The 72,089-nt window shown below is 38.9% G+C and overlaps 1 protein-coding gene across 2 annotated transcripts; it reads right to left on the bottom strand.

Annotated features, from left to right (window-relative positions):
• Positions 1–16,502: 16,502 nt before the first annotated feature.
• Positions 16,503–69,053, bottom strand: LARP4B (La ribonucleoprotein 4B). Of its 2 annotated transcripts, XM_081970153.1 has the most exons (19): positions 68,543–69,053; positions 55,272–55,386; positions 50,121–50,251; positions 37,793–37,937; positions 37,102–37,263; positions 34,284–34,365; positions 33,187–33,323; positions 30,779–30,882; positions 30,500–30,610; positions 29,569–29,622; positions 29,268–29,480; positions 27,818–27,924; positions 27,035–27,286; positions 25,819–25,864; positions 24,933–24,965; positions 24,171–24,332; positions 22,953–23,071; positions 22,502–22,610; positions 16,503–20,144 (listed from the first exon to the last, which is right to left on the bottom strand). In XM_081970153.1, the coding sequence occupies exons 3-19, from the start codon at positions 50,199–50,201 to the stop codon at positions 19,881–19,883; spliced, it is 2,181 nt and encodes a 726-aa protein (XP_081826279.1). In that variant the 5' UTR covers positions 50,202–50,251; positions 55,272–55,386; positions 68,543–69,053; the 3' UTR covers positions 16,503–19,880. The 2 variants fall into 2 exon arrangements, with proteins under 2 accessions (XP_081826279.1, XP_081826280.1); XM_081970154.1 differs by lacking the exons at positions 37,102–37,263; positions 68,543–69,053 and having other exon boundaries at positions 24,879–24,965.
• Between the last annotated feature and the right edge of the window lie 3,036 nt (positions 69,054–72,089).

Raw genomic sequence — 72,089 nt, 5'->3', positions numbered from 1 at the left:
TGGCCCGCAGTGCCTCTGCCAGCGGAAATGGAACTCGGGATGTGCAGCCCTCCCAAGCTCTTTCACTGGCAGAAGGTTGCAGGAGGCCGTCGCAGAGAAAAGGGAGCTTGAGGGTTTGTTTTTTTCTGGCAGAGTGCTCAGGCCACCACAGGCGCCCCCGACACAAGTGATGTCGAGCTGGCCACGCCCATCTTGGTCACAGCCATCCTGGTCAGACCCAACCTGGGCCTCTAAGGTCAAACACAACCCTGATGCGGCCCTCAATGAAATCAAGTTTGACACACCTGGACTAGAAGACGACAATGAAGACCACATCTACATTACTGATAAAAGTACATGACTATCTTCATGGATGAAGCTGAGCTGAATTTAAAAGTCATTAACTTCATCTTTAGGAGCATAATATCCAAATAAGAAAGGTCTGATCTTTTAGGATATTCTATTCAGACAGAAAAATAACAGCATGGTTTAGGTGGTATAAAGCAGAAGAGACAGCATGTTATTTTTAAAAAAATATGATAGATTGCATGATGGGTCTCCGGATCTTATTGAATAACCTACCACCTAGTGTTTCTTTGTGATCAGTCTCCCATAAGCAATAACAAATTAGTTCTTTGTTTATTGTCCTCTTCACTTCAAAGAAGATAAATTTCCAGATGCTGCAATGTGATATATTTGCTCTTTTGCATAGCTATTGTTCCCTGCAGACAGGTAATAGAAAACGTGGTCTAATTGAGGATGAGTGCCAGTGCTGAAATTAACAATGGCTTTTCAAGGATGACAACTAAAAAGAAATTTTAAATGAGCCTCCGAACTCTTCAGCTTCAAGCCTGCTACCGGTATTCATGCAAATTATTTTGGATGGACAGAAAGAACAAGAAGAGAGTTTTCACTTTTATGGGACACAAAAGTGAATGTTTCATGTTGGCTCTGTCAAGGGGAAAACTTTTCTTCTCATTAAATTATTGTTGTGGTAAGAAACTTCAGTCACAAAAACGTTTCCCTCAAACCAGACTGGTGGTGAAACTGAAATGAGCAACAAATTCCCCACAAGTCTTAACTGTAAGGTCTTCTTGTTTTTTTCTTTTCGTGTCATCATCCATTTCACAGGCTGCAAAGTCATGAAATTTCAAGCAAAGGGATTTGGCCAATAAAATGAATATCGGGAAAGGAGCACTTAATTCAGAAGCATTGAGACAAAATAGTGATTTTACAGTAAGCGGCAAGGGTGGGTTCTGGTAGGCACTACTGCCAGTTTGCTCATGTGCATGCCGTGCGGCGCACTTGATGCAGGCTTCATGCACATGTGCAGTACTGCATGCGCAGAACCAAAAAACAAGATGGCGGCACCTATGGCGTTGCCCGGAGAACAGGTTCGAGGGCATGGCAGGCCTGGGTCTCTGCCAGTTCTAGCGACCCAGGCCGCTAAACCACTACTGGTTCAGCTGAACCGGTCTGAACCGGTAGGAACTACCACCAGTAAGCAGTAATGCTGGGAGAAGATGTGTGTTAAGGATAAGCCTCTTGGGGACATAAAAGTCAAGAAAGGAGCTAACAAAGGGTAAACAAACCCCTTTGTTAGGTGCATGAAAGAGGCAATACTTTGATTGTATAGCCATGGATGCTGTTCTGACCCAGGCTTCCCAAGAGCTCCTTGTCCCGCCAAAAACCCCTTTTATTAATTTACTGTAAATTCTGCTCATTCACATCCAGTGAAGTTTTGAAGGGGGAATTTACAGTCACAGATTTTATCTGGCTTGGAGAGCTGACAGGCCAATATCTGCAAAGCTTGGCAAGGAGTCTCAGGGAGTCATGAACCAATTAAGTGAACTAATTGTCTCCTGCAAACTCCACTCCCCTTTTGCTCCTCTTTTATTCCTTTGGGAGGGGCCATTCATTGTCCACCTGTGGCTTTCCTCCCAAGTCGACCCCTGTTCTTAAGCTGTTCCCTTTGGCAACTCTGTGCATGCACACACTGGGAACAGGCTCCAGCTGTTCGTCTGCCTCACTGATGCCTGACTCTGAAGACAGCTGATAACTGGCATACGGCTATGGCTCCCTCTCTGCCTCCAACACAGAGTCCTCATCAGAGCCTTCCCAGACCCCAGGACTGGTCCATATTCGTCTCCAACCTCCTGTCTAAATCTGCTGCCAGATCTGCTGGCTGCTGGCGGGCTAAAACAGACGCTACTTTGGTGCCATTTTGGCTTTTTTGATTCTCCCCCCAGGTCCCCTCTGTCTTCATATACAAAATGAGACAAAGCACACATTATATTCAAAGTGAATCAAAGCAAAAAAAAAACCAAACCCTCAAGTAAAACCTAATACTGTGCAAAACAAAAACAATTACTACCTGTAAGGGACAGAAGGACTAAGCTTGAGGAACCTCAAGTAGTCACTTTGCAGCATCTTATTTTCCAGTGAAAAGCAAAATCCATAAATGAGCATCTTTTTAAAAATGGAGAGGAGAAATTGTGATGGCACTGAAAATGTGACTTACAACATGCATTTTCCCCAGTTCTCAAGCAAATAAAATTTAAAAATAATTATGTTATGTAAAAGTGCTTGTTAGTGTGGCTATATTCCATGGTTATTAGAAAATGTAGAAAAAAATTATTGATTTTTTTGCTATATTTATCTTTTAGATGTAACTAACTTCATAGAAAGTCTCCCTATTGGAATATCTTTTTACATTTAACCTCTCTTTTACTAGGTTTTTAAGAACCAGCGTTAATAAGAATCTAAAGAATTTAATTATGCTGCAATTAGCGATGTAATTAAGAAGCGGATTCCAAAGCATAATCAAGAACTGAAAGTTAATCTGAAAATGAGAAAGTTAATCCATGTCATTGTTGGAACTCCATTTCTATTTCTCACATTTATTTTGGTAAAAAAAAGTATTATCACTTCTTTAATTTTATATATCTTTCCTCTGATATAAACTGAACTGGGAGTATGAGGATATATACAATCAATTGCTAGGTCCCCATCATGAGCCAAGGAACCTTTCAGGTGAAGTTCAAGCAGTTCAGCGGGAAACTCCCAGTGACAGTGGTCAGCGGCAACCTGCAGAGCCTCCTAGGGCTAGATTGGTTCCAAGCCCTGGGCCTAGAGGTGACCGATATCAATGCCTTGAAAGATGACTGCGCTGAAGCATCTTTAAGGAGTTTGAGGACATCTTTGGCACTGGTCTGGGTAAATATGTGGGGACTCCAATTTCCTTTAGTTTGGACCCCAACATAGCCCAATAAGGCTAAAACCCAGGAGAGTACCTTTTGCTCTCCGTCCCAAAATTGATAGGGAAATTGACAAGCTCGTAGGCCAGGAAATCCTAGAGCTGGTCGATCATGCACGCTGGGAGACCTCTATAGTGACACCTGCCAAATCTGAGGGGTCTGTCCGCATCTGCATGGACTACAAATGCACAATCAATAAAGCGTTGCAACAAAGCGCTTACCCTGTACCCATTGTACAGCACCTACTTCATTCACTGCTGTGTTTCCCCCAAAATACAACCTGTCCTGAAACTAAAGCCTATTTTTCGCATGGGCAAAAATATAAGCCCACCCCCCAAAAATAAACCTCCTGGACAACCCCCCCTCCAGCCAGGCAGAGCACAGCTCACTGACATAGCGGTATCCTGAAGGCGCCAAATTGCAGGAGCCGGGGGGGGGAGAAAGGTGCTTACATTGCTTGGCGCCTTCGGGATACCGCTAGGTTGGGGAGTGGCATTCTGCCTGGCCAGAGGGAGGAGTTGCTGGGCAGCTGCTCCCTTGCCTCAACATGTTCGGGGCCAGCTCTCTCTGCAGCAGCAGCCGCCGCCGCGGGGGTCCGAGCATAACTTCTTCTCCAGTTCCAAACTCCCAAACTCGGTTGCCGAGTCTTCCAGCAGCGGCAGCTCTAGGAGTGCGCTCTATGGTTGTAGGCTGGCTGCTGGAACTCTCTGTAAGAGAGTCTTCTGGAAGAGAATCTTCTATCAGCCAGCCCACAACCACAGAGTGCACTCCTAGAGTGGCCACTGCAGGAAGACTCGGCAGCCGAGTTTGGGAGTTTGGAACTGAAAAAGACGTTATGCTCGGACCCCCGCGGCGGCGGCTGCAGGGAGAGCTGGGCCCGGCCATGTTGAGGCTAGGAGGCATGCCTGCTGGGTGTGGAACAGGCGCTCACGCAACCCCCTTCTCCAGCCGGGCAGAGCTCCTTGCACTGACCTAGGGGGTATCCTGAATGTGCCAAGCCGTGGGAGCTAGAGAGCAGGCAGAGCACCACATGGCTTGGTGCCTTAAGGATACCCCCTAGGTCAGTGAATGGCACTCCGCCCAGCTGGAGAGGGGGTTTGCTGGGCAGTTGCTCATGAGTTTGGACACCTCATGGCTGCTTCACCCCTGAGGTTGTGCCCAGCTCTTTGGGACCCAGTTCGCAAGGGAGCTGCCGCCCAGCAACCCCAAAACAATAAGCCCTCCCCTATAATAAGCCCAAGGCCATATTTTGTAAGTAAAAAGAAAATAAGACCCTGTTGTATTTTCGGGGAAACACGGTAGGCCCCCGGAAAAGTTTTCGGAAAAATTGGACATGCCACAGGCATACCAACAATTGCCTATAGATGGCGCTACAGTGGAGGCCCAAACCATTGGGACGCACAGGGGTGCATTCAAATGTCAGCGCCTGCAATTCGTCGTTAGTATCACCCCTGAACTGTTCCAAAGTGTTATGGAACGGCTTTTGCAGGGGATTCCAGGAGTCATCCCCTATTTCGACGACATCTTGGTATCAGCTGCAAATAAGGCACAACTTTTGAAACATGTACGAACAGTTTTGGCTCGATTTAGAGACAAAGGCCTCCATCTCAAAAAAGAGAAATGCCAAATTAATGTGCCAAGGTTTGAATTCTTAGGGTACCTAATCGATGGTTCTGGGATTCACCCAACCACACAAAAAATTAAAGCTATTCAGGACGCCCTCACACCTCACAATGAAACCAAGCTGAAGGCACTCCTCGGGCTCCTTAATTTCTATGTCTTTCTCAAACAGAAAGCCACTGTTGCTGAGCCCTTACACTGTCTCCTGGCTAAAAACGCGAAGTGGTCCTGGGACAGACCCGAGGCTGCCGCATTGGCCATGGTAAAATGACTCCTATCGGTGGACTCCTTCTTAGTATAATACAGCTAGAACCTGCCGTTGGTGCTGACCTGCGACCCATTCGGCGTCGGTGCCGTCCTCAGCCACCGTATGCCCAACGGAACCGAAACCCCTATTGCATTTTACTCTAGGATCTTGTCTGCCGCAGAGCGGAACTACAGCCAGCTGGACCATGAGGCTTTGGCTGCAGTGGCCGGAGTAAAGAGGTTCCATGAGTATCTATATGGCTGGGACTTCGAAATGGTTATGGACCACAAGCCGTTGTTGGGCTTATTGGCTGGAGACCGACCTACCCCAGTGTGGTTATCACTGCGGATGACCAGATGGACCATCTTCCTAGCTGCCTACTCCTACCATCTCATCCACCGACCAGGTGCCAGTTTGGGGCACACTGACGCTTTGAGCCGCTCCCCACTCCCACTTAGACTGGCTACACCCCAATTATTCTGCCTCATCACCCCCAGACACCACAAGCAAGATTTGGACATTTAGCGTAGGGGATTCAGTATACGCCCACAACTACGCCGGGGGAACTCTGTGGATTCCTGCCACAGTAATAGGCATCACCGGCCCTCACTCTTACCTCTTAGAGATCAAGGACTGTAGGAATTGGAGAAGGCACATTGACCAACTCCGTGGCTGCCTCTGCAATTCCACTCTTAGACAACCAGAGGTAACTCCTGCATGAGTTAGCCAAAGCCCTACCCAAACGGAGTAAACACTCACTGCTTCCTCGGCCAGGTCAAGCCTGAGGGTACCGGGAAACTTACCTGGCTATGTTGCAGGCCCGCAGCAAGCTCCAAGTGAACCGGCTCTAGAAGCTCCTACTGCGGCCTGTGGAAGGTTCCAGGAGCTTCCACCAAGCGGAGCTGCGGAGCAAACAGGTCCGTCCGACCTGTCCAAGGAAACCCCTCCTACTGAACTGTGCAGGTCTGGCAGAGCTACCCAAAAGCCCGCCTACCTGCATGACTACGTCACAAGTAGGATTGTTCCATCCAAGAGGGGAGGGGTGTTAGATATTTGTTCTAACTACAGTGGTTTCCACCAAGGTCCTCTGTTCCGGCGGGAACAGAGGTTTAATCCTATTGGTCAAAGGGTCTGACAGCTGAGCTGCTGTCAGACTCAACCTTCGCTGGATTGTTCTCACTTGTACTTAATAAAGAGCTGTTGTTACCGTTAAGCCTGTGTGTGCCTATCCATTATCCAATCTAACAATGGGGAACTGTAGTTAATAGGGGAAAACGATGCAAGTAGTACTTGCAATACCCCAAAAGAGGGAAGGGAAAGAAATGCAGCAGAAAAAAAGAGAATGTAGACAACCAGCTCTTCATATCTCACTTCAAAGAGCACCAAGAGTTTGAGGTTGCCTAGAAATTCTATAAATTTAACCTCAGGATCTTCCTGTTGTTGTTGAAGCACACTGGCAAAGAAACAAGAGAGGTTTCGCGCTTTCTGTCTTAGCAACTGGAAGAGAACTGGCTACATACCATCAAATATTGGAGGTTTTTAAAGAAAAGCAATTAATTAGTGATTATATGGCTGTATTTCTTTGACACATTTACCCATTGTAAATTTGGATTCCTCCTAGAAAGGAAAACCAGACTGAACTATAAACCAGGCACTGTACATTGGCTAATAGATGTTTGGCTAGACTTGGTATGATACGTTGGGCCTTTTAATGTTCAGTCAAGTGAAAGGAAGCCTTCATTGATGTTTGAAAATGCTAGGAGTCAAGCAAGGAAGTCCCTCTGCTATGCATACCACTGCTCTAGATAGAGCCAGTTCATTAGTAATTGCAAAGTCATTAATCTAACAGACTGAGATCAATAGAAACTCTTTCCACTGGCAGCTAAAGTTCTTTGAGCAAGTGAGTTTTGTAGTCCCAAGTCAAGGCTAGAGCATTGCATCAGGCATACAAGATCTGGTTGTCATGGGGAGTTGTTCCAATGCCAGAGGGCACTTAGGTGGAAACTTAAACCTAGGAAGCTCTCAGGTTCCAGCTGAGTGCAGCAGGTTATGTGAAAACCTGATTTCCAGCACCAAGCTAGCATGCTTCATTCTGCAATCAAAAATTAATTTGTCTCGCTGTTTGCTGGCTCTTCACAGAGTTCGTAACTTTCTCACGGGTTGGGCAAACAAGATTCCAGGTCGAGGTCTGAATCACAAGAAGTCATAATTCCAGATGCCATCTCACCATTCTTATGAAGGACAGAAGTTCTTTGAGACTTCCCCTTCCTCTGACTAAGGCAGGAAAATTGGACTTCTAACTGAAATTGGTCAAATGAGTTTGATTTTCTAGATTTTCAATAAAAAAATTCTGGAAATGGCCTCGGGATGACCTTGGCTGAAGGTAATGTAGACAAAACAATTAACCAAGTATTCCCTAGAGTACAAACTCTACCTCTGATCTGTAAAATGAACATTTAAGAAACAATCAGCCTGGTATTCTTCTCACCTCTTCTCACCATGGATTACCAAATGAATGATTGCAAAGCAGAGATTTCAAGCAGAGATTTCAAACTTCTACATGACATATTCATGCCAATTGTCCTTCTCTAAAATGACACAAGTATTTGTAACATCCTAAATAAGGTGTTGGCTAGGTTGTCCTCCTAACATGTTGTACGGATTGTAATGGATTGTGAGCAGAAACTACATTTGTTGGCTGCAGCAAATTCCATGCTTAATGTTGGAAGAAAAATCCATCTGGTTCAGTTCCAAGCATGGAGAAAGACACTGGAAACATGGAAGCTAATTGGAAAGATGGTTTATTGATGAAGCAGAATCACCAAGCACATGTGATTCTGGGTATCTGACCATGTGGAATGGAGAGTGAGGGTTATTTATACCCTGTCTGAGCTTTGAGCTTCTTGTTCCTGTGGCAAGAGCATGCATTCTATTGACTGTTGTAGACTCCCATTGGACCATGTGGGGTTATATTTGTCTTGAAGTCAAGTTTAGTTGAAGTGTACTGATGCAATGAAGGGGCTTGCTGGGCAATTCCTATTGTCGTGAGGGCTAATCCTATCTTTGTTCAGAATATTCTGTTTTGAATGGATTACCAAATCTGCATTTCTAAAAGTTGGGCCCTTAGTTTCTACTTGGGGCAGGGAGCCGAGGCTCTGAGTTCTGTCTTTAGAAACATGTTTTTCCTTTAGGGAAAATATATTCTGCCTTTTTCAAATATTTCTAAAACTACTTCATTCTTCTAGGAGGGGTGGGTGCTAACTTTTAAATTTCCCAATAAAAAGTGATCTCATTATCTGTTTTTTTGAAAATGGTGGGTAAGGACACTAAGCATTGTTAGGTAATTCATCTTTGACTAGCACTTGCAGGTGGAATATAACTTGTAGGTGGAATATAACTTTAGTTTAAATTGATTGCCAACAGGTTTGCTTTCCTTAAAAGGAAGAAAAGAGATTTTTTTTTAAAAAAAGATACATACTTATACCTATTTTGCATGGAAAAATGTCAACTAGAACACGTATCCCATTGAGAAAGCTGAGAACATGTATCCAGCAGTAACAATCTTCAGTTCTATCAAAACCCTCTCAGATATGCTTTCAAATTCCACTTGAAATCTGGAAGAAGAACAACATAATAACAGAGTTGGGAGGGACCTTGTAGGTCTTCTAGTCCAACCCCCTGCTCCAAGCAGAAGAACCTATATAATGCCATTTCAGACAAGTGGTTATCCAATCTCTTCTTTAAAACAATGTTGGGTTTCCATTTTTTTTTTACTACTGGTTCGCTTGTGCATGCATGATACTTTTGCGCATGCGCCGAAGCTTCTTGCATGCGCAGAAGCATCTGGGCAGGTGGGCAGAGCCTCCTGCTGCCGCCGAACTAGCGGTTCGCCTGATCCGGGCCAAACTGGGAGCAACCCACCTCTGCTTTAAAAATTTCCAGTGTTGGAGCACCCACAACCTCTGGAGGCAAGTCCATTGATTACTTGTTCTGTCAGGAAAAAAAATCTTTGTTCTAGGTTGCATCTCTCCTTGCTTAGTTTCCATCCATTGCTTCTTGTCCTGATTCAAGATTCAAAAGAATTGAGACGCAAACTTTGCATTGAAAAAAGAAACTGCATGCCACTCTTTCTCCTTCTAAAAAAAAGAAAAAAAGAAAAAGAATCTGATGGCTCATGGGGCTAAAAATCTATAAAGGTTGATTACCGGTAGTTATCTTAATAGGTCTTGGCTGATGTCTTAACCCTGATTTTGAGAATCTACCAAGACTGCTGGTTTGTCTTGGTGACCATCTGTTTGTCAAGGATGCAGAAAAAAGAGGCTAATTAAGGGTGAGGACAATATTTTTTTCCTGCTGGATCATCTCTTTGTGGGCCTATGTGAGCAGATTAAATTGTTTTTACTATTAGCTTCGCCGTCTGTTATGCCTTGAGTAGGTTATCTTTAAAGCAATACAAGCAGTCCTCAATTAATGGCCATAATTGGGACTAGAATTTTTATTGCTTAACAAGGTGGTTGTTAACTGAGTTGCACACAACTTTTTATTGTTTTGCCGTGGTTGTTAAGTTACTCACTGCAGTTTAGTAAATCATGCAATTAAGTGTATCCAGCTTCCCCATTGACTTTGCTTGTTGGAAAGCCGCTTAGAAGGTTGCAAATGTTGATCACATGACCCAGGAGACTTCCACCCTTGTAAATTCAAATAGTTGCCAAGTGTCTGATTTCTGATCATGTGACCGTGGGGATGCCACAAGGACTGTCGGTAAGTCCCTTTTTTTTAATGCAGTTGTGTGGTAACTTCGGTGGCTAAATGAATGGTCAAGGACTAGCTCTACAGGCTTACGACCGCAACTGAGCCCAAAATTTCTGTCATTAAGTGCGCTTATGAATGCCCTCTTTACAGACCTCTTAGGAAAGGGGTGAGGTCCATGCTAGACAGTTTAAGGTTAAAGTTACGGGGCTTTGAGGATGTAACAACAGAGCCGAGTAGTACGTTCCAGGCATTAACCACTCTGTTGTTGTAGTCATATTTTCTACAATTGAGTTTGGAGTGGTTTACCTTGAGTTTGTATCTATTGTTTGATCATGTATTATTGTGGTTGAAGCTGAAGTAGTCATTGACAGGTAGGACGTTGTAGCAGACAATTTTGTGTACTATGATTAGGTCAGCGTAGGTTGTCCAAGCTCAAAATTTCAAGCCTGGTGGCATAAGGGATTCTATTGTGAGCAGAGGGGTAGAGTACTCTTCTTGTGAAACACCTCTGGACTCTCAATTGTATTAATGTCCGATATACAGTTAGTAACATGATTGTTAAGTGAATCTGGATTCCTCATTGACTTTGTCAGAAAGTCGCAAAAGTTGATCACATGACCCTAGGGTACAGCAAGTCATGAATATAAACCAGTTACCAAGCATCTGAATTTTTATCACATGACCAGGGATGCAAAGGTCATAACTGTGAAAAACAGTCATAAGTCACTTTTTTTAGTGCCACTGTAACAGTCACTAAATGAGCTTTGTACAACTTCGTATTTCAAAGTGCCATCAATTCCTTTTAGAAAATACATATATTTTAGAAATATCTATATTCGTACAAGTTTTAACATTACAATATTAATCTGTCTGGTATCTCATTAAGTGGGGAAGGGAATCAGAAGAAAACTCTATACATCTTAATATTAAATGTTGATGTTGCCCCATAATTTCTCAAGTGGTCTATGCATAGATGACCAATAAGGGTTGGTTATGTGGGAAAATATTTTACTTTTATAATGGGTCTGAATGATGTGGGCACACTTTAGCTTGCAATAAGGTGGAGCAAAGAGAATCCATAGCCAAAATTCTGCTTAATCAAGCTAATTAATCCAAGTGTAACTTTCCCACGTTCAAACAGCACTCACACACCTCTGTCTTAGGCTGAGTGCAGTTCAGAGCAGGATTGAATTCCCAACCTCCTTAGACACGGTGTGTTTGATGTTCCATTGGTACTTCAGGCATTTGCTTGGTCAGTTTTCCTATCCAAGCCAGCTGCACGAATACTTCACTTTGTGAAGATACTGGATTGACACAGCAGAGATTATGTCATCCTAATTGTTCATGCTAAGAGCAATTGTGACTAAAATATAAGGACGGCTCATACATCAAGAGCCTTTTTTCTTGTCAATCAAGTCTACTCTTTGATCCTACCTCTTTCATTCCTTGTGCTAAAAGTTTTTGCATTTTTAGGTCAACTAAAACTTCATTGACAATGTGCGAGCATTTGATGTTTCATCATCACACGCTAATTACAAAGTTAAGACTATTTATTTTCATTAGAAAAGGCAGAAACCTTTCTAAGAAGAAACCACAGCTTACATGAGAAAATTGCATTACAGGTAGTCCTCAACTTATAACAGTTCATTTAGTGACTATTCGAAGTTACAATGGCACTGAAAAAATGGCACTGAGTTATGACCGTTTTTCACACTTGCAGCATTCCCATGAAAGTGTGATCAAAATTCAGATGCTTGGCAACTGGTTTATATTTATATTTATGACTGTTGTTGTGTCCTGGGATCATGTGATTACCTTTTTGACCTCACAAGTAAAGTCAATGGAGAAGTCAAATTCACTTCATATCTGCAGGGATTCACTTAACAATTGTAACAAGAAAAGTCCTAATAGAAATTTGTGGATAAATTTGATTATAAGCCAAGGACCACCTGTATCACATTCACATCTTCTGTAGTTACATAGAAGGCAGTGCAACAGTTTGGGCTGTCAGGCTATTTAACACAAAGAAATTACGCAAGGAATACACTTGAGATATTTTTCAGCACAGGGAACTCCAATCTTCTTGGAAGGGTATGGGCTTATTTGTCAAAATATTGTGGGCACAAAATGGCTATCTTGGTTAGTCAGTAGACCCAAGAGGACAGAGATAAAGCTAAAATAACAGATAGGTAAAGATTCCCCTTGCACGTATGTGCTAGTCATTCTCGACTCAAGGGGGCGGTGCTCATCTCCGTTTCAAAGCCGAAGAGCCAGTGCTGTCCGAAGACGTCTCCGTGATCATGTGGCTGGCATGACTAAATGCCGAAGGCGAAAAAACGCTGTTACCTTGCCACCAAAGGTGGTTCCTATTTTCCTACTTGCATTTCTACATGCTTTCGAACTGCTAGTTTGGCCGAAGCTGGGACAAGTAATGGAAGGTCACCCCATTACGCAGGGATTTGAACCACTCAACTGCTAACCTTTCTGATCGACAAGCTTAGCGTCTTAGCCATTGAGCCACCATGTCCCCTAAAATAAAAGATAATCATGGCTAAATGCAAAATCATTTTGTTCAATTCAAAATTCTATGCTCCCTATGAGGTAAAGAACTTGATCATGAAAATAAATACAAAGGAAAATTAAAACCACTTATTTCTAAAAAGAAATAGTGATGCTTAGTAAAATACACACACACACATTCACATGCATAGAAAGACAGCCTATTCCTATAATCAGAACACAAGACCATGCAAAACAAAACCAACCAACCAGCTAACATCTATCATTAAATCAAAGGCAAACCCACCATTCTCTAAGTTGCTTTCTCCCATCTCCCATTTCTATTTCTGAGAATGGTGACCTCAATATATTTTCCAAATAAAACATAGACATAGAGGTTGATGTGCCTGGCTGAATCATTAAATTATTATTAATCCTTGCTTGCAATTATTTGAAGTTGCAACAGTGCTGAAGGTGCGGTACTTATGACTGGCCTTGAAATTATAGCCATTGCACCACTCCTGCAATCAATCTAGGCATTCGGTCCCCAACCTTTCCGGTTTTATGGACCAGTGGGGGCAGGGGAGAGGAGTTGGTTATGTGTGAATACTTGTTCGAGTTTTGTGCATGCGGAAGCAGAGCTGGGAGCATGTGTGCATTCACCCACATGCACTCGCCTGCTGCTTCCATGGTCTAATTCTGAATAGGCTGCAGCCCGGGGGTTGGGGACCCCTGATCTGGGCATTTGGCAACCGGCTTGTACTTCTGGTTATAGTGCCCCATGGTCATGTGATCATTTATGATCTTCTCTATTAGCTTTCCACAAGCAAAGTCAATAGGGAAAGCCAGAAAGGTTGCATGTCCCTTGGTAAGTCTCCCCCGTCTATCAGAAGTAACTATGCCCGGCCTCAAAATAAAAATCAATAATTGGAAACTTGGTGAGTATCAAGAAATTTGTCCACAGCTGCCATGAATGAGGCCTTAGATGATAGGCCTTTATTCAAATACTTTAAGTCACCTATCTAATTATTATAAAGCACAGCTCATTATGTTAGGAGATTTCAACAGTGCTAACTTAAGCCAAGAGCTACCAAAATATTTTCAGCGTGTCAACTATCTAGAGGTAGAGTACTTTAGACCATTGCTACACATTAAAGGATGCTTATTGGTCTTTACTACGAGCAGCAGTGGGACACTCTTATCATTGCATGATTCACCTTGTACCTGCTTACAGATAGGAACTTAAAACCATAAAACCAACAATTAAATCAATAAGGACTTGGACTGAGGAGACAAAACTAAAGCTACAGGCTTGCTTTGACTGTACGGATTGGAATTTCAGACTTGGATGAACTCAGAGAAACTGTAGCATCATGTTTTTGTGAAGGCCTGTGCCTGACCAGAATTTTGTTGCTTGTATCTTTACAATTTATATTGTTTTATTTAGTTCCCTAGTATGATTTATGTTGATTGCTTATTTAATATCCTATGACTATCACTATTATGAGTTATGAATATATTTTTATGATGACTATGATTTTACTTATAGCGTTTATGTATACTGAGAGCTTATACACTGAAGACAAATTCCTTGTGTGTCCAATCACACTTGGCCAAAAGACCTATTCTATTCTATTCTATTCTATTCTATTCTATTCAGATTTCTGCATCTTTCTACCTAGAATAATGAGCAGGATTTCAAATAGGCTCCATTCTTGGAGCATTGCTGAAAACTGCATCTGGAAGAGAAGTATAAAGTCCACTTATATAGAAGTCATATTTCTTAACAAGCCAGTTTCATCACTGATATTTGAAAGGAACAATGATCAAACTAGATTTAATACTGTTTGTTCTGATGGCACGGCATGTATTAAGTAGTCTAATGGAAATATGCCTCTATGATGACACTTAAATTGGTACAACATTCATGAGCAGGCTCATTTCTGAACAGTCAGCAGGGATCAATCAAAATATGTTTAATATGTAGTCAATATGCACAATTTGGTTAGTAAGATTTCTTCCCACTTAAGATTTCCAGCTTCACAGAATAATTCCTGACAGTTTTTAAAAAACTTTATCCTATACGTATTGTTCATTTTGATACATATATTTTGTTCTCTCATTTGGTTTTTCGAATATCTCCCATTGCAACAAGTAAGCATTTGCACACACACACAAAAAACCCCACCTGCATTTAAGTGACTGCATGAAATATACTGTACCGACTCATACTGTTATTCTTGTATGAGAAAGAGACCAATCAAAATCAGTGGGGCTAGTCACATCTAAATGTAATTGATTTCAGTAGAACTACTCTTGCCTAAATCTGCACTTAAGCAAAGCACTGGTGTCTTTATTTTCCCACAACAAAAGGATCTTAAAAGCTTGCAGTTTTGATTGTCAGAACATAGCCATTTCCCTCGCTTAAAGTCAGAAGAATCTTGAGTATCAAATTTACCTTGGGGGGAAAGACCATACAAAGAAACATCATTTATAATTTGATTACACTGGGTTGTGAACAAATTTTAGCATAGGTATCATATTCCTTCAAGGGCCTATTTGGAGGGGGGATGGCTGATTAGAAAATTGAATCCATATAGCATGAGGTCTTAAAAATAAATGTGGCAAGTAGCTTGGAAATGTGGCAAACACAGTAATTTTAAGATTAACCATAGATTTTCAAAAGCTGTACTGTATATAAAAAAGGCAAAGGCTTTCCCTGTGCAGTTGTGTCTCGACCATCTCAGATTCTTAGCTGAGGGAGTCAGTGTTTTCTGGAGACGCTTCTGTTATCAAGTAGCTAGCAAGGCTGTATGTGGCCAATAAGCAAGGAACACTATTACCTCCCCACCAAAGATGCTACCTATTTATCTTGTCACATTTTACATGCGTTCGCACTGCTAGTTTGGCAGGAGTGGCATGTAACCAGAGCTCATTCCATTGTGCAAGTCTTGGGTCTCAAACCTGGGCTGTCGGCTTTCCAACCGACAGGCTCAGTGGCTTTAACCACTGAGTGATCACACACCTTTCATACTCTGCATATAACACTTTAGTGTCATGCCCTAATAGATGGGATACTTTAGTTTTAAGGCCACAATTAACTCAAATAGCAATTGCTGTGAACCAATTGCTGAAAGGATGGCACACTCAAAATACATATTACTTCAGTTCATGGCCAAAGTAGTTTTAAAGCAAGCAAGCAAGCAAGCAAACTATATAGAGCAGTGATGGCGATCCTTTTTTGGCTCGCGTGCCACAAGTGGGGGGAGCGCAGGGGGGTCAAGTGCGGGCGTGCCGCACCCATAATGCAATGCGCGACCCCCCAGGGCGCATGCGCGCAAAACGCGCGACCCCCCCATTTTACATGTTTTTTTGCCCTCCCAAGGCTCCAGGGGCTTTATAGGGGCCTGGGGAGGGCGAAAAGAGCCTCCCCTGACCCCCCTGGAGGCCCTCCGGAGGCTTCAGGGACTGTCCAGAGGCTTCCCTGAAGCCTTCGGAGCGCTTAAAACCACCCTCCGAGCAAACCGAAAATGACTTCTGGGTTTCTCGGAGGGTCGTTTTAAGCGCTCTGAAGGCATCAGGGAAGCCTCGGACGGTCCCTGAAGCCTTCGGAACGCTTAAAACGATTCTCCAAGCAACCCGGAAGTCATTTCCGGTTTGCTCAGAGGGTGGTTTTAAGCGTTCCGAAGGCTTCAGGGACCGTCCCTGAAGCCTCCGGGGAGCGGGGGAGGCTCTTTTCGCCCTCCCCAGGCTCCTATAAAGCCTCTGGAGCCTGGGGAAGGCGAAAAATAGCTTTTAAAAAGGTGAACCCAGCTGGCCAGCGCAGCGCCTCGCGTGCCCTGACAAATGGCTCCGCGTGCCACTTGTGGCACGCGTGCCATAGGTTCGCCATCATGGATATAGAGAGTGAGCCAGGAACAAGCTAAATAGGCGTATGTTGGGGGAAAATGTTAACATGAGACAAAAATGACCAAGGAGCAAACTGCACATTGGGGCAGCCTCAGAGCACCAGGATGGTCCCAAGAAGGGAACAAAGGAACTTCTAGTATTGGTCTTTGTAGCAACAAACCTAGATATAAGTGAATGCAAAGACGAAGGTTTTTTTTAAAAAAAAAGGCTAAATTTTTTTTTAAAAAAGAGAGAAACTCAACAGTGCTAAATCTTTTTATTTTTCATAACCTACATTTTTAGACATTGTACATTTTATGACATAAAAGGAAACTTAAATTATCAAATAGTTTACATGTAAGCTTGATTCCAGTCTTAAACAGAAGAACTAAAAATCCACCTTCAGGAAAAATATGGCCTCCCTATGACATCTTTGCTTTAATGACTTGGCAGCTATCACTTTGCAGTAACCTTTGATTGTCCGCTGCTAGCAGTCTGATTTGGGCCCGTAACCCCTAAAAACTACAGCATGTTGAAAGGGATATAGAAACAAGTGGAAACCTTGGTAAATCAGTGGACGTGACAATGCCACTGGCACCCAAGGAATGATACCTCTCTGAAAACAAGTTCTAATTCTGGAAGAGAGGCAGGAAAAAAAATAGGAACCAAAATTAAGAGCTTGACAATTTATTGGTTTTTTTCTGACTATGCAAATTTGGAGCAAGGGTAGTAATGGTAGATAGGACATCCTAAGGCAAAAATACTGTACATGTTAAATATGCAGAAACAAAAAAATCATATTTGAATGCATCCTTTGAATAAACAGACTCAGAAGAACCTATATAATTCTATTACAAGGAGCACCAAGTAGTCTTACCCCTTCCTGTCCACCCTTTCTAATGCGTTCTCTCTGTTTTAACCTGCAACTCAATAATTTAAGAAGACTTAAAAAAAGAAAGGCAGATTTGAATAGCTAAACATAAATAGCCTGTGTTGTTAAATATCCTGAACTGTTTGAATATGAGAATGTTAAAAATTACTGGAGAAGTTATTTGGCATGACACTTTCTTTTAAAGAAAAAGCCATCACAGTAACAGTTTCAAACTTTTGTCACAGACTGTTATTTGAATGAGAATTACAGTGTATTAGCCTAGTATAAAGAGCAGCAGCAAATGCATTAAAAACAATACAGCCTATCTACTGACCTGCAAAAGTTATTGTATCAGCTAGCTCCGATGATTAGCTCTATACTTGTGGCCACTTCTCTCTTTGTTTGCAGCTGTTTTACACATGCTCTCAGCAGGCAAACGAAGACAACTCATAGCTGGCCGAAATTATACCTCTGGTCTCACTGCCCCTTTCACTGCTCATGGGGGGGGGGGGAAAGGATCAATGTCAAACCAATGTTAAGTAAGGTGATTCTGACTCCTTCCCTGTGTGTCTTCTCAGGAAATAACAAACAAGACTCAACTTGCCATTTTAAAGTCTGCAGTGCAAGGAGCAAGGTGGTTTGTTTGTTTTTCTTTTGATAAGGATAATTATAAATAGCAGCAACTTATGTTAGGAGATCAACTGCCCTAGGGTTTTTATTTGTTTGCTTTTTAAATAGCTATGTGGAAATTTAAATCAAGTTTTACTAATGTGTTGGCCTATGAGTAGTTTAGTGTACTTGGGGTGGGAGCTTCTGGCAGCAATGCTGTTTCTTTCTAATTCATCAGAATAATACTAATTTCAGCTCCTAGGAATTGAAATTTATACTGCACACCTGTGTTCCATATGAATGAAATGCAAAACTTCCAGAAAATATTTACAATGTCAGGACTTTTAAAGACAGACTTCCTTCCATTCCCCTTAGCAGTGAAAAGGCAGACTTAGCTCAACATATCAGAGTAAAGAAAAAGAAACAAGGGAAAAACAAATTAAAGTAATATTCAAACCACAACACTTAGTTATCTACATCCAGTTCAACAGCAACATTTATAATATATCAATAATTTTTATCAGTTTTTTTTAATGGTACCTTTTTATATGTTCTGATTATTTACACCTGTACAAGCAAAAGCACACACTTCCAAGTGCACATTTTAATACAGTATTGACTATTTCCATTTACAGATTTTTTTCAACATTTTGAAAAAGATCAACTGCTTAAGATCTTTTAAGGTATATTACAAAAACTGCCACTATAACCTGTACTAGAGTATGTTTACCCAGTCAGACCAGTGACAATACATAGATACTGTAACTGAGTAATTCTGTATATGCCACCCCGTGCTAACCCTTAATGGGGTCAGACTTCAATAATTCTAAGCTGTCTTATACAAAAGTTAAGGCAAAGTCATTTTCAAGTTTAAATAAAATTCAAGTCTTTAAAGATTGGATGGAAATAATTCTTTTTTTTAAAAAAATCAGCTGTTTAAATAAATCTTTTGGTGTGTATGCGTGCTTGTGTGTGTGTGTGTGTAGGTGGGATAAACTACTTAACAGGAACACCTTTTGATCTGAACCATCTGCTGCTTAAAACACTCAAAGGAAAAAAACTTTAGCTATTTAAAACAAAAAATAATTTATCACCAACGTTATTAGAAATGTATCAATTTAAGTGCAGCCTTGTCCTTCAGGAAGCGTGTTGCTTCTAAAGTAAGTGTGATAAATCTCACCCCAGGCAGGATACAGGGCAATTTCTTTCTTCCACATACATGCACACACCTACTAGAACACCATCAATTCATGGACTAAAAAAAAAAAAAGAAATTAAATCCATATGCCAATGTTGGTAGTTATAGAAGGTGTCAGCACTCAGGCTGATTAAGATATGAACTCTTTCAAAGAGCATTTGGAACACAGTTTTGAAAACTTACACAGAGCACGGGGTTCAACCAGAAAAGGGTTCAAAATTAGCTTCCTCAGTTAAGAGAAGGGGAAAAAAATGAAATCTCCATCACAAGAGTGCTATTGTGCTATCTTGTGAAAAAAAACTGCCATTAGCTTGCATCTGCCATACACAAGGGCACATTTATTTAATTCCTAATGTGCTTTTTTCTTTTCTTTTCCTGAAATTCATGAGACCGTTTTAGCTTGGACTGAGAAACTGGTTACTGGCTTGCAGTCTATCAGTACAAATAATTTAGAGAACTCTCGGTTAATCCTTATGAAGTTCTCCTTTGGCCAAGAACAAAAATATTACTAGTTTTATTTTTTAAAACTTAAAAAAAAAACCTGCTGATTTGCTAAATTTGCAACTGGATTTTTAAAAAAAGTTATACTTGTCTTACTGATTTATAAAACATCTGTTCTGCTTTATACCTTATGTATTAGCTGCTATTATTAGTCTTCAGGATTTCTTCAGTATCGTCTTAAGTTCAGCACCAATCTAACATAAAGTTTAATTAAACCCTGAAGGAATTGCTCAAGGGGAATTTGATAAGGATGTAAGAAAAGAGAAGGAAAAAAACTATATTACAAAGAAATAAGAAATAAACAATAACAACAAACAACAAAACAAAAAAACCTAGCAAGCATTTCATATACTTCATAACCCCTGCAAGCTTTTAACCAGAAACTCCTTTGTACTCTGAATGTCAACATAGGGTAACTTCATAGTGAAAACTTCTTGAAATTCATCCTAAATGCTACTTTCACTGAGGAGATTTGGGAGGAGTGCTCTGTTCTTTAGTCAGACATTTTCCAACAGCTGGAGGAAGAGGAGACCTGCGTCCTGAGGGTCTCCGCTGGTCTTTAGACTTCAATTCTCTGCTTCTTTCTAGTGTTTCTGTGGGTTTCCTTTCCTCTTTCCCACAACCAACAGCATTTGGCTTCTGTTCTTTTGCGGCCTGCAACGCAGCTGAATCCTTAATAATCCTCTGGCAGATTTCTGCATAACTAGGTTTCCGCCGTTCCTGCTTTATTAAAACAAAAAACAAACAAACAAAAAAGACACACGCACACACACACACAAATAAAACTGAATAAAACCAAGTGATCTCCTCACCACCAGAAGTATTAATTCTGCACAAAAGAAGACGGAAGTATTGCTTAAGCTTGTGATTCTTCAACATGAAGAGTTACTCCTTCAGAACTATTTTGTTGTTCTGAAGAATTGAAGCAGAAATAGAGTAAGACATTCAATTGCTCACTGGAATCTTGAATCCCTGATGGGCATCAGAGTGATAAAAATCATACTGCAGTTTCAGCCTCTCTGGAAATTATTTGGGAAAATAATGTAAGGCATACAGGTAGTCTTTGACTTAGGACTACATCTGGGACTGAAATCCCCTCATTAAGTAGTGACTGGGATCACTTAGTGATGGCACTCCTGGCGCTCATTAACAGAATTTCACCAGTCATTAAGAGCCGTGGTAGCACAGTGGTTAGGCTGCTGTATTGCAGGCTAACTCATTGCTCACTGCTAGGAGTTTGATCCTGACTGGCTCAAGGTTTACTAGCATTCCATCCTTCTGAGGCCAGTAAAATTGGGATTGTTGGGGACAATATGCTGACTCCGTCAACACAGAATGATGTAAAGCGCTATGAAGCTTGTATATAAATCTAAGTGCTATTGCTTTTAGCTAAGGACCTGACCTAATCCAAACCATCCTGGGTTAGGTCCTTCCCAGCCCTGAGCCTTGGTAAGGTAACTGATTGCCTCCAACTCCTCCCCATCTACTTATCTCTCCCTGTTCTTGCTTTTAGTCATCCTGCACCTTACTAACCGTGTGACTCTGGGGCTGCTTGCCATGCTTCAGTTCAGGAGCTTAGAAGCTTTCTTGGCAAACTGCACTGTGAGACTGCAACCAACCCCAAAAGCCTCCGTTCGGCCCAGCAGTGTGCAACAAAATGGCTTCTTAGTATGCTGTGGTTTTAGGCCACAGCACAATGCGAAGCCCAGCCCCAGCAGCAGGGTTCAAAACCCCCAGTCTTGGCCCCCTGCACTCCGAGGCCACTACCACCTGGCACTCTGCCATCCCAGCTAATCTTCTTGTTCCCACTGCTGATGAGGTATGTCCAGCCTAGCTCTTTTTAAGGCAAGCGTTGGCCATGTGAAGCCATCTTCTCCAAGTCTTGTGAGGAAACCACTATGCACAACGAGGAGAGGAAGCTTTGTGCAGCCAATAGTTGCCTCGCAGAGGGCCAGGCTAGGTAGGCAGTGGGAGAAAGAAGTCGGCAAAGTTCAACCAGAGCAGCAGGGAAGGTGCAGTGCTGGGTGCCAGAAAGTCACAGACAGAGGGAGATAGGTGGGTGGAGGTAACTGAAGTGCCCCTGCAGTTTTAAGTGGGCTACCAAGTCCCTGAATTCTGACGATGTGACCATAGAGGTATTGAAACGGCCATAACTTTGGGGATTGGTCACTGTAACTTCAAACGAATGGTTGCAAGTCAACTATGTCATAGTTCCGAGCAAAAGATCTGGCAAAAGTGACGGCCATTCTAAGGTGAGGACCTGTAAGCAGCTGCAAAGCTACCTGGGCTTCGCAAACTTCTACCGGCAGTTCATCCCCTCGTACGCAAAGGTAACCCTGCCCATCACAGACCTACTGAAAACAGGGAAGGCGGCAACCAAGCCCTGGCCCAACCAACCTTCCGGTGGACGATGGCGTGCCTTGGACTTCTTGGGTGCCTTTCTGAGTGGCCTCTTTGACTTTTTGTGGCCAGATGGGCCGATTGTTTTGAAGTTGACAGAGTACCTATACGAGCAAACTATCAGGAAGAAGACTGAAGCAGCCATGAACAGGCATGAACGGCAGCATTATGTCACGATTGGTAAATAAACCTCGACTGGCTTAATTCAAACAAGAGTAAACCATAATCCAGGGCTTTTAAATTAAAATGGCTGGACTTGTGTAACAAACAATGGTTCATTATGGTTTAATTCTTGATTCTCTCAGCATGCAAGATAGATATTAACATATCTGTTTTTGACACGTTGGATTTACTGCCCAGGCGCCACATTCTTACTACTTTGCTGCTGGAGTTTAATTGTAACTTTTTGATTCAACATTTGTAATTGAGAGACTTGTATGCCTGCCATCTGTAAGACGACTAGAATTCTGAGGTTGGAGAGAATTTTGAAAACATGATGGCTTCTTTGAAAAGCATCAGAGGAACTAGATTTGCATAGTATACTAAGTGAAAACAAAACGTATCACATGTTGATTAGCACGGTGTGTTTTTGTGACAACAAATCTCTCCTATAATATGAATATAAATATAAAAGGCAAAGGATTCTCATCAATGTCTTATAAAAATCAAAATGCACTTACTGCTAGAAGATCCCCATTGACTTGTACTGATTTAGAAGCAGTAGTAACAATGCAACAAAGTCTTTGAGCGCTTTGGGGTTCTTTCTGCTTGTCCATAGCTTTGCGATCACTGTAAAATAATAGACAGAAATAGGTGAGCACCATGAAAATACCTCACTTCTATCTTCTGCGTAGTGACATCCATAGCAGCAAATCACTGCTGTCTATTTTTATTGTAAAAAACCTGTTTATATTGCAGACACACAGATAATTTTTTTCAACACTGACAATCAAGCCATACGTCAGTATGTGCTTTTGCACAATTCGGACAAAAATTCTATGCTGCTGCTGCTATTACATAAGCAGTGTTGTTTATGAAATGGTATTGACAGAATAATATGCAGCCTTTTGATGACGGAAAAATGTTGATTCAAAACAATGTGTTCAAAGCCTGGTATTATGAGGTCCTTACTCAGGAACTTTGGATGGGGAAGGAGATGTTTCGGATGTCCCTGGCAGAGCAGAAGAAACTGGCAAAGAAAGCTCACGAGGAATTCCAGCTGGTACTGTGTTTGTACCTACACTGATGCCCTGAGATAAATAAAATTCAAGTCATATAAAGTACATTACCATTCAACAGCAGAATATATTTATAACCAAACCATTGTCCTCAGAGGCAGAAAAAGGATAGTACAGGAAGTCGTTGACTTAAAATGATTCATTTAGTGATCATTTGAAGTTATAATGCCACTGAAAAAATGATTTATGATTTAAGTTTTTCATACTTATGACCACTGCAGCATCCCATGATCAAAATTTGGGTGCTTAGCAACCGCCATATATTTATGACAGTTGCAGCATTTCAACATTGTGTGATCGCCATTTGTAAATCTTCCTTGGCGGCTTCCAACAAGTAAAATCAATGGGGGAAGCCAAATTTATTCAATGAATGATTCTCTTAACAACTGCAGTGATTCGGTTAACAATTGGGCAAAACTCCCTTAACAACTGCCTTGCTTAGCAACAGAAATTTGGGGTTAAATTGTGTTTGTAAGTCGAGGACAGCCCTGCCCAACTACTGTTGTGGATTACTAAAATCTCAAAGAAAGATTAAGCCATGTTTACCTCAGAAACTAAGCATAGTACAACAGCTGTAGATAGCTTTTTAAAATAATGTCAATCTGCATCAATGTCAATGCTGAATATGATATATTGCTTTAATCTTGTCCAAATACAGACCTATTTCAGAAACTGTTCACCACAAGAAATAAACGATGGAGTTAATATTTGATGCCATACAGTCCGGTATCTGAGGGGTTTAACAATGCACATAGCAGTAAACATTTCCACCTAGTGTTTGAAGTGTGACCCTTTTCCAGGCTGAAGATTATGTACCCCATTATATACCATTCTGAGAAAAATCTAACTTTAGGGGCCGGATTTAAAGATACTTAAACAACCATGCCAAGCAGGCCTCTAGCCAAATGAAATTGGCAAGGCTACTATCAAGTACAACACCACTACAGAAAACAGCCTGCTGGAGAAAGCAATACTTTGTAAGATGGGTGTTGTTACTGAGCCTCTCCCTTTTCTCAAAACAATCACAAAGACCAATGAAGAATTATGATCCTCAGCGTGAACAAATGTGTGTCCCCAAATGCACCCTTGCCCAACATCGGTGGATTTTTACTTTTTCTTTTGATGACACATTCACATTTGACAACCGGTTTTCAAATAAATCTTCAGTCTTTAGATTGCCAGCAGCTCCAGGCAAGGGAGGGAAACTGGACAACCCCAGCTCAAAACTTGGAGATGGCGGTTTTGTAGGGGGTGGAGACTGCATTTGTCCTCTCTGCAAGAGAAGTGTAGAATAAGAAAGCAAAACAACTGCAACCTTCAAGGAAAAGGGCACAAACTTGTAGGAAACAATCAAAATTTGCATACCTCACACTCAAGCAGTCATAAAGTATGAACATTGGTTGGCTTTCTATTTATTAAATACATTTCTTTCCTGTCAATAGGCTATGTCGGAGTAGGTGATAAAGATAGTTAGAATGAAATGCAATGCATTCTAAGCACTGTCCACAAGTAGTGGATTAATATTGTCATCCATCCATCCATTTATTTCAGACTGTCTAACACAAATGATTCTTAACAAAAAATAACAACAGAGGAATTAACATGTTATAAAAGAAGAACCATCACCCTGAGGAAACCGTGAAGAAAACAGTCTTCCATATCACCACAATCTAAACATGTCTACCAAATAACATAACTGAATCCTAAGAGAACAGCAATATTTTAAAGATTGTCTCAAAGGCAGGAATGGTGGGAGGGGAGTGATTCTCCAAGGGATGGTGCCCCAAAGGAAAGGTAATACAACAAAAAGTCATTTTACCATTATCTTTAATTCACGAAACCCATGTGAATGGGGGAAAAAATCAGCTCTTACTTTCAGGAGTTGGTGCAGATTTTCTGGGCATAACTTGACAATTTTATGCATGAAAAACAATAACCCAGAGATAAAGAAAGATTCAATACTATCCACTATGGAGGAATGTTTGGTGAAATTGACATATCTTGCAGACATTTATTGGTAGATAGAGAAAACTCTTAGGGACTCTTTGTGTAAAAATGAAAAAAAAAGAACATTAAAACATTTTAAAGTGATTAAAAGAACAGCCACCGCAGCATACAGCTTCCTTTAATTATGATTTTAGTCGGCTTTCTACAGAAAGCTGAAAACAATAACCACCGTAACATTTTAAATGGGAGAATTAAGTGTTTCTTCTTACTAATGTGGCCAAAATATGAAACAAGTAATGTGAACATATCTCTGTTTTGTGGGGAAAATGGAAAGGGAGATTCAAATTTTAAAACAAGATCCACTTAGAAGCATAAGGGGGGAAAAGATGGAAATTATAGATAAGGAAAAAAGTAAGAACACGATCAGTTAAAACATCAAGGAATTTGTAGGAAACTATTGTGACCAAAATGAGAATCAGTTATTTTGTCATGGGAGAATTTTCTACTATGTTTGATAGAACAGATTAGTTAGAAAAGGAATTGAAACAGATTTGGAGCCAGAAGCAGGATGCTTTGTAAAAAATTTTCAACAACTTGAAAATCTAACACAAAGATGAGTCACCAACATCATCAACTTTGCCATTTACCTCATGACGATTTGGGGTAATTTAGAACAGATATTTAGGATAGATATTTTTACCGCTTAAATCACCATTTAACATCATGTCAAATCACTCTTCACTAAGGCTGCAGTGCTGTATTAGTCAAGAATCTTCTAGTCTCAAGTGAATAACCAGACAATGCATACTCACCACAAACTTGTCGTCTCTCTTTTTTCGATAGCCATAAGTGTTTTTTCTGGAAGGACAGACATCATCATTATTAGAATTTATTCATTCTTAAAGGATCATTTTAAATTATACTATGACACTGAGAAAACCCCTGGAGTATAGCTGTCAGAGCATTCAATTGGGCTGAAGAAGCGGCTCAAGATTCTTTTTCTCAGGTATGTAAACTGTTATCGTGGGCAAATCACTATTATTCAGGCTAGTGTAACCTACCTCTCAGGGTCATTATGTGAAAATTTTTGGAAGGATGTAGAAAATGGGAGGAGTTTGTATGCTGTCCCGAATTTCCAAGAGGAAGAGTTATACATGTCTGAATGACATTTTCAAACCTATGCTTTCCATTTAATTGTAACACTCAAGCTAGCATTCTGGAATATCAAAAATGTCCAATATCCTGAATCCAGAAATGTTACAGATTTCACTGAAAATTACTTATGCAAGAACTTTTTAGGTATAGATGTACATTGTTTTATTTTAAATATTAAAAAACTCAAAGTATGATGCTCATTAAAACTTTTTTTCTTTTTCTAAATAATTTCCCCCCCAAAATTGTTGCCATTAATTTTCCAAACTGCGCTAATTAGATCCACCTTAACAAACAATTCAACATAGTAGCAATCAGCTTTTTTGATAGTAGTTGTAAGTTATGCACAAAATATTATTGCGCATAGTATAGTATGACATAAATGACATCTGAACCACTACTTTCCATATGCTGTTATGTTTCTACTCAGATTATCTTTAGATAGATAGATAGATAGATAGATAGATAGATAGATAGATAGATAGATAGATAGATAGATGATAGATAGATAGATAGATAGATAGATAGATGATAGATAGATAGATAGATAGATAGATGATAGATAGATAGATAAAGATACTTCTTAGCTGGACAACTGAAACTATTCTCTATAAACAAAGGTTGGCTCACATCCTGAAGAGAACTAAATCATCACAGCTTAATTTGACCTGAGAATCTCCTTAGTATTTTGATTTGTATCAAATACAAATTCACTTCAAATAATTCTGCTTCTGTTTAGATCTTTCTCTTTTCAATTGAGAAGATTTTTCTTGCCTTATTTCCATAGAATTCTTCTTTTTTGAAATCTCTAATATGGAAACACACAACATTCCCAACCTCAGGAGCTAGTGCCTTACCCTAAATTTCAATACCCACCTTCCTCTGCCTAAGCTGGGGGATGAATCTGAAGGCGTGGATTCTACTCGCCCGCTCCCTACATCTCGCTTTATGTAGCTTGTAGTACTTTGCATCCGTGTTCTGTTTTGTCCTGGCTGCCTGGTTTGTGGGCTCCTGACACCGTTGATTAATCGGTCAGCAGAAAGATTGAATATTGTAGGGCTCTCTAGCAATCCAGTCCCTCTGTCTACAGTAGGAATTGTATGCCGTAGATATGATTTGCTGGGATTTCTGGACAGGGAAAAATAAAAACCTTTCAGAGCTCTCATACGACATCTTCAGGAGATGTTTAGAATTGCATCAACATGCACAGCTTTTACTAGAGTCTAAGGTCAATTGATCACAGCGTGTTTGGCACTACCCTCAACCACAGTCCATATTTCCAAGAATGCCTCTGGGCCAAACACAAATCCTAGAGGCATCTTTGGAATGATGGGTGCTACAGTCCAAAGTTTATTTTGGAAACATACCTCTCTGCACAAAGACAAGAGTTGTGACTCAACGGTCATTTTGTAATAGAATTAATAATTTTCTATAAAACATTGCAGCTAATTCGCAACTTTCTTTGGTTTTTCGTCTTCTACACAAATATTTCCCCTATTCCACTTTACCTGCCTTTCTTGTTGTGTATGCCTTTTTAAGAGACCAAGAGAGAGAGAGAGAAATTGTGACATTTTGTGATCGAAATCGCTGAGAGATATGTAAGTTTATTTGCACCAGGCATATTGTCCAGGTAGGCAAAAATGTGTTAACAGAACTTGCCTGGTTCTTGGTGTATATTGCCTAAGAGTAGCAAGTGGAGCAACAGCTGGCTTGAAAGTAGGAGCAGTAAATCCATTGATAAATCCAGTATTTGGAAATGGGGCGACCTATAGAACAGAAAATTTCAGATACAGATTTTGAAACTTTCAATATATCCATAAAGTTCTAAAAATAGCACGGTTTCATTAGTTCACTTTATCTTTCCTCATCAGCATCATACTTGTGCTTATTAATATTTTCATTACATACAATATTCTCATTATATACCAAAACCATTACATATCAATTAGAATATATTTGTAAATACACATAACATACAGTACAATATAAATACAGGTACGCCTCAACATGCAACAATAGAAACCAAAATTTCTGTTGATAAGTGACACATTTATTAAGTGAATTTTTGCCCCATTTTATGACTTTTTTTGCCACAGTTAAGTGAGTTGCTGCAGACGATATTCTGCCACAGACCTAGTTGTAGAATCTGGTTTTCCTATTGACTTTGCTCGTCAGAAGTTCACAAAAGTTGAACACATGTCATCGGGACACAGCAATGGTCATAAATATGAACCAATTGCCAAGCATCTTAATTTTGATCACATGATCATTGGGATGCTGCAAAGGTCATAACTGTGAAAAACGGTAGCAAGTCATTTTTTCCAGTGCCATTGTAACTTTGAAAGGTCACTAAATGAACAGTTGTAAGTTGAGGACTATCTCTACATTTATATTTCTAAAACCTTGGTTCTTCTGGACAAAAATTTACATGAAAAAAAAATAAGCATACAAGTATAGAAGAGAAAGAGAGATGACAAAATGTCTCAGTATGCAATTTTACATCCTACGGGATTTCATTTAGTAAGCTTAATATAATGGATTTATTTAAAAAAATCAATACACATTAAGTACAAGGCAACATTATCAATCCAATTTATACTGAAAGTTTTAAAATATAAAAAAAACCATGTTATATCAGAGCAAGTTGTCTGGAATTTTAACCTGTTTGATTTTTCCATCCCCAGATTTTATTAAACAGAATGTTCTGAGTTTGAATCACAGTATTAGATTTAACTCTAAAATAAGCTACTTCAGGAAATGCCCTGATGTCCAACTCAAAAAAAGGAAAGAACAGGTTTCAAAATCACACTCTGCAAACAATGCAAACTTACTACAGGCTTCAAGACTATACTGTTAGGTTTCAAAGGATTTTTATTTTCCCCATTAAAAGTTTCCTGTGTCTTACTGAATACGACTGCAGAAAAGTTGACCATAATCCTCTCCTCTAAGTATAGATACATAAGAAGTTTTTGGTACAGAGGAATAATACATAGAATATTTGTAAAGTACAATTGTATAATTTTTCTCTACCTGGCAGTTCCCCCAAATGCTCTGCAGTAGCATGAACATCAAACAAACAAACAAACAAAAATGATATCCTAGTGCTTACCAATGATGGATCAATATAGCTATGTGTTGTAGACCAGGCTTGTGGTGCAATTAAACTATATAGTGGAAATTGCTGTTGGGGCCCATATACTGGAGGTATGTATGCAAATGAAGTTGTATAACGCTGTTGAGTGTAGATATTCATATCCACAGGTCTATATCCATTCTTTGGCAAAAATGAATTTATAGCTATTGCTTTTGCTTTTATTCTTGCCTGTGAATGACAGAAGATTATATTCTTAGAAGACGCTGTTTGGAATTATCCCAATTATAATTTCAAATTCTCGAAATAATACAGTTACCTTAATTGGTTTTCCTTGGAAAGTTTTCACATCTTCTCTAAGGTATCTGTATGCCTTTAAAAGAAAGATACACTTGTTTGAAATGGAGCAAGTGAATTAATGGGAACAAAAGCATGAATACCTTTCTACCTAATGTAGAATTTACATGATTCAAATTTACAAATAACATATTATAAGCTTCATGTTTAGAAACACATCCATTTTTTAATTTATTTTGAGCCGGCAATTAACCTCATATTGTGGAAAAGAATCAGCTAGAGAAAGCACTGGAAATTTTTGCAGTTACGGAGTTGAAAAATGTTTTGAGAGTAATCCAGGCAAACTTGAAAAATCACAGAATATGCATTTTGGATTTATCAAAGCCAACAGGAACAAATTATATAACTCATTTTAGTGCAACTTGAATCCAAGTGATACTACATCTTATAGCAGTTGGGGAACTGTTAACTTCAGGCTCCTTTTCAATAGACTTCCAAAATCTACCAAGGCCGTGCTAATAAGATGGAGGGGGGGGGGGATAAACTATCTGCTATGCTTCCAATGGACTAAGCATACCTATTAACATTAGAAATACCTTCCCAACTGGAGAATTTACAATTATATGACAACACTGCCTGTGGCTAATTGTTTATTTAACTATTTGCTCTGACTACCTTTAATTATTTGCCAACTGCCAAATCAACTGAGGGAAATAATTAGTATATTTAATTATGGAATCCTTATTTGCATAACAGAGTCATTGTTTTGTTCCAAGCATGGAAGAATGATCCCTTATTGCCACTTGGTAGCTGAGGTTTTCTTTGGTTGTGTTCTCATCATAGCACTGCACCTGAACCGTGATTAACCTGAATCATGCTGTCTCTGATATAGGTTATTCAAAATAACGTATGCAGAAATGCACACATACCCACATACAAAAAAGAAAGCTTACCTGTTGCGCATCTGCTTCAGACTCAAATGTAATAAACCAGTTGTCATTATAGGCAAACTCACAATTGATGAACTTAGGCAGGTTCTCGCCTTTGAAGAGTGCTTGAACCTCCTAAAACAAACAAACAGAATGATAGCTTGTCAGGCTAGGGAGAAGAAGGGTTCATTGAGAACTATAGCCCAAAGACTGATTCAGTCCCAACTGAAGCCATATTAGAATTGACTATGAAGAGTAACCAGGATCTAATATAGTTCTCTGTTGATGAAATAATATACTTACTTCAATTGGAGTGGATTCAGGTACTTCACGCAAAATTACAATGCAGCGATTTTGGTTTGGCCTGACTTTTTCACCTTTTTCATCTACTTGGACTAAAGGCAATGCTGGGGAGGGAAAAACCCAATGTTGTTGCTTTGGTATCAACAGATAGTTATATTTTGCATTTACTACATTTAATACTCTACTGCAGTGGTTCTCAACCTTTTTGTCATCATGGATCGCCTTTAAATACCTTTTGTGGCCATGGACCTCCAAGACTTAACTCAAGATTTAAACCATAACATTTCTTCAAGTCTTCTTCAAGTCATCTAATGACATCAACACCCCCCAGGCATTTGCCGACCACAGGTTAGAACTACTCATTATTATCCTATTAATTGCAATTGTTATTAAAAATAAACATTTAACAGGGGAATAAATTTAAAATATAATTCTCCCCTGTTATAACCATTCCCGGACAAATTCAGAGCCAAAATCTATATTCAATCTAATTGAAACATGACTGAGAAATATAATTGTTCTCCTATAAAGTTCTGATTACTGATCACTAATAAAAGAAAGTATATCAGAATGGATAGAAAGAGAAACCTTCTTTAGCTCCAATTTAAAATTTGAATTTCTAGAAAACCAAAAAGCAAACACAGCTAAAAATGAACCAGGAAAACCTCCTACACACAATTCAAAAAGGGTGTTACTTGGACAACAAAGATAAATGTCTATTTAGCAGTGAGCTAAAGTTATTAATTATTTCCTGTGGACAAAGCAGCACTTTATTGGCTCTGATATCTATTTCATACTATGGAATCTCAGCTATTCTATGTTTAATGAATTTTGAGATCTCTGTGCAATAGTGTCTCTTATGTTATTCATAAATGTCTTATCTCCTGATATCTGCCTCAGACTGAAATTCTCCTTTGAAACATTTTACAGGAGATTCCTTTAAGATGCTGTTGTAAATTGAGCAACAGGATATTTTTATTTTGCTACTGAAAGTTTTATCTGTTGACTATAGGTTGGAAGGTTCTATGAACACTTGGGTTAAGTGAGAGAATGTGGGATAAAGACATCTCTCTGGAAGACTGAAGTTACTTCTGCCATTACCTAACAACTACATCAAGGTAGGCTAAGTGTGTGTACCATCTAGAGCAGGGGTGTCAAACTCACGGCCCACAGGCCAGATGCGTCATGTGCTGGCCCCGGCCCCGCTCAGTTTAGCGAAGGGGGAAAAGTCCCAATATGCCACGTGACAACACCATGATGACGTGGGTTTGACACCTCTGATCTAGAGGGCTTCTAGGAAAGGAAGATAGATGCAGTATATTTGACTATTCATGCCACAGGCTCACCTGATACTATACCATCAAACACACCCAACACCTAAGGTAGAAATTATCTTCACTGCTCTATCTACCATGTCTAAACTTTAAATAGCAACATGCAGCTGTTCTAATCCGATGTGGAAAAGGGGCTTGAGATGGGGCTAAAGAGTCCTCCTAAAAGAAGCTGTGCCTTCCTGGATTTCAACCATGCACTCTCAGAAAAATGTGTTTGATGTTAAGAGATTTTGGGAGAGAGAGTCATTTTAGATAAGTTGTTTTATCCTGTTTCCAATTCCTTAAAGGCTTTCTAACTCCAACACAGATATTCTTGAGAATGAGAATAAGCTTCAAGTAAGGCACTCAATGCATACTGCATTCAGGAAAACTGCCATTATTCAGGACAACTGTTTGCAAACTCATTGAAGAAGCCAGCAGGCACATGTACATTCCTGAAGCCTGACTCAGGCTAGTGAATAAATACAGGTAGTTCTTGACTTATGATCATTCATTTAGTGACTTTTTGAAATTATGATGGCATTGAAATAAATGATGATTATTCATCACACTTATGATACGTGAGTGATCACATAACCAAGATCTGGGCACTGGCAATCAGTTTGGTTTTGCGATGACTGCAGAATCCTGGGGTCACATTATTGCTAATTGTGATCTTCCTAGCCAGCTTCTGAAAAGCAAAGTTAATGGGAAGAGGGAAAGGAAGGTCTCAAATTGCAATTGTTACATTTCACTTAATGGCTTTGGTGATTTGCTTAATGACTGGGACATAAAGGTCATAAACTTGGCTGTGGCCACAATACTTCCCTGGACTGTTTAACAAAAAATCTTAGAGTCCCAATTATGGCTCTAAGTCAAGAACTGCCTATATAAAAAGGAACTTTTTATAAAGAATTTATACAATAACTTAGTATTATATAAAGCTCTCCTACCCCCCACCCCCGGGCCAGTGTTCTCATTTCAATACATTGCTTCTTAAGGGAATAAAAATGACTTTCGACCTTGCCCATCTTAACTAAGCCTTTTTATTCTAAAGTACGGTGCAAAAATAATACATGATTTGCCGTGACTTACACTGCAGCACTTCAACAATCAAATCCATATCTGTGGTCAACTTTTTGATGTGATCAAGATTAGCTACTGTCATTATTGGCACATACTGATCACTGTCCATCTGAGATATAAGGTACATGTCACTGGCAAGATTCTCCCTGTAGAAGAAAAAAAAAAGAGGGGGGGGGAGAATTAGTATTAACTCTCCATGCAATTCCTACCCGAGCATTGCAATGGTTGTACTGGCCTTTAAGATTATTCCTAAATATTAAGATACAGTTGTGTTTTTCTAACTTTAAAATGCCTCTTGCAAAATTACATAATTATAGCCAAACTTGATGTTCTTGCCCCTTAAGATTGTTAAGACCTGCTTTTCTTGAACCATTTGACACAGAAAGCCAAAAGTAGCCCATTTTCAAATGCATTTAAAAAGCAGTATACAGGCAGACAGAAAAAACAAATTGTGAGATATACCAAACTTCTAGCCAGTCATGAAAGTGGCACGTGGCTTCATCAAATTTTGTTTAAAGCTACAGCTTTATATTAAAGACTTAACAGTAATCAGATTATGTGGGGAGTTTTGAAAAAAATACTGCTATGTAATTCACTCTATACAAGATTTCTAAGTGTCTGGCACCTTACATTGAATGATAAGCAAAATAAGGTACCAGTATCAAAGCATTCCTTCTTAGTGCAGACGACAGCATACAATTAACGTGCATCTATTCTCAACTATTAGTTCTTCTAAAGCATTGAAATAACAAACTTTCCTGTAATAGGGAGTCTTGGAACACCTAGCAATGGCCCGCAGTTTGTAAAATTGGGTTTTATCTTTTGTGTTTCAGTTGTAGAAATCAAGATAAAAAAATGAAACAATTAAGGAAAATAAAATGTTCGTGGTTGAATTTTCATTCCTTCCCAACCCTTTCTAAATTTCAAGCTATAAAATTAACATATAAATATATCCCTACCTGATCATTAATTTCTATGTGGTCCAGAGGCTAACATATTGGTTATGGCATTCATAATTAATTATATTGCCTAATCCACCCTAATTAACATTTAATCTTATTACAATAGCATGAGGCTTGACTATATTATATCCATTATACATTTACCTTGATAAGCAGAACTCCAGTGTTTTTTTAAGCACTTCTCGTAAATCTTCTTGACCTTCTGGCCGAAGATCTTCTTTACTTCCTAGAATGGAAAATAAAGAAATAAAGGAAAAAATGGTATATAATTCTTCATAAAAGTAGCAATGTGTCTAGATCAGGATTTTTCAATCTTGGCAATCTCGGGTGAACTTCAACTCCGAGAATTCTCTAGTCAATACATAATGGCTGGAATTCTGGGAGATGAAGTTTACCCATCTTAAATTGATATGGTCGAAAAATACTGGGCTAGATAGTCTACTACTATGGCATGTGGTGTTCACATTACAGGTTTTTTTTTTTAAAAAAAATCAGTATAGAAATTGTTTTCCATCTGTTTCTTCTTTCTAAACTTCCTACTCAAACTGGCCAGGAAATTCCTATCTAAACATTAACCAGCTCTAAACTGGTTCAGGTTTTTAAGATAAGCTAAGACATCTGATTCTAAGCAGATGAAATAAGTATGTCAATGATGTTAAGCTATATTTGAAAAGGTAATCATGCACCATCCCATAATTTTAGAAATATTTGGTAAAAGAGGAATTATCAAAACTGAACAGTCAATGAACAAAAATATATTTAAGAGTTAATACACAATCTGTTCACGATTTCTTTCCAAATTAGCAAGTTGTAAGAAATCATTTACACATAAAAATATAAACAACTTTTTGGATTAAAACTGATGTCATGTATCTGAAAACAATCAAGGGCCTCCAATAATTAGCTATCACTGTTTTGGATCTTTTAGTATACAGTATATATAACATTATTGTAGCAACAGCACCTGACATTTGCACAAATTGGACACAATTGAAAAAAGTAGTTGTTTAACTATTTAACTATATTAACTATTTAACTATTTAACTATTTGCACAAATTGGACACGATTGAAAAAAGTAGTTGTTTAACTATTTAACTATATTAACTATTTCTAGTGGTTAAGGAAAACATTACAATTTTAAAGCAACATAGCTAGTATTGTGCTTAATATTCGACACTACATGTAGTCCTCAGCTTATGACTGGTCACTGAGTGACCGTTTAAAGTTACAATGAATCTCTCCAGATGTATTTATAATCTGGTTCCAAAGTTTTGATGGCTGCAAAAAAAAAGGCTCTATAACCGAGTCGGTCACGTAAATTTTGCAACCGATCTGACTTACAAACATGATGGGCTTAATGCTTACTTTGAATAGCTGCAGCTTATAGCATGCCAAAACCTTCAGTGGAGCAAATGCTTGTGGTATGAGAACTCAAACTACAAGCATTTTGTTGCTATTGCTTACTGTTCAGATCTTTTATTTACATTCCTTTTATACAAACCTCCAGTTTATGCAAAGTCACTGGGCATGTTTATTTATTCATTTTTCCCAGCTCCTTCATGCAGAAAATAAATATACATATGGTCACAAGAATATGCTTAAAACCAAGCTAAAGCAGTCATCTGCCAATTCAATAAGCCTCAGTGATGAGGAAGAGCTGTCAGAGGCAGGCGCACTTCCAATTAACCGCATTCCATGGTTTGTGAACAAATCAGAAGGTTCAAAAATAACCCCATCAAATGAAAATTACACATATTGGTATGAACGCTACTCTTCCGAAATAAGTTTAAAATACATTGTTATATAAGCATCCAGGAATGCCAGGTGTAAGTAAGCAGAATAGCTCTGGGAATGGGTTAAATAGGTTTCTTCATTGTTGATCACCAGTTTTTCAAGCATCACACCACATTGTCTGTCTTCCCTTGGGAAACAGCAGGTATGGACTTAAGAGTTTGACCTCAAATATTTTGTTCCCCAAATGGATTCTAAGCTGGTATGTCTTTTAACTCCTACCCCCACCCCCCATCCCAAATCAGGACCTCCTCTTCTTCAGGCAATGGTGTCATCATACAAAAACTATTTTCCAAATGTTGTATAAGAGAGTTAAGACGACACATGAGCTACATTTGCTGAATGTTACAATTAGATTGCGTTTATTTTCTTCTTCATCTTCACTGTGTCTAAAGAGAGGCCAGAAAATGCAAATATTGGCGGAGGAATGAGAATATACTAATGTTTTACATATGTTTTTCCTATGACCAGCAAAGCATTCAATTTAAAGAAACTCTGCATAGTATTTATTAATTAAATTTATATGCCACCCATTTCCCCTGTCCAAAGTGACTCTGGGATGGCTATATAGAACTGTGTTGAATGTAATCTGGTTTCCCACAAGCCTTTTGGAGGTAAGAATTCACAGTAGAACCAAAATTAACAGCATAGCACAATATATAGATCCATAATCACCATTCATTTTTACTATCAGAAATCCAAACTCACAACATCGTCTATAAGGCAAAACCTTTCTACCTGGCTCAACTCTGTGTGGCTCTGTGTTAAGTTGAAAAGGTGCGTGTGGAATGTTAAAAATTTAAAAATATTATAGTTGTGCGCTCAGCTTGACATTAAAATGGAAGATGACAGGAAGCAAATTGTTCTTATAGTATGTGTGTAAGCAGGACAAACCTAACAAGGCAAGCAATAATTCCAATTAAATCAGTCGTAATACACTGGTGTGCTGATAAAGTTTTTACTCTGAACTTCCTACTTCATAAGGTGTTATGTATTTAATAGTCACAGGTATTGTGCATATATAGGCACATCTGTAACAATGCCTATGATTCAGTCCTGCTCAGGTATGTTTCTTCAGTAGATGGAATGTGCAAATTTCCTGAAGATCATTCTATAAACTCTTATAGAAACTCTTACAGCTTTAAGAATGAGCAAGGACTTTTTCCATACCTGACTCAGTGTTTTCATGTACAGTTTTGTACTCTGCATGATCTAGAGCCAAAGGGTTCATATCTGTTTGATTTGATAAAGGAACAGATAGTGATGGTTCTTGATGTTCTTTTAACGATTCGTTCTGGTGTTTTTTGTCACCATCACCATTGGCCTCTAATGCTGTGGAGAAAACTATAAGAGTCACAAAAATATACTTCATTTGTTGTGACTTAGACATCAAAGGTTTCATACTCTGACTAACTCCTGGAAGGGTTTGCTGTTATTTGCTGTTAAGTTTCTCTCAATGAAACCTGCAAGAAATATGCAATGATTTCTTACTTGTGTATACATGACTGCTGCTGGCAAACAACTTCTTTCCTCAAGCTAAGCCATTATTTGGTGCCTCTGATGTATTTTAAGGGTGGATTAATTAATTTTTAAGTAATTATTTTTTAAACTGAACAACTAGAACAGGGTGAGGATATGAGGGGGGGTGAGAAAGGAAGAGATTAGCTAAGAGGAGCATATTGTTTAGTAAATGCTGGTTTCGTTAAGATTATAATAAAAACAGAGAAGAAAATGTGGGCTGGGAGAAGTATGAGGAATCTTGTTAATTGAAGAAAGGAAAACTGTACAAGGAAAGCATTGTGTAAATGCAAAATACTTTAGTTATTAGTAATAGTGGTATTTCAAAACAGATTTCTTGTACCTTCTTTGCAAGAATCTGGTGGGTGATCTGTTACTTCTTCCCAGGGTTTGCTCACACCCCCTTCAGTACCACTTGCTTCCACGTGTACCATGTGATTCCCCCACACTTTTGCATTAGGATTTAATTCTGAAACCTTGGCTGGCTCCTGTAATACATAACGCAAACTCAGAACATCTATGTTCATTAACTGCATAAGTACACATATACAGATATACACACAGCAGCATTTATCTCATTACTGTTAAGAGTTGCAGAAGATGAAAGAGACATTCTTTTTAAAAAGACTTCCTATAAAGCTCCTGAATCAAGGTGTTTAACTGAATTCACTTTACTTCTTAAGTCTTAATCATAAGCATCCCATGTTTACATTTTGTTATTATGAACAAAGCTATTTATCTCTAGTGACTAACTAGCTAAAGTTATTTAAGTTATTTGAGTTATTTATTGACAATCCCTTTGCACAACTTATTCCCATAACATTCTCTGCATGCTCACAGTTCCCACGAACAAGCTTTGGAAGAACAAACAGTAACATTCTTATTTATGACAAGAAGGTAAATCTAAGTCTTTGAAAACATTGTAAGATTAGGGCCAGTATGTTCACCAACTCATAATAAAGGCAGCAGGGAACAAGTGAGCCATACAAAAAACATAATCAATAGAAAAATAAAAAAGCAACCTAACCAGTGAAAACATAGGACTTAAATATAATTACACAATTGTCTGTTTTTAACCTGTTTAATATGTGAACCCAACCATTATGTTGCATAACTATGGCTAAACAACTCAGGAAAATGTTGGATTCACATAATCCCAAGTGGCTATGTAGTTTATAGTTATGTAGTTTGTAAGTCCAAATTCAGCCAATGACAATTTAGTCAACAAATTACAATAAGCATGGTTAAAAGCCTGAAGCAAAATTTATGCTAGAATTGTTGAAATCCTTTAGGTTTATAGTTCTCCATGTTAACCTATTATCTTACAATTTAGCTATAGCGATTCAAAATAAATACCTATTTAAACATTTATCATATTATAAATGGGCCTTTTAATTAAATAATTCCCTTAAGAAATTAGTTTTAATTGCACTGTCTATAAAAGAGATATGCCTGGGAACATTTTAAAAAAGAATAATACACTGCATTTAAATCATTATGTATTACTTTTCCTTTCCAAATAAAGGCAAAAAAAAAGCATGAGACGTATTTTATGAAGATAATTGGTTAGCTCTGCCAACAATTAATACTACAAAATCCAGTCCCTCAGAAGTAATAAGTAAATCAGTGCCTGATTATTTTTAAACAATGGCAATATTCAAATGTCATATTAAAACACGTTTAGTTACAAAACCAGTTTAGGCAATATTCATGTGTTCCTGATTCGATATTCCTGCATCTGGATCTTAGGAAAATGAATCTTGAGAGTACATTAATATTGTTAACAAATAACTCATATATTTTTTAAAAAGAAGACAAAACCATGTGATTTGCAACAGTTCGCCCAGTGAACTAAGAATTTTCTCACTGTTCTTGTATTTCAACAAAGTGACTAAGTGCTACACTGTTCTAACTTCAACATTTGGGCATTATATATACCATATCTTTCTGTATGTTTTGAAGAATTATATAATACATAATGCTATTCTGTCAAGTTACGCTATTTTAAATTGCATTTCTCTAAGTGTCTCAGTTACAATCTCATTTCCTGTACAATTCCCTATTGTGGTGGCAGGGTGAATAAAAATTGAGGATTTTTTTTAAAAATCAGATTTTTAAATTTTAAATTGGATTTTTTAATATATAAATCAGATTTTTTAAAATCAAATTTATTTTAATGAAATGCTTTTGAAATAAAAAATCTATCCAAAAATAGTTTTCTATTTAAGATACATTAATAATTTAGCTTATTCAGCATGAAATGGAGCTTAGTTATGTAGCATGAGGCTGTATATTCTGCACTATTGGAACTGTTGATGAGTCAATAGCAGTTAAGAGGAGGAGCCGCTGCAGGACCGAGATGATAGTAGCTCTTTAAAAATTACAATTTAAATCGAGTTGATTCAAACCAAGCCTTTTTACTAGTGATTTAAATCATGATTTAAATCATCAAATCCGCCATGGTGGTGGCGGTAATGATGTTGTAGTAGGGTTCATGGCTTAAACCTCAGGAGAAGGTTAGAAAACTTTACAATAGTGAACTGATTCTACAAAAAACGAGAACAACTTTGGTCTTTCAATAGGACCGACTGCAGCCTCCTATGTTCTCACAGAATGGGGCAGGTCATGGAGAAACTGCAACATTACAGGAACTCAAGAACACTTTTTCAGGAATGTATCAGTAATACAGAATAAGCAAATAGGCACTTTTAGATCCAAGCCCAGGATATTTAGGTAAACCTTTGTCAAATTAAAATCTTTGAGTTAAGTGTCAAACCATCTACAGGTAATCCTCAACTTAAAACCACAATGGAGTCCAAAATGTCTGTTGCTAAGTGAGACATTTGTTGTTAATTTTGCTCCATTTTACAACCTTTCTTGCTACAGTTGTTAGGTGAATCACTGCAGGTTTAGCTAATTTAGTAACCTTGTTGTTAAGTGAATCTGGCTTCCCCACTGATTTTGCTTGTCAGAATTTTGCAAAAGGTAAATCACATGACCCTGGGACACTGCAACCATCATAAATATGAGTCAGTTACCAAGCATCCAAATTTTGATCCAGTGACTGTGGGGATGATGCAATGGTTGCAAGTATGGAAAATGGTCGTAAGTCACCTTTTTTCAGAGCCGTGGTAGCTTCGAATTGTCACTAAATGAACTGTTGTAAGTTGATGACTATCTGCTTTCTAAGAAGGTTCGTGAATGAAGTTACAATTACTTACGCATTCTTCATCTCTCTCTCGCCATCCCCAAATAGCACTCTTTTCTTTCATTAACAAATGATAAGGATATTTTCCCGTATGAAAAGAAGAAACTCTTAGATTTCCACTTTGGTTTTGCCTTGTGCCAGCTGACAGACACGCATTTTCAGTTTTGTTAAAAGAATCAATCCATAGATAGCTCATACATTCCTGACCACGTGTAAAATCAGTGGCTGAAAACAATCTATTTATTTCAGCAGACTGACAAACGGGATACGCATCATCATCATCTTCTGAATCTCTCAGATATAGTTTTTGCATATTATCAGAGTCCTTTAATATATCTTCCATTAGATCTAAAACGTTGTTTGAATTGTCCTGTTCAGATTCTTGCTCATTATCAGGGAAAAGAAGTATTTCGTAGGAAGGAATAGCCGCATACTTATCTTCTTGTCTGGGGTCAATAAAACTCATACCTGCATCTTCGTAAGTTTCCAAACCACAGCTCCCACTGCCTCTAGGTCTTACTTTAGAAGAACTTTCTGTCTTGGTTTTTAATTCATCATAGTTATCTTCAAAACCAGAATTCTCTGTGTTTTCTTTTAATAAATTTTCATAATGAACAGAAAATCTAGAAATCAGGTGATCATGGGGACATATAGTTGCTGTTTTACTTTGTTCAAGTGAAGAGCTATTTTTATAAACTTCTGAACTTTTTTCATTTGAATTGCTAGAGGTTTCTTTGTATTCTATTTCTGCTGTTAAATCCGATGTAGGAAACCTCACAGTTTCACTTTGGCTGTTAGATATGTAAGTCTGCAGAGTCTTAGCTTTCAGATCAGCAAACATTTCTTGTGCTTCTGGAGATACACTATGCATCTCTGGTGAATTATTACTGGTATTTAACAAGCAACTAAAACTAATATTGGAACTATCGGAATCTTTAGATTCCACTTCATTAAACAGTGTCTCATGAGTTCCATTTATGAGGTTTTCTGCAGGGACTACATTTATTTGATCTTCAGGCTTATAGAATATATATTTGCTCCATGCTTTTGACTGTTTCCTGTCCAAATCCAACTCATTTGATTCAGGATATGCCAAATAGATGGAGTACTGTCTGTCTTCATTAAGTGCATTGGAATATTCATATGCTTTACTGCCGCTTTTTAAGAAATTTTGCTGGGTTTGATCTTGCAAGCAATTTTCTTTTTCAATGGTCTTATCTTCAACATTTATGTTGCAAAGGTCTGAAAAGCCTGTAGTCTCCTTGTTCTCCACCAGATCTTCTTTCAAACCACTGTTTTCGGAAGGTATGATATTTATCTGAGATTGGAATTGCTGAGCAGTTCTTATAGAGTTGCAATCTTCATTATTGCTAAACTCTGGTACATGAGTTTGTTCTGCTCCAGAAACTAAATCATTTGATGCTGAAAGCATGAGGATAGTATTTTTAGTTGGGTTTTCAGGACTGCATGAAACTTCTTGATGGGAAACTGTATCATATTTCAAGAGATTATCTAGATTATTCTGTTCACAAATATCTGATATTTCCTCATTGCTGCAATCAGAAATTGTCTGAAATTCATTCACGTTCCTGAAACACTTGTGTTTATTTTCTAATTTTTGCCTATTTCCTTGCCTTACAATTTCTATACTAGTTTGTCCTACAAAAACTGAATCAATGGATGCATCACTACATTCTGATGAAAACAGTGGCTTTGATAACAAACATTTACAACATTCTCCTTCAATATTCTGATTTTCATGATGTTCAAAATGTACTTTAATATCATCATCCAGGCTGGAATGACACGTATATCCTGACTTTCTGAATTGCAAAGAATTCACGTCTACGCCTTTCTCCACAAGCATAGGCGATGAAGAATTGTGTTCACAATCTGATTCATTCAAAATGATTCTAGTATTAAGCATATCCCTTTTCCAAGTTCTATTTTGAGGGCCTTCTTCAACACGTACTTGTGCCTCTACACCGCATGTTGATATACTTTCAGTATTTAACCTATAGCCCTCACTCACCAAGCCAAGGGGAGGGTCTTTTTTCTTTTCACTTTCTTGCACTGTGTTATTGTTCATTAGATTAGCATCTTTCAGAATGCTGATATTAACTGGCACATGCCCTGCTTCCTGAACTAAGAGTTCTTCTTTCTCATCTACTGGGCATGTTAAACTGCAGTCTTCCTGAATAGCGGATGGTTGAAGAGTGGTAATAGATTCTTCATTAGTGATTGCTTGCCTTTCTTCATTTCTCATATCATCGTCAATTATACAAATACTATAGAATTCATCTTTGGCATTCCTGTGGTGTCTATCTATGTCAAAACATACAGAGTTTGTCAAAGCTTCTATTTCCTTATCCATTCTACTTGAAACCGCATCATTATCTTCAACAGTCTCCATTTCGGCTTGTTGCATGAAACTCTTGCTCATTACACCATAAGTATTTAGAGCTTCTAGGAACAAACCTTCTTCATTTAAAGTCATTGGCATACACAAAGCAGAAGTATTTTCAAATGAATGCCATTGCTTTTCAGAGAGAATCAATTCACTTTCATTATTACTATTAATATGATGGCTGCCTACATTGTTCACAAATTGATGATTGTGACTGCTTTTTTCTGTTAGCTTTTTATCATTAATCCCGTCTGTTAATTCGGTTTCTGGTAAGCGATCATACTTATTCAAACTTCTTTCTGTATTAAACCAATGAGGTTTAAATTGCCTACTAGAAATCTTCCCAGCAAACCCCACATGGTGGGCTGAAGGATGCTTAATTGATTCCGTACAGTCGTTATAAAAGGTAGGTTCTAGGCAACCTGCCTCTTGGATTACGTGCAATTCCATTTTTTCCTTAGCCTCTAAAACTGAAATTAAAGTTTTACTTATCCTATTTTCAGAGGTTTCCTCTTCTATACTTTTCTGCAGCAGGCTCATTTTCTCGTTGTGGCTGTTATTTGGTTCTTTAGTGAAACAGCAGCCCATTTTAAGTTCTCCTTTGCAAGTCCCAGAGCTGTAAAGCTCTTTTCTGCATACAACAACTTCACTTTAAAACGGCTGGGGAGACAAGCCAACACCCAGATGCCAAAAATAGTACTGTTTAAACAGTGCAGGGGGCTCATGTGCTATTGCCACTCAACATTAAGCTCAGTTTCGGAGAAATGCCTTAGTATATTATACATACAAGGCATTTTGCACCAAGAATTTTACCCCTTAACTATTTGGGGGATTGCACTGTGTTCTATGAGAGGAAGGAGTAAGTTAGGAACTTTGGGAGTTTCTCCTTACAAGAATGTTGTCAAAAAGCCAAAGACATACTTGCTGAATTCTGAAGCCACTGATATATATGCATTGTACAAGCACGTTATTGTAATACAATACGGAATTAACTAATAGGAAAGTAACACTGAAATCAATGTATTTTGTTGGTTAAAAGTATTTAAAAAAACCTTTACTGGTTTTTTTTGGGGGGGGGGATACAGTTTTCACCCACAATACCACACTCATGTGGCCTGAAAGTTAAAGCAAGAAAGCATAACTTAATTCTTAAATGAAACTCCATCATTATTATAGCCTTCAGTAATTCCAAAAACATGTAACTATTTATCATTACAAGTAAATTGAATGTCAGGAAATTGTACCAATGAATTCTTGGCAATTATGTTTTTCATGTTTCAAGCATTGGTACTTTTATTTTCTTAAATGCTTTTTTCTGTTGATCTAAAGTCTATGAGTAGTTTGTGATGGTTCAAGAATATATACAGAATATATCTTAATTTCAATTGTATGGATAGTCCTTAACTTATGATCACAATTGAGCCCAAAATTTCTGTTGTTAAGTGCACTTTGCTCCATTTTATGACCTCTCTTTCCCCAGTTGTTAAGTGAAACACTGCAATTGTTAAGTTAGTGACATGGTTGTTAAGTAAATGTGGCCCAGTGACTTTGCTTGTTAGGAAGTTGCAAAAGGTGATCATGATCCATGGGACATTGCAACAGTCATAAATATGAATCAGTTGCCAAGTGTCTGAATTTGGATCACGTGACTACACGTGGACACTAGAACAGTCGTAAGTGTGAAAAACGATCATAAGTCACTTTTTCAGTGCCGCTGTAACTTCGAACAATCACCAAATGAACTGTTGTAAATCGAGGACTAACTGGACTATCCAAAGTTAAGGAAACCCATAGGATAAATATATGTATCATGTATACTTTTCAATATCTCAAGCTAGAAAATTAAAAAGGAAAGCCATCCTTCAAGCCCAAAATATCTAGCCAGAAAACATTGTGTTTTTTGACTCACTTCAAGAAGGAAACCGAAAACTTCAAAAGTCTGAATTTAAAGCAGATATGGATAAGCCATTCAAATTTTTTAAAGCTTAAAGAAAGAACCTGAAATGTTCTGGAAATTTTCTACAAATCTGTGAGAAAAATTTGTTCCATTCTATGTGTTTCCAAAAGGGAACAATATGAACTTAAAATAATTTAAAACTCTTGCTCCATTGTTTTTCTGTAGAGTCACAATAATGGATGAGGTAAATATTCTAAGAAATGAACTTCATACCACCCAATCTAAAAAAAAATGGGAAAGGTATTTTGATTTTTTAAAATAAACTAAAGTTATTCTGAACAATGTTCTATTTTCTTTTGCTGGAACATTAAAATGTTCAAGTTTGTTTGGGCAAGTAGATTCCATGCAGCAGGACATCAAGATGGGTAGCACATGAATTTAATAAACAAAAAATATACAAAACATGAAATGTTCCTATATTTTGAATGGACTGATCTGTTTTGAGTTCTGAACCCCATGTTAAAACTTGCATATGTCCTTACACCTGGACCATGTCTGTATTTGGTTACATATAATACAATTTAATTATTTTCCAAGACACCTAGGGTAGAACAAGAAGCAATGGGTGGAAACTAATTAAGGAGAGAAGCAACTTAGAACTGAGGAGAAACTTCCTGACAGTGAGAACAATGAATCAGTTGAACAGCTTGCCTCCAGAAGTTGTGAATGCCCCAACACTGGAAGTCTTTAAGAAGATGTTGGATAGCCTTTTGTCTGAAACGGTATAGGGTTTTCTGCCTAGGCAGGGTGTTGGACTAGAAGACCTCCAAGGTCCTTCCAACTCTGCTATTGTATTGCCTTAAATAGGCAATCGAACAATGTCCACCAATTCAGAAGCCCTTAAAAATGATTCAGGGATATTTATCAAATTTAAGTCTACTGAAATCAGTATAAAAATCTAATCATGACTAACTTAAATTATCTTTAATTTCTGTGGCAGTGAAATTTAATCCTCGTACATGATATGATACGGATATGAAAATTGTGCTTTCCATTGTTAACAGCAATTTATATAATCTCTGATATGGCTTTAGTAACAATTTAGATGCCTGGGGGTATAATTCAAATTGATTCCAAAAATTTTCAAACTGGATGAAGGAAGCAAGATTCAAATTAAAAAGATGTCTTAGAGAAATGTAATTAACAACCTATTTGTTCTGTTTGATCAAAATACACACTTTATTACATTATTTAAATAAAGGTTTAAATAAAAGGTTTATCACAGAAATTTTGCTCATGTAGATGTTATTTTTTCACTGGGATTTGGTAAAAATAATCATATTGTGTAAGCCATTTTCACTGTATAGGGAAATTAACCTTGGAAATCCTGTCTTTACAATACCTCACCCAGTATTTCCTTCCCCTGTTGGGATTTGATAAATAAATTGTGCCTGTCTTCTCTGCCACCAATGTAGACATGAAAAATAAATCATGCTAGCCCCGTGATGGCAAACCTATGGCATGTGAGCCACAGGTGGCACGCGGAGCCATTTCTGAGGGCACGCAAGGCATTGCCCTGTCAGCTCCAGCGCGCATGTGCATGCTGGCCAGCTGATTTTCAGCTCTTTTTCACCCTTCCCTGAAGCCTCTGGAGGCAAAAAATCCCAGCCAATGTGCAAACCGTAAGTTCGGGAATGGACTTCCGGTTTGCACGTTGGGTTATTTTTTTGCTCTCCGGAGGCTTGAGGGAATCTCCGGAGGGAGAAAAACGCCCCCAAATCAGCTGGCAACCCAGAAGTCCATTCCTGAAGAAAGCCGTGCAAACATGCACCGGGCAACGATGGGGAGGCTGTCACATGCACATGTGCAGGGGTCATGGCGCGGTCATTAAATTATGGGGGAGCAAGTGTGATACTGCGCACGCGGGCGCTTTTGGCACCCGAGGCGAAAAAGTTTCGCCATCACTGTGCTAGCGCAATGAATGATAATAATAGATACTTGCATTAAAGACATGCAATATTGTAAATGTCAGTTGGTCTTACCTGAACTGCATGTCTCAAAGGTGGCGTGGGAGAAGTCACAGCTGGTTATTAACACGGCCCATTTGCCCAGAGACTGAGGTAAATCTGAGGACACTCCCTCTACTCCTCCTTCTGACTCTCCAGATTAACCGATGGTCCAGTCAAAGTAAAGCTTGGGAAGGAAGGGACAGGGAACCACCCAAATTCCCTCCCAGGTCCCTGACTGACCTGTAGGTAACCCACTCAGGCCCTTGCGCAGAAGCACACCTATTGGGCGGGAAGTGATTCCTCCCACGCCATCTTCGAGACATGCAGTTCAGGTAAGACCAACTGACAGTCTCCAAAGAGAGGCGTGGGAGGAGTCACAGCTGGGACATACCAAACTAGATGTCCATGGGAGGGATCATTGGGCCTGAGCCCCCCGAGTGTCCAACACTCCCTGAAGGACCCTTCTCCTGAAGGATGCCTCCGCAGAGGCATAAGCATCTAGCTGGTAGTGCCTAATGAAAGGCGAAGGCGAGGACCAGGTGCACCCTGCAGATGTCCCCGATAGGTGCCTGGGTGGCCCAGGCCACTGAGATGGCCGCACTCCGGGTGGAGTATGTGGTGATGCCCTCCGGCATCGGCAGCCCTCAAGCCTCATAGGCCTTGGAAATGGCTAACCTGATCCCTCTGCTGATGGTGGCCGGAGAGACTTTAGCTCCACGGGACGAGGGATGGAAGGAGGCAAAGAGCACCTCCGACTTCCTGAATGCAGCCATGCGCTTAAGGTAAATGCGCAGTGCCCTTCTTAGGTCCAGGCAGTGACCTCTCAGGAGAGCCCTGTATTGGTGATGAGAGCCCCCATATGAGAACCTAAGGAACCTACGGTGATCAGGGGCAATCATGATGTGGAGGTACGCCTCCGTGAGATCAATCGAGGCTAGGAAATCCCCCCGTCTGATCCCCTCCAGGATAGACTTGAGGGATGCCATCTTAAATTTATGGTATATAAGTCTGGAGTTTAACAGTTTGAGATCCAGGATAGCCCTCCACCCCCCTGAGCTCTTAGGAACCAGGAACAGGTTGGAATAAAATCCTGATTCTTTCTCCCCCTCCGGAACTGGCTCCACTGCATTAATAACCAATACATGCCAGATGGCCTTGCGCATGAAGCAGCGCTTGACTGGGTCTTTGGAGGAAGGAAATATCCAGACTCAATTCGGGGGTTGGGAGCGGAACTCCAACCGTAGCCCAAACCTGACTGTCTGGAGTACCCATGCATCCGTGGGAGTCTTCATCTTCAGGGAAGCCAAGACCCTTCTGTTCCTCCTCCTCCTCCGAATCTGACCCCTTGCTAGCAGTGGAGGGAGAGGAAGATCTGAGCTCCCTGGCAGTTGTAGGTTCGGGTTGGTCTGGATGACCTTGTGGGGGCCCATGAGACTTTCGCCTAGACTCTTGAAATTGGTGCTGCATGCCCGAGGCGATCCCCTGAGCAATGGCTCTGGCAGTAACGTTCTGAAAACTCTCTGAGAACTCTGGGTACAGCTGAGCTGTAGGCTGGGGAGAGGGTGGGCGGCTCCAATGCTGAACTAGGGTCTGGAGATTGAGGAGCCAAGCGCTGCCTATGGCCAAATGGATCTCCCCTTGCCCCCGAGGGGTGGGAGGGCGATGGGGGGGGGGTTAAGGGACTACCCCCCCTAGAAGCACCACATGGGGAGACCGGAGAGCCAGGAGGATCCTCATCCAGGTGAGAAGGCCTGCGTAGCAAGCGCAATCTGGATTGAGAAGGACTGATACTGTCCCTGATCTGCCTCCCAGCAGCCCTGGTGATATGGACCTCCTTCCTGGAGGACTTGGGGGTGCATTTCCTAGAGGTGGGTCTCCCCCTTGAACCTGGGTTGGCTCCCCGGGAGGGTCCCTTACCTGAGTCTGCACCCCTTAGAGAGCCAGGGGATGCCACTCCCTCACTCCTCGTGGCCTCCACCATTGCACAGGCCCAAAGTTACCCTCCTGGGTGCTGGTGGTGGTTGCGAGCGCCTGCGGCCTCTGTTCCCGGAGCACTGATCCGTGCTCCATGCGTGCGCCCTCGCTTCCCAAATGGCGACTGGTGACCATGCTGTCTGAGTACCTGTACCGGCTCCAATTGAGCCACCTCTCCGCTGACTTGGGGATTGCGTGCTGCAATGCCGGCGGCATGTGGCTTAGTTCCCACTCCCGCCCAGCAGTTCCAGCCTTCGGCTATCGCAGCAACAAGCTTGTGCTAATGCCGGTAAGAAGGGCGCAGTTAAGAGAGGTGAGGAATCTGAGGTAAAAATTTGAAACTGAGAAAAGTCTCGTACCAATGGAGAGCCAGGTAAGATAACTCCTTCTGGGCCGAAGACTGATGTTAATCTGGAGAGTCAGAAGGAGGAGCAGTGGGAGTGTCCTCAGATGTACCTCAGTCTCCGGGCAAATAGGCCGTGTTAATACCCAACTGTGACTTCTCCCATACCTCTTTTTGGAGACACTCCCATTTTCATTTTTGTATGTCATTTTGTAGATACTAACTTTCCCAGAAGAACCAATGAACTGTTTCTTAAAAGCAGAGAATCATTCTTATAAAAGCTTTTGTGGAGCAGTAGGAAACTCTGAACATATGTAAATTGTAAGTATAATATAGAACTGTACATTTCTTAATCTAGATCACAGGTGTTAAACTCTTGATTTCACGTTGTCGTCAGGTGACATTTTGCAATGTTTTTTCCATTCGGGTGTGCATGGCCTACGTGTCATGCATCCAGCCCATGGGCCACCAGTTTGACACCCCTGATCTAGACTAATACCATTGATCTGAACTATAACCCCCACCATACTTGCCCTCTAGCTATGCTTTAAGAGCAGATAGGATTTGAAGGTGAAACCTTGATGACTGATCTGCTGGCTGCTGTTACTGGCAATATCAGTTATGTAACGTCTTCATTTAAGTTAGTATTAATTAACTAAAATCTGGGAAAAAAGGTTATAATGGCATGAAAAGATTGCTACTTGCTACAAATGAATTTTGTAAAATAGCCTGACAGTTATCAAATGCAAAAATGTACTTCACAGCATAAAATACAAGTGTCTAATTAATTATATTTGCAAGCTCCCGTTAGTCAAGATAATGTCAATACTTACCAGATGAGAACTATCCTTAACTTCTTGCACTTGCTGCACCTGCGGTTCAGCCACAACTTTAGTGTCCTGATCAGAAGTCATGAGCTGTCTGCTTTTTGACTCCTCAAAGAGAACTATATGGATCAGTTAAGCTGCAAAAAACAAACAAACCATAATTTATTTTATATACAGTTGAAAGCAGTAAACAGACTTCATAACAATTAACAGTTGATATTATATTGAAAGTTTGTGTAAAAAAATCTGATTATATATATATATATATATATATATATATATATATATATATATATATATATAAATAAATAAAACATTTAATCCTCTTCTATCTCATTGGTAGCAGCACTTATTTAGCATTTAGTTTGCTGAAATGTCATTTCACAGTGACTTGTGCTGCATTAATTCAGAGCTTGTCAGATATAGCTTGGGGCAGGAATGTAGAGGGCTCATCTTGTCTGTGCAAAGAGCTATTCAATTATCTTCAGATTCAATCTAGAGTTATTGTTATGCGTCTAGAAAGTATGTCTCTCAATTGCTTTGTTCTATTTTCTGAATTTAGTTGGATTACTTCAAAGTTACTCTCCAGACATGCCTCACGATTTCTGGCTGTAAGATTTGGCAACGGATTGGTAGATTTGAGTTAACTGGAAAGTCAAAATTTCAAAGAACTGCCACACCGTTGCTTCATGACAGTGTGAAAACTGATCAACTGCCCAGCTAACTCCATGGAAATGTGGCATTTACAAATGGATATAGATAGATCTTGACATCTGATTGTAATGGATGGTTGGAAAGTTGTTAGGATCATAAAACAGATTATTCACAGGACTGTGAATTTTATGGCCTTTCTTTTTACAAAAAAAACAAAGCAAACCCATGGTTTGCCATGGGGGTGATTTTGCCAAAAACAGGAAGTCCCAGTTTTTGGCAAATCTGGTATAAACAAGGTCATTTGACTGTGATGTTCTGCAAATGACCTTAAATACAGCTTTGTTGCCAAGAATCCCAAAGTTTGGTTATGTGACTGCAGAAGCCCAATCGTTGGAACTTCGGAACTGGAACATAAATAGTTCCAAAACAGGTCTATCGTAAGTTTGAATAGTCACTAAGCAACCAGTTGCAAATTGAGGACTACCTGTAGGTTGATTAGACATATTGACCATTAAATAATGTTCATATATAATTATGACATTTTTTGGACATAGGAGACAGTCCATGACTAAGATTTTTCCTCCTAAACAAGCAGACCATATGCCAAGTAATATGTATACATACATACATACTTCAGCCAATTTTACAAGATTTCATTTTAGAATGGGTTAAAACTGAAGTTGGCAAAACACAAGATTAAAGAACAAGGGGGGGGAGGAAAGTGAATTAACCGTTGGGAAATTACCAGCCAGGCAAGTCAAAGACCTTTTGCCCAACCACAAAAGATCTAAAACTGACACCACCACCACTCCAAGTTCCATGGAACCTTTCCTGTTGGCTCCCAAGTGAATGCAAGTAGTCTGGACAGATACTTGTACTATAGGTAGAACATATTAGCCAACCTGAACCTTTTACATGAGGACTTGGTTGCTTGTTCATTAATCTCTCTCCAGATTTCTATCTCTCACTTCTGGGGAAAGGAGAAAGTTTATTGTGATGGCCAAGACCCAAAGAATCGGCTCAGAATATAGTGATGCCTCAGTATGACATTCAGGAAGGGATAGAGACTGAAATGAGGAACTTGGAGGCCATGGTACTTCACCTAGTCCAGCAGCAAGTTTAGAACATCCCACTGCCAGCGGCTCTGGCTACTCAATATCCTGGCTGGCCAATATCCCCAGCCATTCCAGCTGCACAGCCAGTTTTGCTGTGTTGCCATGGAGGTTTGTCAGAATCATTTTTTTTGGGGGGGGGGGGCGACAAGATAAGAACCTTTATCACTCAGGTTGAACTGAATAATTTCCCTCCAGAACGCACAAGGATATACTTTGTGCTAAGCTTGCTAAAGGGGTTGTCAGTTTAGGATGCTGCCAATCCTAAAGGGAAACAACCAGTTCATGGACAATTACCAAAACTTGATGGACAGATTCAAGGGGCATTTTAGAGCCTCTGAGTATGAACCATGATAGCCAGCTGTGAGATTCAGCAGCTCAAAGAAGGCATGGATAGTTTCAAGTTATTGGCAGATGTGGATTGGAACAAAGCAGCACTGATAGAAAACTGGGCCAGAATTCCACCTAAGAAGCAATATCCAATATCAACAAAGGAATTGTTGATCTTATTTGGATTCCAATTTGCAGAAAGGATTTATCAGACCCTCAAAACCATCAACTTTAGCACCTACCTTTTTTGTTCCTAAAGAGACAGAATTTCAGAATCCAATTGGGGAGGTCTAGATGTGCAGAGTCCACAATTACAAAGATAATCAATAAGATCACAGTAAGGGATCTTTACCTTTCTGTGGCATTGCCCTCAGATTGAGACAACTGGTTATGGAAGTGTCATCAAGACACCCTGCAGGATATTGTGGACCTTTAGGTGATTTAGGATGGCAGCAGACATTAAGGGATACGTAAAGTCTTGCCACCTGGCTGGGAAGATTCTAGACTTGGGGCAGACAATTCCTTTAAGGTGGCATTGCTCCTACCCGTCTGGATTTCCCATGAGCACTCAGATATTGGAGGCAACATGGAAAATGAAGAAGGGCTTTTGTGGGAGGAGTGATGTTGGTAAACTACCAGCAAGACGAGGAGGAATCGAATGAGCAATTAGCCTTGCGTTGCTGCACAGCTACAAAAGACCTCAGACTGACCCCCTTCCCAGGTTCCATGGAATCTTATTTGTTAGTTCCCAAAAGAAGGCAAGCAGTCTTTTATTATAGGTAGAATATAATGAAGTAGGTATATTTAATTTGAACCCCTCATATGTGGAACTGGTTGCTTGTGCCTAACAATAATACAGACATTAATAACAAGTTTATTTGAAAAAATGCTCAAGTACTGTACTGTGTTAAGGAAAGAGGCAGATTTTCTGCTCATCTGTAAATGTATTCCTTACCTAACACAAATTTTCCATTTCTAAAATTGAATTCATTCACCACAATTTTTTGATAATTATGACAATTGCCCAGCCTGATAAAAAGTGCTAGAAAAACTAGAAATATTTTTAAAATTCAGAATATCTACTGTATTGTTTTGGATAAATATCCTGAATTCTATTTTAGTTGATAATATAATGGTTTAAAAATTTGTAAGCTACTGCTAATAGAATAAGCTGTGCTGCATTTCCCCCAATATTTCTAGCAAAGTTACTTCCATTAAGATATAAATTGCTTTAACATTTATCAGGCTTTGACAATGTAATGTGTCAACTTAAGCTATGCAGACATGAAATTAACAGCATACTGCTATGACATGCTCAGTAGAAGACAGTGTAATTATTTGGAAAACATCCATTTATTAGTGAACATGCTGTATTCACCTAGAGTATATGCAAACTGGGGTGTGGGTTTGAGTCTACTACTACATGTATTGTACAACACAACGTATAGTCACACATGTAGTATAACTTGCTCCTTTAATATATCCTAAATACTATAATGTAGATCAGATGCACTGCATATACATACTTAAAGCCATTTTATATGTTGTATTTACATGGTGCAGTAGGTATATTCAGAAACTCACCTCACTATGTAAAAGTAACCATGGGATTCATTACCACATTGAGTACCTCTGACATTTAAACTTTAAAGCAATCCTTGCCTTGTAAATGCTTAATTCCCCACCCCCGAGTTAACTTTTTAACAACATGCCAATTATTGTAAAAAAAATAAGTAGACTTGCAATATTCATCTTAAAACAAATGACTTGAATAACTGTTGTGAGTACATGAATTGATTGAATATCAATCGACTTGTGCGAATATGAATTGGCAAAATGATAGATTTTGCAATCTTAGGAGCCAGTCATTATAACAAAATATCTAGTCAAAAATTGCATTATTGTTAATTTACCCAGAAATAGTTGCCATTCAAATCATAAGTACCACTTGATATTATAATAATGTATTTCTCCCAGATAGCTTTTCTGAGTACTTAAAAAAATAACTTTTTAGTAAAAAGGGAATTCAAGCTCTCCAAAATGATAATTTGGTTCATGCCACCTGATCATCTTATTCAAATATAATAAATTATCCTAAGGAATTCTATTCTTCCTATCTAATTATTAATTACTCGTATTTTTCGGTGTAGAAGATACACTCCCCCCCACCCCAAAGTGAGTAGAAATGACTGTGCGTCTTATAGAACAAATGTTGCCATAGACCTGCTGGCCCCCACTTTTCAGCCTCTGCCTCCCAGCAATTTGCCTCTTTGCAGCAAGCAGTGAACAGCCTGGTCAGCTTCACCACAGCCTGATTTGGCTGATTGGTGGTTGGATCCGCCTCTTGGAATACCGCCGATCAGCTGATCCAGGCTGCAGGAATCACCACCTATTGCCACCCATCGCTGCCATTTTCAGCCTCTACGTGCCCCATTTTCGGCCCGTTCCAGGCAGCGGTGATCCCTGCCACCTGGAATGGGCTGAAAATGGGAGGCACAGAGGCCAAATTTGGGGTGCACAGAGACAGTGATGATGGGAGGCAGCGATCCCTGCAGCCTGGAACAGCTGATCTTCAGTATTCCGGGAGGCCGATCCAACTGCCAATCAGCTGTTTGTGCTAAATCAGGCTGTGCTGAAGCTGACCAGACTGTTTGCTGCAAGGAGGCAAATTGCTGGGAGGCAGATTTTTATCTCTTGTTTTCCTCCCCATAAGTTAGGTGCATCTTCTTGTCCGGAGTGTCTTATAGTCCCAAAAATATGGTAAATAATCCCATGTATTAAAATACTGACATTTGGAAAATACAGGCTTTGCGTGATACAATTAATCCAGGAATATTCTAGATATTCCTATTCCAAAGGCTTTAAAACAATGCTATTAAAATTATAGTGTACACTGTACACTGAATAAAAGCCAACCTTCACAGCATCCAGCAATCTATAAACTGAAAGCTGCACAACAAATCATCCTTCAATGCCTTTCTACACAATAAATAGGAGATCTCTCTCTAGTAAATGAATGGGGAAGGAATCCCAAATACAGTGGATACATTCTTCCTCTTACATTCAAATTGCAGGCTCCTTCTCTGATACCTGTCAGATCCCCTTTTCTGTAGCAGTAACACAGTGCTGCATCTATGGTGTTCTGGAGAATCCCTCAGTCTGGGAAGGTGTCAGTCCTAGAAACAGGAACAGAAATGGGTGGGTGGGAAAACCCTGTTCAGTGAAATAATAGATTACGTAAGACTGTAAGATTCATGAGATTGGTAAATCATACTGAAATGTTCTATGGGAATATGACTCCCAAATCTAAAAAAACAAGAGGGCTTTATAGTGCTGTGAATTTAACAATTAAAAATATTTTGAAGCTTGTAAGAGTAGAAACATAGCATCCATCTGCAACTTTTCCTGGGGTGGTGCACTTATGGAAGTCTGCCTTTATATTTTTGGAAAAAATGCAGCTGCTTTAAGAGTTACAGAGATGTATGTGGGTTCCTCCAAACATACGTTTACCTTTGAAGTCCAAGTGCTGCACAACTCACCTCCTTTGGGTGAGGTTTGGGCTTCTCTTTAAAGGAGCAGGCAGAGATCCTGACAGAAATATACAATTATCACTAGAGGCATTTAAAGGGTAAGTTATTTTAAAGTTTTAACACCAGAGGTAAGCAATGTAGAAATGACATGGATTGCATAGTTTAGTCCCTAGAACTAATACATTAATCTCTTCCTAATGGGATTCTTATACCATGTTCTATTGGGAGGAGTGGGAGGGCTACCTTTATTTGGAACATCAAATGCAATGTGTAGGTCTTACCACAAGTAGCAAGCAAAATGCATTAATAAGATTGCTGTGATTTACCTTGTCATTGCAGCATAAACTGTTACTGAAAGATTAGCTGCTGACTTGGTACCATACCAATTTAAAAGTTTTCATATTATATAATTGAGGCTCTAATCAAATGCCTTTTCCTATATAAATCTGCTTGCCTACTAAAGAACCACATAAGGTGTAACATCTTCCAAATGTTCCTTTGATATCAACCAGGAATATAACATTTAAGCTTAGAACATCCATTCTCTGAATGCTCTTCCTTTCAAAATAAAATTGCAAAGACCCTTTTGATTTTTGATATGTGATTAATTTTAAATCTTGATAATCCTGACAAATTGTAATCCTAATTATCAATACCATTATAATAAACTGTGATTTTATTTTTTCATTTACTCTTAACTTTTATTTTTAATTCTGCCCATCACTTACCATTTAACTGACCAAATATATAATTAAATAAACATGGAGAAATGACACTACTAAGCATTGAAAGCTTAAAACTGAAGGTGCTGACCACATCTACCAACAGCTTACATATTATATACACGTTTGTATCACTGGCATTTTAGTTATGGATGATATTTCCATTTTCCATTCCCCTTAAGTTGTGTACAATCATCGACACTATACAAAGGTAAACATCCTGCCAGCTAAGTACTTTTAGGTTAATAAGCTACATGCCAGCTGCATGCTAGGAATCATCACTCTGGATAACAGCCTGGAGAGAAAATGTTTCTCTGTGAGGGAAGTGACACAACAATAGTTTTTATTCTCATTTATAAAATCTTAGCAGCTTATATGTTATTAACAGATGCCATTACACCTTGAACAACTGGAAGGCTTCTATTTTCAGCTGCTATATTGCACTTGAGAATACTTCAAGCAAACAGTTCTCACCAACATTATTGTTCCTTTCAAGGCCTTGAATGCCATTCTTATCAATAAGCAATTCTAAATATTAGAGTCTAAACTGAAAAGTCTAACAATATGTGGCGCCAAAATGAGCAACATCCGAATAATTACAAGATATTTTACTTTTTCTGTCTCTGTTTATGCATTCTGTTCCCTCTGCTCATCTGCTATCAGTTGTTAGTCATACCATTACATTTTTTTGCAATTCTATAATTGCACTTTCCTCTGTTTGTTGTGTGGTTTAATCTTCTTGACCTTAGATTTGACAGTTCAACTAGTTACCCGTAAAAACCTTAAGTGTTCACAGAGGTTACAAAATGTGCAACAGGCAAATTGGATGAAATGCTTTGCAAGTCTAGTAGCTTTTCTGCCTTATAAATATGAAAGCATCTGAGCTTCAAACTGGCAAATTGGTAGTGAAAGAGTATTAAAATCTATAATAAAGCCTAAATCTACGCCTGAGGTGGTATTGTTATTATGATCAGAAATAAATTATTTTATTGATCTGCAAAAGATAAACAGATAACTTAAACCTTTCTTAGCAAATTTCTGTAATATAAAAAAAATTGCAGTTGGGAGCCAGTACCAATAATTTTAACTACTATAGAAGTTAGCTATTTACTACCATGAAATAAATAAAAACCAGTGTGATCTTGATTATAAAAAAAATCTGAGAATTATAATACCTATGTACTAGAATAATCTGAATTGTAAGTGCTGTCATTTTAAATAGGACTATTTTGCCTTTCTAAATGCAAATAGTCATGATTTAGTGACTGCCTTATTCTGCAGACCCATCATCATCATCTTCTTGATGCCTGGGAGTAGAGGCATCAACAGATGACCGGGGATATCTCTTAGGACCTTTTATCGGTTACATGCAGTGACAGGAATCCAGCCACCAGATCATAATTTGATATGGATATAATCAGCATTTTTCAAGTTTTCAATTCACAAGGTAGTTTTGCCCTGTCTATAATGTGTTATGTATTTCACTCACGTAGTTGCAAACTTTTACAAATTCTTCAAAGGACAGGCAATTTTGCTATGAGGATACTCATTACAATTAGTCAAGTGAACCAACAAAAACTTTGAAGATATACTACACAAGTGCCTACTCACAATGGAGACTTCTCAGAAAGACACAGTCAACTCTGCAAGCCTAAGAGAATTCGGTCAACCTCCTATGTAGGTGGAAATATAGCTTCCTATGTAGTTATATTATAGAAAGTTCTTGTGGCACTTCAATGTGCCTTGATTCATTATTTAGAAATTACTGTTTTAGTTTTTTGAAGTATTAGTAATGCAAGCACTGTGATTATTCTTCCAATGATAAATTAACTAATGAACATGCACACAGATTTTAAAAGCTGACTGCTACCTCAAAGGGGGAATTCTATATTAGTTATACCAAATACTGACCCTATCTATTATACAGTCAATCTTGGAAAGAATATGCTTCTGATAAGTTATCTGGGTGCCCATTACTTATAAAGTCTTGGTCTCTGATCGGGAGAAAATAGGAAAACAAATTAGTTTGACTGCTTAAGGCATCTTTCAGGGAGAGTAATGCTACTGAAAATGATGTTAGCATTAAGATGACCAGGTTTAAGGGTTCTAGCTACAGAGACAATATATCCAACTAATTAATGACATATGTCTATACTGAGAATTTAAAGAGCAAAGGCTTACAATATAAATAGATGTAATTAAAAAAACCTTTTTGATAGATTTGGTTTTAATTATTGCAAGCTGCTAGATTTACTTGAATAAGCAACATACAACTAATTGTAACCAATGCAGCAGTTTCTGAAGCATACTTACTATCAGCATGACACTAACTTTATCTTAATATAAATTCCTAGATTGCTGCGAAGTAGCTGAAGAAGTGTGCTTGAGATAACTGAAATAATTCTCATTTAAATTCATCTAGTAGTTCAAATTGAAATAATTCATCTTGCATTTGTGTAGTGTTGCATTTATTTGAGCACTGTCTGGTCTGAAGAGTGACAGCAAACTATGGGGAACAACTCAACAGCTTTTTTTTGCAGGACTGCCAGTGACGACTCAGCATTCTAGATACATAGCTACAGAAGCATGTCATGGAGCCAATTGCCTTTACTGTAGCGAAGAGTACAAATAGTGACTTCAGAGGACTTTCTTCTCTCTTTCTGTAACAATCAGTCCCAATAAATGTACTGTAATGTTCCAAATTAGGATACCCTTTTTAAAACCATGCCATCCTTTAACGAAAGAAGAATGTCAAGAATGTGTCATCTTTTTTTTTTCTATTTACCTCATTGTATGAAACTTAAAAACACAATTGCATAATAATAATTTTGAATTAACATAATTACAATAAACATAGAAGTATAATTGTATTGCTGACAAATATGTGTATGGTTAAACAGATTATCAGCACAACTAGGATGCCAACAGTTTCATTAATGTGTATTTCTTAACTCATAACCAAATTCCCTGTGTATTATTTTGAATTTAAAACCATTATACTATACATAACTGTTTTGTTAGGAAGCAAATAAACATACCGTTTGAATTATTTATTTAACCAAACCATAACTATCAGCCATTTTCATAAAACACATTTATGGCAGAGTTAATTGGAAAACAGGATGTGAATTAGTCAAATAATTACAAGATCTGCAGTTGGATATACCACTGAGTGGACTCACAAAGACCACCGGAGAAATGTAGACTGCAAGTTCTAGGTTCCCAAAGAAAATAATTTACGTTTTTTTCCACATCAAGAATTTGCCTGCACTGGGAATCCAGGGTTGACAGAATAGAACTGCACAAACGTCTCTCAAGTCAAACGGTTGGCATAATTTTTAAGTGACTACATCAATTCAGAGTTGTTTAAACAGTGCACCTCTCCTGATCCCTTTACACCTCCTACTCTCAATTATAGTATCTTACAAGATCATCTGTGGGAGTTGGGGATAAGAGGCATGGTTTTAAGGTCATTCTCCTTCAGGGAATGGTTGCAGTTTTTAGTGATGGAGGTGAGAAATCAGATTTGTGGCCCCTGATTTGAGGGGTGCAAAGCAGTGGTCATATCTCCCCTGTTTAGTATGCGTATGAAATCACTGGAAGTCATTTAACAGTTTGCTGATCATACCCAATTATACCTTGCCATTCCAGGCTACAAGTGAGATGCTGTTGATGTTTCAGCCAGCACTTGCAAGAGCTTGGATGAAAGAAAACAGACTAAAGATGAACCTAAGCAGGCTAGAGTTGCTGTTTGTATATTGGAATTCTCTACTCACACAAGTTTTGTCTTTTGACAAGCAAGCATTACCTGTGAAGGAAGTGGCTTGTGATTAGGGGTATTACGGCATTTACAGTTCCTGCTTGAAAAGTAAATGCACGTTTTGATTAGATGGACCTTTTTCCAATTCCAGCTGGTGCAACAATTATAACCTTATGCAGTGCAAGAGGGATTGACTGTAGTACACAATGTCCTCATTACCACTTGACGTACTACAGCAAGGCACTTTGCATGGGGCTGCTTTAAATACTACAAGGAGTCCTCCACTTATAATCATTCATTTAGTGATGTAGGAAGTTACAAACTGAAAAAAATGACTTAATCATCCCCATGGTCCATTATCAAAATTCAGACACTTGGCAACTGGCATGTATTTATTACATTTGTAAGCCATCATGATTATACAATGGGCCAACCACCCGTGTGACTGATCCAATTTTATGACTTTTTTTGTGGCGGACATTAAGTGAATACCGCAGTTGTTAAGCAAATTAATTGTTTAACTGTGATCCTGTTTTGCTGTTCTAACAAAACATAATAAAATGGGTCATACTGTAAACAGCCATAAATGTGGGATGGTTGTCAAATGCCTGAAATGTGATCACAGGATTCCAGGGATGCATGTTGTAAGTACCACTGGGGAGGACTGTTGTAATTTAGAATGGTCGTAAGTCAAGGACTACCTGTATAAAAGTAAAAATAAAATAAAATGAAAACCAATAAAATAAAATAAAAAAGTAAGTAAGCCAAATTCATTCAGGCAACAAACAAGCCAAAATAAGAACTATACAAGAAAGCCCACGAAACCTGCTTTTTGACACAACTACCAAACATAGCAACTGGCACAACTTAATGTTAATGTCTGAAATCTCCTCAAGCAACTGCTCTTTAGGCAGTTCTGCTCTGTTGAAATAATTCAAACAATCAGTTATTTTGGACATGCGAAATGTGAAAAAAAGGAATAACCCAAAATGAATTATTCTAATGTAATTTCAATGTCACTTAAAGGAACACAACAGAAAAATTATAATCATGATTTTCATTGCCAATGCCTTTTCAGATTTCAAAATTCCTATTAGGTTAAACTTTATTAGGCTAACAGAAAGGTTACAAACTCAGACTAGAGCAAAAACCAAAAAAAGACAAGGTAAATACTTGACTAACACTGAAGTCATGAAATCCAGATTTTAAGTCATTCTGTTCAAATGGACTGCATGAGGAGATTGGAGAAATTCACATTAAGGTCTGCCAAGTGCTAAATTTGGTAATTATGCTAAGGCTTCTGGCATGAAGAAATGTTTATTGCCCAGTATAAATAAAAAATAATAATTGTGACTCTATTCTTAGATTAAGTATACTTATTCTTCTATATATTTTAACCAAGTAACATGTAAACAACCTAACCAACATTCAAGAAATAATCTGGCTGGTCTATATGTTATTGAAATGTTTGTTAAACACATCTAACTTGCTTGCTACCACAATAGAGCAGCTCAGTAAAAATAACAGCTACTCACAGCATTAATAAAGTAATTAGTGATATGTAGTAATATGTAATCTAGAGTGATATGTAAAGTGAGCCATTGTTATTAATGTGTAAATACAGCAAATGTTTGAATACAGCTACTGAGTAATAAAGATGCTTTTCCGACTGTTTCTTTGAAAGCTGCCAGAATTTAAACCATTCTTGACAGTTTTAAAGCAAGAAAAAAATTAAAAGGTGAAAGGTGGCTTTCTCTCTAAAGGCAATAATTAAAAATCAACAATTTTTACCCTTACCATAAACAAATGGTTCTGGCGCCAGAAGAAAGCTCAACAATTAGCAAAAATTGAGGGATTAGCAAATTATTATCTCCAAAGTGCTATTTTCCTATCTATATCTGAAGGACAAGGTCAGGAGACAGTCCTAGAAGTTAAAGGTGTGAGTCACCACCATCACTGCAATTAGCCTCCATTTAACCCATTAAGAAACAAATCTATCAAATAATATGATACAGTACACTTGCTATATATGTAACAAGATTAAATCTATGCTTATTATGAAACCAAATCACTGCTGCACTGCAGGCACCCATTACAAATCCTGAACTTCAATTATTCAGGGGGGGGGGGGAATCTAGTAACAACCAAGACATCTAATAGTTGTGAATATAGTATATTCTTTTATAATTATATAAAATTAAGACCTGGGAGAATCATTCTATACTTCATAAGAATAAATTTGTTCATTAGTTTTATAGTCCAGTTATAGGATCTCAACACAGATAGTAATTTTAAAGGGAAAAGTGCCATCTGTATTTGTCCTATAGATATATATTCATATGATCTTAACTTGGAAGATATGAACTAACAGCAGGCAAAGTACATATCCTGCTCACACAGAACTCTGAAAATACTAATAGCTTAAACAATTTCAAACAAACTATATGGCTACACCAAGTAGTAAGTAGTACTGTATTCTTGGTGTAATGTTTCCTAAAAAATTACTATACTTAACTGTCTATGACACTGAAAGAAAATAACCTATTATTTGTACCTATGAGACCCTCTGGAAATTCCTGGACTATCCAGATTAAATTAAGAGAGATGTTGGGTGGGGAATGATAAAGAAATGACTCAAGATATTTTCCCAGTGATCTTTATGTAAGTATATGTCCCATAAAGTTAATAGTTCACTACGCAGGAACTGGAATCAGATTTTAAAACACTTTGGGAAAAAGAAAAATGCTTTTTTTTATACATAGCAAAGTTCCATCAGAAATAATACAAAATGCTTGAATGGCAGTTATTCTGTTTGAAGGGAAGATATTAAAAGGTAACTGTGTTGCAGCGTAACACAATATGAATTGATCAAGAGATGTGTGTATGTGGTGACATCAAAATATACCTACAAAATCAACCATGAAGCATAGGAAAAAGGACACCTGTTTTGTAGCATAGCCCTCAGACTGGGATGGAAAATCTGTGGGGAGATTTCAAGTGACAATGCATGTAAGAAGGCCCAGGAATATTTCTGAGCTGCAAGCACACTTTTAGATGGCTTCGGGAAGTTGTATTATCTGCCAAAGAAGTGTTACAAATACTAACTGAAAAGGGTATCCAAACTTGTATCCCATCCATATTTATTATTTTCTTATCTTGAATAAACAAACAACTGCACAAAACTAGTAAGAATGCATTGAAATATGCAGAAAGATGTAATGTTTAACATTCTAGTATGTAGATATTGCGTCAGCTTCTGTTCACTTAGGGATTCACTGAAACATATAATTTGACCAGGGGTGCATAAACTTTTTCATGCAATTGATCTGAGGACCAAGTGAAGCTTGACAATTTTTTGTTTGTGAAGCAAACTTCAAGGGAAGGTTCATAGTGTTTCAAATGTATTTCTGATACTCAATCAATTCAGACTGAGGTAGCTAAGGAAAGAACATACTTTTAAAATATTAAAAAATTCACAAGCAAGAAATACTAGCTTTAAACAGGTAGATATTTTAAAAATCTATCCTAAATTCCTGAAAAGTCACCAATTTTTATTTAAACAATTCTAGGGTATTTCTTTAAAATTCACAAATTAGCCTGAAGAGAGTCAGTGAAGTATTAACATTACTGAGTATGAAAAACAAGTATGGTAAAACTTTGTAAATTCATAATATTATAACTAGATGTTTTCAAGGAAACACAATTCAAAATTATTTTTAATTTGGGGAAATAACATAACCATGTGTCATACAATTATAAAAAACCAAACTAAACTATAGTTTAGACAACACACCTAGACCTTTTTAATTATACATACCTTAGAAGCCTATTATTTGAAGTCAGTTTCCTCTATCAAGTATTTCTAGCTATTAACTTGCTACTATAATAACCATTCATGTATCATATACATTTGCATTGTTGGCTGTCAACATTTTGCAAAGTGAAGCAGAATTTCTGCATATTTTTCAGAAACACGTTGACTTGCCTGCCATTTTAGGCCAGCAGAACCAATATATGTAGCCATTCTGTTCAAGGACAAAATTACAAGAAAAACAAAAATCTTCCTACCTCTGATACAATTTCTTTTTTACTATCAATTTCATTTTAATGTACCAATATAGATACAAAGGCTGGCTGAGAAATCATCAAAGCTTTAGCTCAAATCTTTAGTTCATTTTAAATCACTCACACAGGACTGATCCAAAGTGAAATAAAGAACTGAGCTGTTATGTGGTAAGGATAAAAAAAAAAACTTGTGTCCTCTCGGTTCAATTTGAGTATTTTTCTATTTGGAACCACTCTTACCAATTTGGGCATGGGATGGGATACAGGGAAGTAAAGAGTTGCTTGCTTTAAAAGAGGATATCACAAAGCAGTTGTATGCTGCTACTCACTGCTTTCAATAGTTTAACCCTGATCCATTGATGCCCTCAACTACATTAATATTCCAAAAAGTTTGTTGCATTTGCTATATAATAAACTGTGTTTTTATTACGGTATGGGTATCAGCTAGTCAAAGTAAACAAAGCTGACAGCTACAAAAATTGTATTCACATTCAAGTTTGTGATTTCATATTGGTTTGCTATGCCTGGGGAGTCAAAGGGAATGTACGTACTGGTCATCATTGGCAATAGCAAAAGATTCTAGGTAATTTGTAAAGTATTAAGATGTTGATCCACATAGTTTGATCATTTTGTCTTTCTGGCAACATTTATGGTTAAACAAAACTTTATCTTTTCCAGCTTATTTACCACACTAAATATAAACTGCAGCTTACTCAGAGACAAAAAACTTGATCATAAGCTAAAAATAAATCATTATTATTCACTCTTAAGTCAGAAATATTTCTAGTTGGAATCATGTACAGGAAGAGTCAGTGGCAGAATTTCATTAAAAATAATTTAATCCTTTGGCAATATCAAACCAGAACTAAGTTATAAATGTGCCAAATATTTCTCATATTCCCCGCCACTGCTACTAAATCTAATAACTTACTTTGCATAATATTGAGTCACTAGCACATATGATTGATTAGTCCCCATTTTCTCTCTGATCCACGAAGAGCCACCAGTAACAAATGTTAGAAAAAATATTAGGTTACCTTTTAAAGATGTAAATCAGGTATTGAGAAGAATGCAAGATGTACTTGTTCCTCAAAGCATACTTTATGTATTTTGCAAGAGAAGACAATAAGGAATGCCAATTTCAAGCAGGAAAAGACCTGGAACTATTAAAATCATATATAGTAGTGATTCAATATGTCTCCACAACCTACCATATATTTTATAAAACAAAAAAATCTAAAAGTGTTATTTAAAAGGAATAAACTTAGTTGTCAACTATACTAGGCTTTAAATCCTACCTGCTATTTGTACCTAGATTTTCAAAAAATATTTTAAAATTATTTGAAATTACAACCAAAATTGCTAAAAGCCTCTCATGTTTAACAGCAAGTAAATTTACTATTTCACACTCATTTATATATTACATAAAATGGCGTTTCTGAACCTTGGCAGCTTTGAATTCTGGAAGTTGATGTCTACGCAGCTTAAAGTTGCCAAGATTAAGATACATAGATATAAAACTTTCAATGTTTATGGTTTTCAATATATAATTCATAATGTATTTCTGTCTTACACTGAGAAAATATTGCATCCTCTAGTAAATCATGCCATGCAAGTAAGCCTAGCAGTTCTCTGTATCAATTCTAAAAATATTTCAAAAAGTTATAGTTACAAATGCATATAGCACTATACAAATACTATCAGAATGTAGTGGTTGCACACAAAAAATAGGCAAATAAATACATTTGATCAATTTAAAACTGCAAAATACCATAGAAGTAACTCAGAACTCCATCTAAATAAATATGCTTAGAATGGTGACGCCAACTTCTATGTATGACATCCATTTCAAATACACATTATAATTAGAAGACAATGTGGCATCTATTTAGCAATTTGCCAGATATAATCACTTACAAAAAAGTAGCAGTTTTTGTTATAATAAAACCAGCTCAGTGTCTTGGGGCACCTTAAATATAACAGATTTGTTAAGGCATAAATTTGATATTAAAATCCATTCTATTGGATGTTCCTGATGAAGGAAACATTAGTTCATAAAGTTATGCCATTCATCTGCATTCTTTAAAATGTCTTTAAAAGATTTGCTATACCAGATTTATAACGGAATTAGAATATAGAAACCAAATGGAATGGTCAGCATTTTTTATATAAGCATACAGTAATTAGCTATATAATTGTATCACATAACTCTTTAGGCTACAGATACTTACATATATCCTTTCAATTGGAACTGATGGTTTTGGAGAACAAAAATTTAAAGTAGTAGTCTAGAAACACTTGCTGGAGGACCTAACGCGTCTCCTGTGAACTCGCTTCTGACATAAAACTGCTGCTTGCAGACTGTAAAGAGCACATACCAAGGACTAGACTGTCGAGGTCAGTGCTTGACATAGCAAGGATTAGACTATCTCGAGGTCAGTGCTTGCATTTCAACCTCGCTGATTTTTCTAGAACTCTGCTACTTTGGTCCTTGACAAACGCCTGACTGAGATTAATGAAAATGTCAGCTACTTATTTTCATATTAAATGGAGCAGAGATTTTTATCCAGTCAGAGTTAATACTCTAAATGGAAAAAGATTCTCTTTACGCCAAAACACTTTGACACGTTAGTAAATGACCTCACATATATTTATTTTTGACCTTGCAAACTCCAATTACAACTGTACCACTGTCAATTATGACATTCAACTAAGTATCATATAGGAAATAGCTACTAACATTCTCAATAACCTGTTGATTAAATATGTATATCATTAAAAAGAGTGCCTTTTGTCTTAAAGTTTGAATTGTTTCCAGTGTAAATATACCTCCTTTATTTCTAAAATAAGTGGCTTATATTCACATGATATATGCACAGAGAATCAAACCCAACAAGAAGGAAAAGATATGATTCCTAATTATACTTCTTTCAGTATCATTAGGAATCATATCTTTTCCTTCTTGTTGGGTGTTCTTGTGGGAGTGACATGCAACCAAGGTAAAACACATTTCCCTTTTTGATGACATATAATCCTAGTAGGCAGTTTTCTGTCTACTACTGGGGTACATGTAACTTTATTTCCTTTAACCAATCGGGTTTTTTTTTGTTTTTTGTTTTAAAGTCAAAACAGTCTAACATGATATCCATGTCAGCAATTAATCTACAGATTGACTAAGTGTTTCAGTGGCTAGGACACTGAGCTTGTCCATCAGAAAGGTTGGTAGTTTGAATCCCTAATACAGTGGCTTGAACAGGGGGTTGGACTAAATGACCTCCAAGGTCCCTTCCAACTCTGTTTACTGTTTAATCTGTAGAAATCTGCCACATTAGCTTTTCCAATTTAAGTGCCGTAAGAAGAAAAAGGGGTTTATCTACAAAGGCTTCCCACATTCCCCTTTAAAGCAATACAAAACACAGCTGCCACACAAACAGAGTTCAGGCAGGCCAATGAATTCAAGCCTTTCAGCTGCAGCAGTTCCCAACAGAGGGGCAATTTGATTTTGAATGGTGCAATCTGAAACCTTGTTTAAACCAAGTTAATGGCCTTTTAGGCTTCCTCCGCGTGAGAAGTTCACTGTTTGAGTAAAGTGCGAATTATATGTCGGAGAGGGAGGTGCGCAAGGATTTTAGAGATGCTTACTTGGGGTATGGCCAAAAAAAGGTTGGGAACCACTTGTTTAAGGTATACCTAAGCGCTGGGGCGGGAGGGGGAGGAAGCCACCTTTTTGCTACTCCTTTAGCGACCGACAAGAGAGGTGTGTCAGTTCCAAGAGCTTTCAGTACTTCGGAGTTTGGTGTTACCCCACAAACTTTACAGGTTATCAGAAAGTCACAACGGCAGAAGCCCAAACAGAAAGAGAAAGTGAGCCGAAACGCCGGGATTCCCTCCTTGGGGTGGGTCGGGAACGAGGCCAGCAGGCACTGGGGGAGACTCCTTTTCTCCTCTCTTCCCCACCCAGGGCTTTGCGGCAAAGGAAGCCCCAGGGGAAGGGAAGCCCTCAGGAAGGAGTGGGGTGAAAGGAAGAAGACGACGACGACCCATCCCAAACCCGGCATGTTCCTTTCCCCGCGAAGGGAGCCCCCCGAGCAGAGGCAGTGCGAAGCTGAACGGCAGAACCAGGCCTGAAAATCCGGACCCATCGGCCGAGGCCAGCCCCGCCCCCCGTGAGAGCCTCGGGTGAGAAAATGGCGGGTGCGGGAGGGGGGAAAAACTGGGAAACCGCGGCCAGGAGGGGAAAGGGGCCTCGACTCACCTGTCAAAACCCAGAGCTAATCAAGGGCCCCGGAGGGCCGGAGGAAGCTCGCTCGGAAGTCGGGTCGGGAATTCTGCTGCTGCTGCTGCCGCCGCTCCTGCTACTATTCCTGCTCCCCGCCGCTACCTCCTCCCCCGCCTCCGCCGCCGCCAAGTCCCAGGAAGGGGGTGAGAGAGAGAGGGGGAGAGAGCGAGAACGGGGAGAAACGGCGGCGCCCACGGGAGAAGCGGCGGCGGCGGCAGCAGGGAGGAGGGAGAAGCGGCAAGCGGGAGGGGAAGGGCGCGGAGCGGCGGCGGCGGCAGCAGGAGAAGGCAGGGACGGAGGCAGGGGCGGCGGCGGCGGCGGGTCCGAGCCCCGGAACGTTTCCGACGCCAAGAAGCAGCGGGGACAATTCGCTCACATATGAGGGAGAGAGAGAGGGAAGAGAAGAGAGAACGCCAGGGAGACCCACGAGCCTCTCTTCCGGCTCCCGGCGGAAGTCCCGCCCCCGTCCGAGGAAGATTATTGGCTAATGCCTGAAAGTTTGATACTCGCCTCTTCCCTCACTCTAATTCGTGCGTACGGCTCTTTCCTTAACCCCCCACCTCTCAGCTCACGTCCCGGAGGAGAAAGCGCGAGTCTCTGGACAAGGGGGAGGAGATATAGACCGGCCCCGTTCGTGATTGGCTGGGAAGGGGAGCCGTATCTCTTTTGCGCGCGCGCGCTCGGACAAGAAGGGGAAGGGGGCGCGGCATGATTTTTTTTTTTAAGATGAACGGCACGTGAAATCGAAGGGCGAGTGACGTCACCGGCTCTTTCTTGGGACCCGCTTGCGCGCGGGGGGAGGAAAGAGGAGGAGTAGGGAAAAGGGGCGGGGAAGTCCCGAGCACGCCGCGATTCCCTCCTCTTTCCTAGAGGGCGTTTCTAAACGCGTCTGTTATTTTGAAGAAAATTGCCCTCCTTTCGGCTTCCTTAGTAGGGGAGGAGTAAAGCAGAAGCTTGCCAGGAGTGGTTGCTAGTGACGCGTTGTTAGCGGAGGCTGGCAGCGGGGTTGGGGAGGGGATCTCTCTGCCAGGCGCTGCAACGTGAGGAGAAACCGGAGCCTTGTCGCTCCATCACTCCAGTTTACCTCACAGGGTCGTTGTGTATTTGAAATTTAAAAACCCCTCCCCCCAATCTTTCTTTGGTGCCTTGAGTTCTCAGAAGAGTTTGAATCCATGTAGCAATAACGCTCCCTTTCACATTTTGTTTTCACTACAACCCCCACAATTTGTTATTTCCCAAAATTCTTATTAGGATGGAAACATTGGAGTACAGAGTATGCACGTATGGATAGTCCTTATAAAAATTCATTTAGTGGCCAAAGTTACAATAACACTGAAAAAGTGACTGTTTTTTTCACAGTTACAACCTTTGAAGCATCCCCTTGATCATGTGATCAAAATTCAGATGCTAGGCAACTGCAATCTCTTGTGATCATTTTTTTGCAAACTTCTGACAAACAAAGACAATGAGGAAGCCTGATTCACTTAACAACCAGATTATCAACTGCAGTAATCCACTTAATTGTAGCAAAGAAGGTCATAAAATGGGGCAAAATTCAGTTAACAAATGTCTCTCTTTGCAACTTTCTGACAAGCACGTTCAATGGGGAAGCCAGATTCACTTAATAACCATGTTATTAACTGCAGTGATTCACTTAACAACCGTGGCAAGAAAGGTGGTAAAATGTTACAGAGCTTACTTAAAAACTTTCTGACTTAGCAACAGAAAATTTGGACTCAATAATGATTATAAGTCGAGGACCACTTGCATAAGGACGAGGTGTTTGCGGGAGGAAACAACACCAGTACTCCAGTATTTCCAAAAACTGCAACAATTCCTTCATTGTCCTTCATTGTACATCAGAATCTGAGCCTTGGATTTTATTAGGATTGATTTTCCCTATCCTCAGTTCTGATATTCAGTTCTGATATCAGAACTAAAGAAACTTCTTGGATGAGAAGCAAAATGTCTCCAAGGAAAAACAAAGAAAGTCAGTGGCTTCTTGAAAAAGCATGGTTTTTACTACCAGTTCTATGGGCGTGGCTTGGTGGGCATGGCAGGTGAAGGATACTGTACAATCTCCATTCCCTCCTGATCAGCTGGGACTCAGGCAGAGAATAGCGGTGGTGGGGCAGTCAGAGGTGGTATTTACCAGTTTTCCGAACTACTCAAAATTTTGGCTACCAGTTCCAGAACTGGTCAGAACCTACTGAATACCACCTCTGATCTGGATGACTGAGAATCTCCATAGACTTTGACAATAACCTACCATTCCCTTTGCAATGGCAAGGAGTTCCAAATGAACACACCGAATTAGATCTTAAATTTCACAAAGCAATCAGACTTCATCTCTTTATTTCTTTATCCATAATGCTGTCACATTCATGATTAAGGACAAAACCAGAATGAAGTGCAGTAATCAACCAGGTTCTGACACACAACATAGGTTCACTTCATCTGAATTCACAACAAATTAATTTCCTTTTTCTGCATCCAATCTGCAGTTGCTTATTTTGTGCAATCAAAGCTCCATTTTTTAATCAACCATCATTTTAAAGACTTTCCAGCAAAATTCATCCGGTCTGAGCAACTAGTATTCATCTGTCAGCTTTTACAGCTGAAACTTTAAAAATTTCTAGGCACTGCTAGGAAATTAAGGCATCTTCCCTGTCCCCCTTGGTGTCTATGATTGATGAAGCCAGTCCACAACTGGATTCCAGTACAACTGGATGGCCAATCCAGGATTCTCTTCCAGTCCGGTGTCCTTCCTTTAAAAATAATAATAATCCCAGCCCGTTTCTTGGAAAACTTGATGTCAATTGTAAATGTCCTCCAGGGGGCGCTAGTCATGAGAGATTTCCAAGAAAAGAATTGCTGAAAGCTAGTTTGATCATCACAACCTTTATTAACAGTACATAGAAGAATAAACCATGCTATATTCCCTGTGACAGACAATGGGTACATATTGCATTCTGCTACGGTATATCCATGCCAAGGGGCTGGTTTGTAAAGTTTTATGATCATCATGCTGAGTATGTGCAAAACAAGTTGTGTGAGAAGCTATCTTATCAGCTGATTAAATGCCTTTTCTGTGAACTTAATTATCTTAGGACTTTCTATTACCTCCACATTCATTTGTAGATACAACCTGTGCCACGCTGTGCATCTTACAACGATTCGATGGATTGTCCAATGGACCTATCTAAGGGGGTACTTTTGATCCATATTCAAAGTTCTGACAGTTGGATCCTACGACTGCACCTCAAGTGCTCAGCAACCAGGTTTCATTTATGGCTGTTGGCCACATCCCACAGTCATGCGATTGCATTTTATGATGATTTTCCTGAAAACTTCTGGTTTGGGGTAAAACCGTGCCCATAGTGGGCCATTAATTTGGTCAATAACCACAGCATTCACTTAACGATGGTCACAGAAATGGTGGTAAAATTGTGTCAATCATGTGACTGACCCACCCGCCTTACATCCATCACAAGTTATGACCGTGATGGGCAGGTCCCATTAC

Source organism: Natrix helvetica (genome assembly GCF_964273705.1).
Source record: "Natrix helvetica genome assembly, chromosome: Z".
Taxonomy (NCBI): Eukaryota; Metazoa; Chordata; class Lepidosauria; order Squamata; family Natricidae; genus Natrix; species Natrix helvetica.
The sequence above is the reverse complement of the archived record's forward strand: the minus strand, read 5'-3'. Positions and strand labels throughout refer to the sequence as shown.

Excerpts from the sequence above, each read along its gene's own strand:
- LARP4B (XM_081970153.1), bottom strand. The coding sequence starts at position 50,201 with ATGACTTCTGATCAGGACACTAAAGTTGTGGCTGAACCGCAGGTGCAG. Across the intron at positions 30,611-30,778 it reads CTGAATCCACTCCAATTGAA|GAGGTTCAAGCACTCTTCAA; the intron begins GTAAGTATATTA and ends TGTTTGTTTTAG. Across the intron at positions 20,145-22,501 it reads TCAATGGGGATCTTCTAGCA|CAGGAACGGCGGAAACCTAG; the intron begins GTAAGTGCATTT and ends GTTTTAATAAAG.